General features: G+C 39.2%; 1 protein-coding gene and 1 long non-coding RNA gene across 2 annotated transcripts; both read left to right on the top strand.

Annotated features, from left to right (window-relative positions):
* Positions 1-9,879: 9,879 nt before the first annotated feature.
* LOC307138466 lies at positions 9,880-10,994 on the top strand. Its single transcript, XR_013818023.1, has 3 exons — positions 9,880-10,010; positions 10,549-10,635; positions 10,869-10,994. It is a non-coding gene; the product is annotated as an uncharacterized lncRNA (long non-coding RNA).
* Positions 10,995-22,000: 11,006 nt separating this feature from the next.
* On the top strand, positions 22,001-44,691 carry LOC307128459 (nuclear GTPase SLIP-GC-like). Its single transcript, XM_079820343.1, has 18 exons — positions 22,001-22,066; positions 23,939-23,967; positions 24,077-24,133; positions 29,640-29,950; positions 30,050-30,244; positions 31,446-31,640; positions 31,737-31,915; positions 32,091-32,130; positions 32,352-32,435; positions 32,548-32,641; positions 32,776-32,912; positions 33,008-33,181; positions 33,269-33,423; positions 37,818-37,941; positions 38,122-38,230; positions 43,098-43,231; positions 43,312-43,396; positions 43,542-44,691. Exons 2-18 carry the CDS (start codon positions 23,955-23,957, stop codon positions 43,586-43,588), a joined length of 2,133 nt encoding a protein of 710 aa, XP_079676469.1. The 5' UTR covers positions 22,001-22,066; positions 23,939-23,954; the 3' UTR covers positions 43,589-44,691.
* Positions 44,692-72,089: the final 27,398 nt, after the last annotated feature.

The following is a 72,089-nucleotide window of genomic DNA, read 5'->3' as shown; positions in this document are numbered from 1 at the left end:
GAATCGGTGCATGACAGACATTTGTGCTTTGGAACATACGCCCTGCATGGGCAGAGGTGTCATCTGAACTGTGAGCAAAGCACAAAATGTAAACTGAAGGATGGTTTATGTAGAGACTTAAAGTGCTAAGATGGATTATTATCTATCTTACTTATTTTTATCGTTTAGTTTGAGTTGGACCACTATTGTGTTTTGGACCGCAAAAAGGTCTGTTATGATTTTGATTAATTAAGAGAACCACTGATTGTTTGTTTCTTCATATGTGTTTTCTAAAGTGTGTATTGGGTCTCTGAGGGGTGACTGTGGGTCTGGCCTAGGGATGTGTGATGTGTTACTAAACGCTTGATAGCAACAAGGTGTCGTGTGTTTGGATTTTGTAGGTATCACACACCCCTAACATGTCGGGAGTGCAGTAACAGTGAGTACTCACTTAGCCCGGCTTCCAGAGATGAAATATGGATTTGTCTTTCATTTTATAGGATATTTTCAGTATGTTTTGGGGAAAACCTTCTGGTCAAGACTGCAGTTCGTAGCTTGACGGAAGCATGCAAGCTGATGGAGGGTAAGAGTGCAGGGCCGGCCCGTGGCATAGGCGGAATAGGCAAATGCTAGGGGCGCCACTCATCCATAGGCGCCAAAATGTATTAATGATACTATTTTATTAATATTAATCTGAAATATTACCAAATAAAGCGCAAAAAAATCGTCACTAAGTCCCCGCCTCTTCCCGGTCCGCCTCAATCTCCCCCGCCGATCTACTTGAAGTGCGTCAGAAATACAACGCGCGATCAGTTTAATGTTGGGAATTTGTTGTGTCGCGTCGCCTCTCGCCGCATCCAACGCAGAGAGGGTTGCTTTCATTTTTAGGGTGCTTGGCCGCTCGCGCCAGGTGTTGACACGGTGTGAGTTGCCTGATTATTTATGACGGATGGCCGAATTGAAAGTGACAAAAAAGACAGAAGCCCTCTGACGCAGGGAAGATAAGGGATACACTGCTCTTCTTACGTAGTATTTGTGTCTTGTTTCTAGTCTAAATATCAAAATTCTTAAATCAAGGTGCATTTACTAGATAAGTAAAATGACAGAAGAAATTTTTCTTGTTTTTGCTTAAAACAAGCAAAATTATCTGCCAATGGAGTGAGAAAAATAATCTTGTTTCTGATTGAAATCTTGTTTCTGTCCCAAACAGAAATAAGATTATTTTTCTCACCGCATTGGCAGATAATTTAGCTTGTTTTAAGCAAAAACTCACTTCATTTTGATTTTATTTTCAAGTAAATAAGAAAAATGTCTTATGTTATTTTACTTATCTAGTAAATGCAGCTTGATTTAAGAATTTTTAGATATTTGGACTGGAAACAAGAAAAAGATTCTAAATAAGAAGAGCATTTTTTGCAGTGTAAAGACAGAAGTAAAGTGATGTAGGCAAATTAATGAACAGTTTATTTAATTGCATAGTAGTAAAATACTAATGTTTGCTAATTAATTCCAATTATTTTTTACCTTAAACTTTATGCAAGCAGCTGTTCTGGGTTCTCCAGAGGCCACAGCCAGTGTGATTTTGTAAAAAATAAATAATATACAAATATTAAACGCATGTAATATCACTTTTTTAATAGCCTAATGTTTTTACTCTGCAGTTGTGCAGTTTTAAGGGGGTGTATAGCGATTTTAAAATTGATTTGCCGAAATTAGTGATGATATTTATATACAGGTTTATTTAAAATAGCAACATTTTATGTAAAATTCACATTAAATATCAAAATTTCTCAGTTGAATTCCAGGTGAAAACATGAATGCTCATAGTTTAGTGGAAGATTGCTGCCATCTACTGGAAAACAAATACTTTTGCTAGTTCTCAATGAATAGTTTGGCAATGAATGTTAGATGCAATTACTCTTGCTATTTGTGTTTAGGCTGTAATGTGGCATAGGTGCAATTTTTGTAGAGTTTTACTATCATCAGCCTTTAAAAAAAATAATAATAATAATATCATGAACATAATGACGGGGTAGAATGGACTGGACATCATATAAAACATCAACAACAATAAAAATAAAACATCAATGCTTTACAAAAATAAAACAATTCGAGTTTTTCCACAACTTAGACTGATAACGTGTAGTGCTAAACCTTGATACAAGGGGCACCAAGTAAAATCTTGCCTAGGGCAGCAAATTGGTCAGGGCCGGCCCTGTAAGAGTGTAACGATGTACACAGACTAGCGTTATGCGTTCGGAGTTGAGCACGATTTTGGGGCGCTGTGGAAACGCAAGAAAATGTTAAAGTCTGATGGGCGCACAATTATGATTACTTCTTTTGTGTCTAATCTGCTAGACACAATTTTCTTGCCTGGCTAGGTTGCTATCTGTAGAATGCGCAGCGAAACTAACAACAAAGAGTTTATTTCAACAGGAAACTGTGAGAGCAGACGCAGCTGCGAAGGCCGTGGAAGTGCAACAGACGACACAGACAGAATGTTTTTATTATCTGAAATAACCACAAATGTTTTGCCTTCCTTATAGACTATGCAGTCTTTCAACTCAGGGCCAGAGAAAAGCAGCGATGGGAACAGTGTGACCGCACTGTGCAAAATGGCGTCTGGACGAGTAGTGATGGCAAGCCTCGTTTACCCCCCCCCCAAAAAAAATATATATATATTTTCGATGATTATGATTAATGGCTGCATGAGTGACCACGCAGCCAAAGGGGGAATGATACTCAAATTCAAGTTTATGAGGAGGTTACAATATTTGCTGAAAATGTTTCGCATCTTGATGCGTATTGATATACACGAAAACGAGAAAAGGCCTCGATTAAATCTGAGACCGTTTGAGACCGTTTTTTTTGGAAGACCACCATTCATGGGAATGGAAGGGGGTAAACAATAGCTTACATCAATAGAATTGTGAATTATTGCATAGAGATGTCTTTTCTGTTGTCTAAGGTCTGTGTGCAGGTAAAATTTGGGGAAACCAGCTGGGACTCTTTTACATGACATCAAACCAGGTGATTTCGTGTTGATAGAGGGTAACAGGAGGAGGAGCTGGAAGACGAAAAGGTGGCTGAGGCCTCACCAAATCCTCCTAACAAACGCATACTGCCGTAAAAGTGGCTGAGAGGGAGACGTGGGTACACGCAAGCCACTGCAGAAAGTTTTCCACCAGCAGGAAGGGGAGGAGCAAAACCGGAAGTGAAGAAAGCCATGACGAAGTGCCAGGGGAAACAAAGCCTGTTCTTTTGCACGGCTGCAGAAACAACAGCTAGAGATAAAGACGAGCTGCTGGCTTTGTCTGCAAATGTCCCATGTCTGCAAAGCAGTACCACTGACTGTTTTAACACTGAATGAAACTGACTGTTTGATCCCGCAGCAAGTGACTGAGATAGTGAGAGCTGCGAAGAACATTGAGCACGGGAAAATCCCAACAAAACATCCAACATCTGACTGCGAGAGGACTGAAGTCAGAGTCTGAGTCAGAATTGACATGGTAGTGGGTGGCATTACAACTAATTTTACCTGCCAGGTTAGAAGACCGAATGACACTTCAACTGCGACAGTTTGGTTTTATGGTTAAGCGTATCATTTTATGGAGAGGGGAGTGTTGGCAGGATGATGTTAACCAGCTTTGATGAATGTGGGGACATGTATGTATTTACCAGGTAATGAAAACAAGAAAAAGGATAGACAGCGGATAAAGTTAATTCTGTGATAGGGACTTTACCAGATAGAGCAAATGTGGGTTGGTCTATTTTCCTGGGTGTGGGTACAGCAGGATCGATAAACAAGATAAATGGGTTAGCATGGATTGTACTAACTAGCTAATAGCATGGAACACACTTTAACAATGGTAGATGAGGAAATGAAGCAAATCCGAGATGAAGATATCCAAAAACAGACTAGTTTTAGACATGATAACAGCTGAGAGAGGGGGAGTTTGGAAAATGCTTGGGGTATCGTTTTGCTTTCATATTCCAGATTATAGTGACAATGTAACCAATATAATTGAGTAGCCTGCATGAGACAGGCTGTAAGAAAACCTGAGAGAGAAGGAAAAAAATAAATAAAAAAAAAAAACGTTTTGTTGGATGACAAATCTGAAGGGATGGGGATACTGGTTATGTTTTACTGTATTGAAGGGTTTTTTAAATTATTGTGCTGATTTGTATGTGTTCACAATGTATTTTTCAACGCATTTCTAGGATAGTTCAACGAGTAGTGAAGCCCAGTGTATCACAACAGATGGTCAAATTAGACATTTATGATGAGTACGACGAATGGATGAACAAATTTAGTGATAGGAGATAGTGACTAGCAAAGAGAAGAATGTAACAAATTAGGGGATTATGTTTTCGTTGGTTTAAATCTGGGCGGCCTTTGGAGGCCTCAGATATCTGAATATTATAACCATGTTTTTTGTTTGAAGTGAAAGGGGGGCTTTAACCACAAAAATAGCTTATGAATATTTTCTTTCTTCACAAATTCAAGAGTGTGATGAGAATAGATTATTGAATTGGATTATTACTATAATTTTTCATTCAGTTTAGATTTTCGTTTTAATCATTTAAAACTTTACTATTCATTTTCATATTTACAACTTTATATATATATATATATATATATATATATACGATGATACAATTTTTCATTATGGTTTATCAATGATGTGATAAAAAGAGGGGATTGTTATGGGAAAATTTAATCATAGCTATACATTAAACATTGCGCATGAAATGTTCACTGATTTGCATATATTCATACAGAACCAGCTTACTAGGTAAAAGGTCATATTTAGATTTGAGCAAGTGCTGCTTTTCTTGTCATGTGTGGAAATTTACAGGAGGACTGACTTTGTTTGGGAACTGATAAAAGCTGAGTGCTGTTATGTCGAGTTAGTGCACTCTGCAGACATTGAAGATGGCTGTATGACTGTGACTCATTTCTTGCAAGAAATTAAATCTTTATAAAGACAATTGGGCAAGGTTTTGTCTCTTATTCAGTAATGCGGTGATAGTTGAAATTTTGCCACGACATACTCTATCCAAAAAGTATAAAATTACTTGCGTACTTTCTCAATCCTACATCGACATCAACTAGTTAAGTGATTGAAGTATACACATGAAATGGCTCTTCTAATTAATTCAAATAATATAAAACTACATAAATTATTATTAACTGAGCAAAGTATTACAAACTGTGTGTTGTAGTAAAATTGTACACAAAAAAAAAATAAGATTAATCCCTTACTTTTTCAAGAGAATTAAATTAAAGCAATTATAGTAACTAAAGTAATTAAATTACAGCAACTAATTGGCTTGGCGTGCTCAGTTGGGTACACTACATTTTTCAACTAAACATCGAAATAAATCTAATTAACAAACTAAATTAACCAAATAAACTAAATTACTGATCTAATTATTGATCTAAAGCCCACACTGTCACTGTATGATAATTGAAATGAACTGATGTCATCAGCGTTTTCTCTATAATGGCTATACAGCTGAATAAAATTATGCTGCATTATTTTCCTGTTTAACACTGTAAAGCTGCTTTGAAACAATCTACATTGTTAAAAGCGCTATATAAATAAGCGCTGCTTTGAGTCAGAAGGTTGAGGATCCAAACGCAGTTTTTAATAAAAGGGTAATCCACAATCGTAGTCAAAAGTACAGGCAAAAAGGTCATACAAAGGAAAGCAGTCCAAACAGGCAAACAAGGCAGGAGAGACAGGCAAAAGGGTAATCCACGGAACGGGCAAGTAATCAAAGACCAAGATACATGAAACCAGGGAAACGCTCAGAATTGCAGTAGAAACACTAAACAAGACTTTGCAGTTAATGATAGAGTGAACATGGTTTATATAGGCTGGGGTAATGGGGTAATGAGGTGATGAGACACAGGTGCAAACAATGAATGATGATGAGTCCGGGCACAGGATTATGGGTAATGTAGTTTGTGATGGAGTGACAGTCCGGAGTGGAGTGCCCTCAGGTGGTTCTCATGGGCACTCACACTGTTGAATTGTGACATAGCCCCCCTCCTAAGGAGTGGCTTCCAGACACTCCTATAATAATAATCCCGGAGGGAGGTGGAGCGGAGGCGGACCTGGGGGTGGGATGGAGGGCCAGGCCCATGGAGTGGAAGAGGGCCTGGAGACAGAGCAGAAGACCAGGAAGGAGCAGGCTGAACAGATGACCAGGGTGGTGCAGGCCAGACAGATGACCAGGGTGGCGTAGGCGGGACAGATGACCAGGGTGGCGTAGGCGGGACAGATGACCAGGCTGGTGTAGGCAGAGCAGGCAGCCAGGGTGGAGCAGACGACCACCACAGCAGTGCAGGTGAGGTTGAAGACCCCCACGGCGGAGCAGACGACCACCACATCAGCGCAGACGAGGTTGAAGACCCCCATGGCGGAGCAGACGACCACCACATCAGCGCAGACGAGGTTGAAGACCCCCATGGCGGAGCAGACGACCACCACAGCAGTGCAGGTGAGGTTGAAGACCCCCACGGCGGAGCAGACGACCACCACATCAGCGCAGACGAGGTTGAAGACCCCCATGGCGGAGCAGACGACCACCACATCAGCGCAGACGAGGTTGAAGACCCCCATGGCGGAGCAGACGACCACCAATGCAACGCAGACGAGGTTGAAGACCCCCATGGCGGAGCAGACGACCACCACATCAGCGCAGACGAGGTTGAAGTCTCTCTGGACTCGTGACTGGAGGCGGAGTCCTCTCTGGACTCGTGACTGGAGGTGGAGTCCTCTCTGGACTCGTGACTGGAGGCGGAGTCCTCTCTGGACTCGTGACTGGAGGCGGAGTCCTCTCTGGACTCGTGACTGGAGGCGGAGCCCTCTCTGGACTCGGGACACGGGCCGGAGCCCTCTCTGGACTCGGGACACGGGCCGGAGCCCTCTCTGGACACGGGCCGGAGCCCTCTCTGGACTGGACGCTGGTCCGTGGCCTAGTGCCTAGAAAAGCGCTATATAAATGTAACAAATTATTATTCTTATTATTATCATTATTATTTGTTATTATATTTTAATTAAAAACAGGGACAATACATTTTTGAATGTTTTTGTTGTTGTTGTGGAGTCCTATTATATTAGTATATAATTATTAAAATTAATAAGTATTATGATTTAGTTTGATTATTAGGATTTTTGGTCTGGATTTAATACAAAAAAAAAAACAATGAAAATAGTTAATGGTAAGCTAACCATAAGCAGTCCAAAACAATATTGTAACATGACTTAACAAAAACACATTACAAAAATAAAACATAAATATGATAAATAAAACTATTCAACAAATATTGTAACATTTTATAATTGTATTTAAGTTTATACTATATAAATTACTTTTTTTACTTCAAAAGTTTTGTTACGTTTATGCTTGAAAATAATTATTACTGTCCTTAATTGGTCTTGTTATTTAGCATTTTAGGATTATTTTGAGCAGAAAGTATATGTATTCTGCACATGTATTGGTTGCAAGTGTAATTGTTTGCGGTTAGGTTTAAGGTTTTTATATTTAAGTTATAGTTCAGATGTGTGGTAATCACTGCGTTGTGAATGCGGAACTTTTGGGAACAAAACAATCCCGCACCTGTTGAGGCTCTGTTATAAAGCACATACAATATTACTTTAAATTAAAAACGAATAGTTAGAATGTTACTACCTTGAAAGCGACAACAAGGTTTCTTTTGATATTTGACGATAATGGCGCTCTGTGCTCTCGACTCCGTACGTTCTTCATAGTAGCGGCGTGGCGCTCACGCTACCAAGTAGAGTCAGCGTAGCAGCTGTATGTTGGTTGGCCGCTTTTTTCCAATATATCTGCGGGTTGTTTGGAACGAGCTTTAAAACGGGGACATTTCCGGGGACAACTCCAGTCGGGGACAGAAAATTAAAAACCGGGACTGTCCCCGGGAAACGGAGACATCTGGTCACCCTATCGTTGATCCAAGTGATTGACAGGTGATGCCAGGCAGCATATGACAGGTTGGGTCAAACCATCCTGGTATGGGGGAGACTCTGGGTTTTTAGGATAATGAAATTGAATAGCCTACTGAATATAAAATTCCTTTTATGAACTTATACTTATATTTTCCTGAAATATTTATTAAATAATTATTTTTAAAGGATTGTTGCATGGATGCTACTTTTTAAATATATGTAGGCTATATTTTAAAATCTCACGTACCCCCTGGAGTGCCTTCACGTACCCCCATTTGAGAACCACTGCCCTACGAGCAGCGCGTGGTGAGAGCGGCGGCACTGCATAAGCTGTTGATGTTTTTGGATCTCAAAATGAACTCTGATATATGAATATCTTCTGCAGAGAGAGAGAGGTCATGTCAACTGGATCAAACATGGATTTTCACTGTCTCTCATCTTATAATCATATAGGCTATAATTGAATACTGTGCTAAGGGCATAAAGTGCATCACATGGTTAGAGTGCATTACTTTTTAAATAACATACATCCTTATTAATTTACATTAAAACTTCATTCTAGTCTGTAAGATTGTATAGGCCTATTTTAATATTAGAAATCGTGGCTAGATGCCAGATATATTATAAATTCTTTTAAGAATTTTTTTTTTGTTTCTAGATAATAATTTTTCCACGTTCTGGTTCCATGATGGAGAACTAAACAAAACATGTAGGCCTAATTTACTATACTATACATGAGTCTAGTAAAATATGTATTCATTTTACTAGACGCTTCTTTGTTTTCTGGTCCAGAGAAACGGGTAGGCATATCTAAGTAAATAAAGAAAGTGAGAAAAACTTACAGTAGTACTGCTTTGACAGTTCACTTCATTACTGCTCTCATGTTGTGTGCCAGCCGAACTGGATGTGTTCTGTCAAGAAAAAAGGCAGCATAGTCTTTCAAACAACAGTTTTCTTTTTAATTGAATATTAATAGTAACTATAGTAATGGCATCCCAGTAAAAGCAATGCAGGATCAACAAAGAAAAATAACATGTTTGTTTTTATAGCATAAAAAGTTATTTGGGATATATTTGGTAGAATAATTTGTTGTTCTTACCTTAAGCCTCACATATACCGCTGACCTGCCAAACTCTGGGCATGCTTTTATAGCTGCAGGGCAAACTGAGCTCAACTCAGCAGGTATTACCCTTCGCCTCCTGTCAACTCTGCAGATTTCAATTTCACCCTCTCCTATTATTGGAAAAGCGTCCCTAATTTTCTGGTGAAATGCTGTCTCAACTAGTTTTTTAACCATTGTACCTGTTCAAAGAAAAATAATTATGAATATCAAATATGAATATCACAAATAATGATAATAATGTTCACATAATAACCACATTTAAAAATGTCTCATTAGACACAATAGAAAGCACTTACGTTGTGTTGTGATTAGATGCTCCCCACTATTTTCAATGAAAGAAATCCTAATGATGCTCTACCTAGCTAGCAGCTCGTCTCCTAGTCGTGGCTGAGACTTCATTGGGGATGTTGCTTTGGAACGTTCTCAGTCTGATACAAAAGCATTTATTTCATAATGCAAAGACATGGTGGGTTATTTTGTATAGTACGCGTTAAATCAAGTGATGGTCCAAAATTGGTAGAAACCCTAGGCAGCTATATATATATATTAAAAAAATGTATTGTGAAGGAGGATTTTCTAATGGTGCGTTCACACCAGACGCGATTGACGCGATTCGCGCGAGTGATTTACATGTTAAGTCAATGCAGAGACGCGAAATGGCATTTTGCCGCGCGATTCGAATGACACGAATTGAGCGTTTTGAACGCGCGTTTTTGGCAGATATTCGCGCCGCGTTAACCAATCACGAGCTTGCTCTAGTAGTGACGCATTTACAAGCGGAGGCAGAAATCCGAACAACAATGGAGGACAAGATAATCGTAGCCGTATGTGGATACCCGGAGCCGATACATCATTGCACCACTACAGGAACAGGAATAAAAAGGATCTTGCTTGGAAGAAAGTGAGTGAGGAGGTCGGACAATCTGGTAAGTTGTAAAAAACGTCCTTTACTCAATTTGAGCTATGCACCGAGACTACAAGCTAGATAAAACAGTCAAGTTCGCCGTACTTTACAAATACTTTCCCGCTGAGTTGATTTGCTTTATTCAGATGAAGTGTGCAGAAAGAGGTGGAAGGGTCTGAGGGACACATATTTGAAGGAGAGGAGAAAAGAGATGGATAAGAGGAGTGGGTCAGCAGCAGGGTCAGGAAAAAAGTGGAAGTACTCTGCGGTCCTGTCTTTCCTCGACCCCTTCGTCTCCCCATGGGAGACGAGTGGAAATATGGAGAGGGGGGATGAGGAGAATCAGGCCGCAGGGTACGACCACCCTGATGAGAACCAGGGCGAGACAGCAGCAGCAGCAGCAGGGTACTCAGAGACAGGTGTGTTGACAAGTGAAGCAACACAGCAGGGCAAATATGTTGTTGTATTATTGTGATGAAAAGTCTAAATTCTTTTTTTCTCTAACTTGTGTAACGTGCAATGTGTGTAATGTTGTAAAATATTTAATATTGTCATGACAGAGCCGACGGGCTCTTTTGATGGCAGTGAGGCTGGGTCCCCCCTTTCTTCCCCTGCTGGCCCTTCAGCATCTGCTGCTGTACCCACCGGTGTGTACAGGCAATAATGACCATGTTTAGATGCATATTATATCTACAGTAAGCACTCGTAGTTTAATCCTTTTCTGGGGATGCATAATTTTAGGAGAATCTGTGACAGATAAAATATATGGCATTAAAAAATTGTGCGTTTATAAATATGTGTATATTATATCTACTGTAAGCACCCGTAGTTTAATCATTTTCTGCCTTCTCAATGTACAAAATGTTAACATTTGATACAGTGCCACCAAGAGGAAGAGCCCAGAGAAGGCACAGGGAGCAGCCATCAGAGGTGGAGCGGCAGCTCCTGGAAGCCCTCAGGACCCGTCCTGTGGCTCCAGCGCCGCCTCCACGCTCAGAGGATGAGCTCTTCCTCTTGAGTCTGGACCTTTCCCTGCAGAGGTTACCGCCTCAGACGAAAAACTTCGTTAAATTTCAAATTCATAAATTAATTTATGAAAGCAGCGGTTCTGCTTAATTTGGAACATTTGGAACCCACACAGTAATTTTTAAGAGGCAGAAATCTCTGCAGGGAATGAACCAGACGTTCTCTCCTTTCTCCTCTCCTTCACTTTGTCCCTCACTCTTCCCTCTTCCAAGCAAGATCTCGCTTCTCCCCTCTTCGCGAGACGGAACACGACGCTGTGGTCATCGGTACTTCCATCGTCCGGCATGTCCACGCTACCTCAGGTAAAGGCAAGGTTATCACTCACTGCTTTCCTGGTGCTCGAGTTCTCGATGTCGCTGCGCAGGTTCCCGAGATCCTGAACGGTGACGAGCGCATCGGAGCTGTCGTGCTGCACGCGGGAACGAACGACACCAGGCTGCGGCAGACGGAGGTTCTGAAGAGGGACTACAGGAGCCTGATCGAGACGGTGCGCAGAACATCGCCTGAAGCAACGATCGTCGTTTCTGGACCGCTTCCGACGTACCGACTAGGACATGAAAAGTTCAGTAGATTATTTGCTCTAAATGAATGGTTAATGTCATGGTGTAATGAACAGAAGCTGCTCTTTGTAAATAATTGGAATCTGTTTTGGGAGCGACCTAGGCTCTTCCGTCCTGATGGCCTTCACCCCAGCAGAATCGGAGCGGCTCTTCTGTCGGACAACATCTCCAGGGCGTTACACACCACCATATGACTAGTAAGTCAAAGTCCAAATCACAGTATTTGCTGTCCTAACTTAATTGACATCAGTACCAATGTAGAAAATTATATAGAAACTGTGTCTGAACATAACTGTGTAGAACATTATATAGAAACTGTGTCTGTTCCTCGTTTAGTGAGGTCAAACATTAAATCTACTGTAAGATCTAGGAAAAATCTAATTGTGATTAAACCAGAAAATCTCAATATTAGTGAACAAAACCAATTTTGTACTAACTTAATTGACATAAGTACCAATGTAGAACATTATATAGAAACTGTGTCTATTCCTCGTTTAGTGAGGTCAAACATTAAATCTACTGTAAGATCTAGGAAAAATCTAATTGTGATTAAACCAGAAAATCTCAATATTAGTGAACAAAACCAATTTTGTACTAACTTAATTGACATAAGTACCAATGTAGAACATTATATAGAAGCTGTGTCTATTCCTCGTTTAGTGAGGTCAAACATTAAATCTACTGTAAGATCTAGGAAAAATCTAATTGTGATTAAACCAGAAAATCGCACTATTAGTGAACAAAAACAATTTCTAAAACTAGGTCTTCTAAACATTAGATCGCTCACACCTAAGGCGGTTATTGTAAATGAAATAGTCACAGATAATAGTTTCGATGTACTTTGCCTTACTGAAACCTGGCTTAAGCCAAATGATTATTTCGGTCTTAATGAGTCTACTCCACCAGGATACTGTTATAAGCATGAGCCCCGTCTGATTGGTCGTGGCGGCGGTGTTGCAACAATCTATAGAGATATTCTTAATGTTACCCAGAAAACAGGTCACAGGTTTAATTCATTTGAAGTACTAGTGCTAAATGTTACGCTATTAGATGTAAGAAAGAAATCTGTATTATCTCTAGCCTTAGCTACTGTATATAGACCTCCAGGGCCCTATGCTGATTTCCTAAAAGAGTTTGCAGACTTTCTCTCAGATCTATTGGTCAACGTCGATAAAGCATTAATTGTTGGAGATTTTAACATACACGTAGATAACACAAATGATGCGTTAGGGGCTGCGTTTACAAATCTATTAAATTCCTTTGGGGTCAAGCAAAACGTCACTGGTCCCACTCATCGTCTTAATCACACACTAGATTTAATTATATCACATGGAACCAACCCAACCGATATAGATATTATACCACAAAGTGATGATGTCACTGACCATTACATGGTAACTTGCATACTGCGTACTGCTGAAATCTGTCATGTTGCGCCAAGTTATCGACCAGGCAGAACAATCCTTCCAACCACTATAGATAGATTCTCAAATAGCTTACCTGATCTGTCTCAGCTGCTAAGTGAACCCAAGCAAACAGATGAACTAGAGGAAATGACTAGCAGTATGAGCACCATTTTCTCTAGTACATTAGAAATTGTAGCACCAATTAGATTAAAAAAGGTTAGAGAGAAAACTAAAGCACCATGGTACAACAGTGCTACACATGTTATTAAGAGAGAAACTCGTAACTTAGAGCGTAAATGGAAACAAACTAATTTAGAGGTCTTTAGAATCGCGTGGAAAGATAGTATGTCACGTTATAAAAAGGCCCTAAAAGCAGCCAGGGCTGAGCATCTCCGCAAACTAATAGAAAATAACCAAAATAATCCAAGGTTTTTATTTAACACTGTGGCTAGACTAACAAATAAACAAGCATCGCCTGAACAAAATATTCCGTTACAGTTTAGTAGTAATGATTTTATGAACTTCTTCGCTGACAAAATAGAAAGCATCAGAAACAAAATTGTAAATGTACAATCATTAATGATGTCTTATGATTCAACCGCAATTATCGCCCCTCAAGAACTACTACACCGCTTTACAACCATAGGACAGGAAGAGCTAAATAAACTTATCATTGCATCTAAACCAACAACATGTTTATTAGATCCAATACCCACTAAACTACTGAAAGAGTTGTTACCTGTAGTGGAAGAGCCTCTTCTCAATATTATTAACTCGTCTTTATCTTTAGGTCATGTTCCAAGAATATTCAAGTTGGCAGTCATAAAACCTCTCATTAAGAAGCCACAATTAGATCATAATAACCTAGCAAATTACAGACCAATTTCAAATCTTCCATTCATGTCTAAAATACTAGAAAAAGTTGTGTCCACTCAATTGTGCTCTTTCTTGCAAGAAAATGATATCTATGAAAAATTTCAATCAGGATTCAGGCCGCATCACAGCACAGAAACCGCGCTCGTTAAAATCACAAATGATTTACTTCTAGCTTCTGACCAAGGCTGTATCTCAATACTAGTTCTACTCGATCTTAGTGCTGCGTTCGACACTATAGATCATAAAATACTCATAGATCGACTTCAAAATTACACTGGTGTTCAGGGACAGGCATTAAACTGGTTTAGATCGTACTTATCAGACCGCTACCATTTTGTCTGTCTAAATGGGGAAAAATCCAGGATGATGTCAGTAGACTATGGGGTGCCGCAAGGATCCGTGCTAGGCCCTCTGCTATTCTCTATATATATGCTGCCACTTGGTAATATTATAAGAAAACATGGAATTAATTTCCACTGTTATGCTGATGACACTCAATTATATATTTCATCACGACCAGATGAAAATGCTAAATTATCTAAACTGACAGCGTGTGTTGATGATATTAAACACTGGATGATGTGTAATTTTCTGCTATTGAATTCAGATAAAACGGAGGTATTACTTATTGGTCCAAAAAACTGCCCACAAAACCTCTCACAATACAACTTTAACTCGGAAGGATGTCCTGTCACTTTATCCACTACAGTAAAATACCTGGGTGTTATATTAGACCGCAACTTGTCTTTCGAAAATCATATTTCATATGTTACAAGAACGGCATTTTTCCACCTTAGAAACATTGCTAAGCTACGTAACATGCTATCTATCTCAGATGCAGAAAAGTTAGTTCATGCATTCATGACCTCGAGACTAGATTACTGTAATGCTTTATTAGCTGGTTGTCCTGCATCATCAATAAACAAGCTACAGTTAGTCCAAAACGCAGCTGCTAGAGTTCTTACTAGGTCAAGAAAATATTATCATATAACACCAATTTTATCATCTCTACACTGGTTACCTATTAAGTTCCGTATCAATTACAAAGTATTGCTACTAACCTATAAAGCCCTAAATGGTTTAGCTCCAGTGTATCTAACGGATCTTCTATCGCCCTACAATCCATCGCGCTCTTTAAGATCACTAAACTCGAGGCTTCTGGTCATTCCTAGGATATCTAAGTCCACTAAAGGAGGGAGGGCATTTTCACATTTAGCTCCTAAACTCTGGAATAGTCTTCCTGATATTGTTCGAGGTTCAGACTCGCTGTCCCAGTTTAAAACTAGATTAAAGACGCATCTCTTTAGCCAAGCATTCACATTATAAATACGTTTTATACTACAGTTAAATCGCACCAACAGTATTAATATTACATTTACATTTACATTTATGCATTTGGCAGACGCTTTTATCCAAAGCGACTTACATTGCATTGAAGGTATACATTTTACATTTTGTCCATTCTTGCTTTCCCTGGGATTCGAACCCATGACCTTGGCGTTGCTAGCCCCATGCTCTACTGTTTGAGCTATAGGAAAGCTATAGGAAAGCTACTGTTTGAGCTATAGGAATTCTGAACAGCAGCTATGCTAATTATTTCCCATCTGCTTTTCTGTTGTTATCTCGGGACACTAGTCCCGAGGTAACTAGTTCGTCAGCTCCAGTTTGTATCCAGCCTCTCATGGAGACTTCAGATGCCCCTGTGATGAGACGACTCGACGCCTGTGATGAGACGACTCGACGCCTGTGAAGAGACGACTCAACGCCAGCGTTGTTATGGCCTAAAATAATACATGATTGATTAACTTATCCTAACATTTTTCTTTAACATTCTCTTTCTAACATTTTTCAATGTACATTTATGAAATGCACTTTCTTTGAAGCTGCTTTGAAACAATGTGTATTGTGAAAAGCGCTATACAAATAAATTTGAATTGAATTGAATTGAATCCTGAGGGGGCGCTTTCACAGACCAGCCAGGTGGGGCCTAGAATATCATCACCACGGGCCCACCCCAGGCCGGATGTAAGAAGCGCCTGGGGAGATGATGAAGAAGAGGAGTGAGGGTCAATGTAATTCTCAGCTCACCCTCAGGGAGGAGACCCATCATGAACGCTGACTGCGTTTTGTGATACACAGCTCCTACTTTTCCCGGGAGTCCGTCTCTCTGTGCCTCCCCCTCGACTGTGGGGGTGCACAAGAGGCAATGTTGGCCCTCGGGCCCCGTCTCCGGTCCTCGGACCATGACGTCTCCCGCCTGCCTGGGACCAGGATCTCAGTGGTATGCAGGTCCTCAGACGCTGCCAAATGCGCTGTTCCTCTGCGATGCTGGCCCTCGGGCCCAGTCTCCGCCTGTTGCGCAACCACTGCATCAGGGAACATCCCCTGATCGAGATCCCTCAGCAAACTGGCCTGTTGCGCATGAGACACTGCTGTGAGAAGTAGCACCAGGCTGACCTGCTGCCGTGTATGCCCTGCCATTAAAGCGACACATCGTTTAGGTGGCAGGGTTGGAGCTCTCAGCTTCCCAGATGCGAGATTGCACACATCCCATAAATCGGAGGCGACGACACACATCCATATTCTCCTATCCTCCAGCCATCAGCGACATACCGCTGATGTCATACCGCTGATGTCAGTGAATATAGGTTATTCCATGCCCTCTTGATCTAAATAGGAAGAACAGGAAGGAATGAAAGCCCAACTGAGCCAATGATTATGGCTGGGGAGAAATCGATCGTTTAGTCCAACACGAGCGATCTCTCCTCTAACGCGCCAACATGGCGGCCGCAGCCCGCCCGCAGCGCGTTTCATAACATTCAACGGCTCAGCATACACAGTCGGGATGGCTGAGAAGAGTAATCCCCTTCTCACAGCCACCCCCAGAGCACTTGCAAACAAGTCTCGTCATCCGCCGGATAGTCAGAGGGAAGAACGCCTTCCCGTGACGATTTCAGCGAACTCTATCCGAGAAACCCGTGACGTGCGTCTGCACTCAGCCTCAGCATGAGCGGGACCACATCATCAGTCTCGGATGCAAACCCTCTTCCCTCAGGAAGAGAATCAGATGAGAGCAGAGTGATCTCGCTTTTTGATTGACAAACGCCCTTTATATTATACATTATACAAACAAACAAACAACTCGATACGAGCTGACTGTGCATGCTCTTGATCCCAGGCAGAAACACACGGCTCGTGTGTATATAATAATACATTTGGATTACCTAAGCTCGAAGCATTTCAGACAAAACAGTCCCTGAAGACGAAGAAGCGGTGTCATGTTGGCAAGGTGCCCTTATATACTTCCTGGTCGCACCTTGATGACGTCATAGGCTGTCGCCAGTCAATAGGATTGCCGTGATTCGATAGTAGTTCAGACACCTGTCACGCTGGAGGCATTCCCCGTAGCGTCAGCTGACGCAGCGCGAGTTCCCTTTCGAAAGGGAACCGAAAACTGTGACCCTGAAACCGTGATACGAACCGAACCGTGGGTTTTGTGAACCTTGCCACCCCTAATAGATAGTTTTACAAATATATAAACACTACGATCAGTTTTAAGTGTGCCGTTGTATATCGACATGAAATATCAATTCAAAATCAACTACATGCATTATAGCTGCATATTTATACTCAAAAATGCTTTACACGCTACCACAGTGGATGACGCCTAAAGCCGGTGCACACTGTGCGATTTTGGCCACAATTTGGCCCTCTAAGACAAATTTTGAAATCCTAAAAGATTTCTCTGATCCTAGGCTAAAATCTGAAGTCTTTGATCCTTAGTTTGACATGAGCACCGACAACCGATTAATGACCGTTGCGATCAAATTTGACCTCGGACAAAATTCTGGCTGTGTCAGAAGATTTGAGGCGCAATCCTGCAGTGTGACTTCTCCTAGGACGACCGTCAAATCAAGAACCAATAGGAGCGTAGAACCTGATGACACATTTTGTGCGACAACATCAAATTACAACAGGGAACATGTCGAAAAGAGTCAGGTGAATGAAAAATGCCACTGCTTGTTTTTGTTGTTTGCTGAACGCTACCATTGTGTCTGTGAATGCAGCTCACCGATACCGAACGTGTCACGGATTGATGACGTAAAACTCAGTCCATACGAGTCTCTTGCTTGCGTCCTTTTTTTCGCATCTGACTGTCGTACAGTCTGACATAATGACAACTGAGATCCTAGCATTGCAACAATTGTGCATTTATCCAATCCACAGATAAACTACAACATAAAAGTCCCACAGAGTGCCAGACACAGAACAGATGTGACACTCCACCAAAGGTTTGGATTGGCAGCAGACATGAATATTAAAGTCACAGAGAATCGGAAAACTGTCATAATGTGGCATCAGGGAAGCCAAAAGGTTAGAAAATTCTTGAATAAAACCCTCTTTATATTGGGTGGTCTATATAGCAGGACACAGAGCAAGGGGGGTAGTCCATTTCAGTCCAAATAAGCAGACGAGTGCTTCCCTTGTTTTCCACCACTGGTCTGCTTTTCCTTTTCATTTATTTTTTTCAAATTTAATTTACTCACATTTATTTTAATTTGTTCTGTTTTAATTCTTAGCAGAGTTATTAAAAGCTACATCCGCCATTGCATAGACTCCACTCAAGTAAATAAAAGAGATAACGGCGCACAACCTGACGTCAAACAAAGGAGAGAACGGCGTACACTTTGACTTATCAAGCCGAAATCTTCGGTTTCACCGTCTTCACGACAACGCTGTAACCGGAGACAACACCTGATGTCCGTTAATCTTTGCTTTCTCAGCCACAACTATTGTGTTTCACACACACAGTTACAGCAGCCAAAGAAAAGCTAACTCAAGAAGTATGGGGACCAAGATCCCAACTAAAGCAAACGCTCCCCACCACAATGGTGACTTCAAATTAACCATAAATATCACCATCTAAACCTCTGTTAATTCTCAGTAAGAGCTTCTGTAGACTTCTAACAGGAATAGTCAAAGTGTGTCTTATGTCTGTGATTAAGGGCAGCACCAGTGTCTCAGTGGGAAACACTGTCTCCTCACAGCAAGAAGATCCTGGATTGAATCCCACGATTCTCTCACGATCCAAAGATGTGTGAATTACAGATGCTAAGTTGTCTAAAGTGTCTAAAGGTGTGAGCTAAGTTTCTTTTATTTTCATGATTTCTGGACAAACACACACTGTCTGTGAGTTGCTTTACAATTACAAATGGAAAATATGTCCAAAATGAGCACATTTGAACTAGTTTTTAACCTTGAGGTTCCATGAACATCTACAGGTGCTGGTCATTGCTGCAGTAATTCAGGCAAAAGGAGCCCCAACTAAGTATTGAGTGCTGGACATGCTCATACTTTTCATGTTCATACTTTTCAGTTGGCCAAGATTTCTAAAAATCCTTTTTTTGTATTGGTCTTAAGGAATATTCTAATTTTCTGAGATACTGAATTTGGGATTTTCCATAGTTGTCTGTTATAATCATCAAAATTAGAAGAAATAAACATTTGAAATATATCAGTCTGTGTGTAATGAATAAATATAATATACAAGTTTCACTTTTTGAATGGAATTAGTGAAACAAATCAACTTTTTGATGATATTCTAATTATATGACCAGCACCTGTATATCAGACGTGCAGAACTAAAAACTTTAATTCTGGCTCCTCAGTGGACGTCTTTTCAATGTATGCCTCTAGTTGCAAAGATTTTGATAAAACGTCTTTTGGACATAACTTTGCTCAGTGGGTTCTTTCTCATTTTGCTCAAAACTTGTGCTACCGACTTGTGTCCCTACTTTCCGTGACTGGTCACATATTACGCTGTAGCCACATTGGATCAGCAGTTTGGAAAAGCTGCGGGTGCCATTTTCTGGTCAAACACAGGAATTAATTTGACGTGGGACTCTCACAGATGTACACGTACATCAATTGTACACTCATTAATGCAGTGCATTTTGGGATTGAATGAGTGCACTTAATATCGTCCACTATTATTTCGGACACCACTACAAATGGCTGTCCCCTCAAATAGGGCTGTGGCGAGCAGCGAGGCCGAGGGACCGTGAGGGTGGGACGAGGCGGCGCTCATCAGGGAGGATGAGCGCCAGCTGCGCGCCGCAGCGATCTCGGCTCTCACGGAGGAGTGACGGGAGTATAAAGGAGGAGCGACGACAGTGAGGGACGAGAGAGGACCAGGCCTGGATTTTATGTTGAGTTTTATTTATGTTTTGTTATGTGCACGCTGCAGTCGTCCGCGAGGGGCTGCAGCTTTTTATTTTCATTTTGTGTTTGTTTGTGTGTAGGCGGCAGTCGACCGTGAGGGGCTGTCCCTGCCATTTTATTTTGTGTTTATGTTTGATTAAAATTTGTTGAATGTTCGCCGGTTCCCGCCTCCTTCTTCCCACGAACAAGCTTTACTACAGTGGTGCCGAAGCCCGGGAGGAAGGAGGGACATGCTGTCGAAGAGCCCTCGCAGCTGAGGGGGATCGCGGTGCCGCGGAGTTCGGCTAGCGCGGAGGAGAGAAGTCCGCGAGCGGCTGCCCGAAGCGGTGATGCTAGAGCGGATGAAGGTCGGTGGGACGGAGACCTCGCTGCCGTGCCCCTGGGTCGAGGTGGGGTGGCTGCCGTCCGCGAGGGGGCGAAGGAGTCCCCAGCGCTTGCCTGGAGCCGGAGCCTGCTGGTGTCCGCCGCATAGGGGAGGAGCAGGGAGCGCGGGACGGGGACTCGCTTCCGGCCGACCTCAGAAGGAGGAGCCACCGCCGGCGGATCGGAGGAGGATCGGGCCGTCCACCGAGCGTCCAGTACCACCGCATGGCACCGCGAGGAAGAGCCTCTCGGCTGGCTGAGGACCGAGCGGCAGTGTGCCTGGGAACCGGACCAGAATTTTTTTTTTTTTTTTCCTCTCTCCACTCTCTCGTCTCTGTCGCTCCTCATGCTCCCCGCTCCGTTCTCTAACCTCGCTGTTCTTACCCCCAGGTCCCGCGGCCGCCGTGATCTCTAATGACATTAGTAATAAAGAGGAAGATATGATTAGTTCACTTGCCTCTTGAGCTGCGGTGCTAAAGTGATCTGTCACACTACATTTAAGAGTGCCAAAACGGTATTTACTGTTTGAATTGTTTTATAAAATTGGCAAAATTTGAAAGCTGAGACTTTGTTTCATATCAAAAGTAACCTAATCTGTCTGACAGAGTTAATGTCCTCTTTGCTTTGTGATTTTTCACTACGTGAGAAAATGGATGTGTAACGTGAGAAGTGTCAAATGCATGAGAGTTGGCAGCCCTGCTTTATGAGACATGCAGCAAGTGTATACCAATTCAACGGCGACGCTTCAAAGCATTGACTGTGGTGGATGTGACGATTGACGAGGAATGTCAAAGAGGGGCAGGGGCTTGTGTGCTAGAGATGCACTGATCAGCTGTAACGTCACCCGAATCTACTTTTAAAATTAAATCACCCACCCGAACCTATGGCTTTCTGTGATTTATCAACCTGATCAAGCACCTGATTTCAATCTCTTATCCACCCAAAATTTATTGGAATGTTATTTTTTATTACTTGGCTCGCGGATTGTCCGCAGTGTTTGTGGATATAACAATGATCCACGCATCAATATCTTGCGCTCTCGCAGAAAGTACTGATCCCTGGCTTCATTGAAAGACGAGCAAGTTTTAGGACCAGCATTAAACCGATCTTTTCAACACGGTTTCCACCTTTTCTGCATTGGAAATGCACAGAGCTGTTTGAGAATGGACACAAGCCAGGAACCAGCAACAGAACCGTGTCGGTGGAGAAGGGTTATCTGAACATGTGCTGGAGGCTCATATGACTCATACTCATACGCAAAAGATATGCAAAGAATAGGCAAAGTCTGGTGTTTCCTTGTTAACACAATGCATGATGCTTTAGTCTTTAACTTTATCTACTTTCACTTTAGTTTTCCTTAAACACATTCTTTTGGCACACTATAAAGCTAAGGATTTAGTAATTTAAGAGATAATAATTCAGTGCAATATGAAGTTAAATAAAAATTGGACAAATTTTCTCAGCGTGTTTCATTCGATGTCATAATGTTTTATTGAGAAGTCCACACCCAAAAGCTGAGTCTGTATAAAGGCAGATCTAATGTCTGAACTCTCATTGGAGCTCAACTTGATAGCTGAATTGACAGCAGTGTCCTGTTCCACAGACATTATCCTGAGACATACAAGGTAACACTTCCCTCAAATTATTATGGTTCTTAACTTTTGTTCAAATTTGAAAACTTAATTGTTAATAGCAATATGTTTGTTTTTTGTAAGTGTTACTCAAGTTGTGTTAACTGTAAATGTAAGTAAATAAATAAAGAAATAAGATAAAAAGTTTAATAATGAAACAATGTTGAAGCAAAAAAAATGTTACAGTCATTCCAGGTCTCCCCTATATATCTAATACATAATCCTTCCAGGATAATTGGATAAAATAATTTTTATCTAATAAAAACATATAAACATTTTATATGTTAACGATATTCCTTTTCTGATAGAAATAGCAGCATGTTAACCATAAAAAGATTTGGGGATACAAACATTTGAGAGGCTGTGGGGAGAGGCAGGGAAAGTGAAGGTCTCACTCAGGGTGTTCGTTGTGAATATTTAGATACTTTAAATATTAAGATCATGGGTAACATTTAAAAACAACATGACCACCTGTAATGGGAAATCTACTCACCTTCAGATAAAAGTTGATATATTTCTCATATTTACAATATTTGGAGGGGAATTTTAAAAAGTTGTTTATGTTCAATTTTATTAATTTGATTTTTAAAATGTTTCATAATCTGTATGTAAATGTTTGTATCTCCAAGGATACATCACCTCTTTGGGGCTATACAAATAGAAAGTGTTCTATGGACTTTATACTTTGTGGCCTGTTTTATAAAATCAGTTCAATACTTAAAACTCTTAAATGAAACATTATATTCAATCATTTAGTCATTAATAGTCATTTAGTCATCTATATTGAATTCAGTTTTAGGTCAACAATACATGGATTTTTGTTTTGTTTATATTTCAGTAATTTTACATACAGTGTATATAATATATATATATATATATATATATATATATATATATATATATATATATATATATATATATATATATATATATATATATATACTGTATACATGTGTGTATGAAATATGCTCCTCATAAAAAAAAAAAACACATGCAAACTAGTGTGTGCTGAGTATCATATTTCATACACGATACATATATACAGTATATACAATGGCTAGCCACTTGTGTGTGTGCTGAGTATCATGTTTTATACATCAGGCTTTTACGGCTCATATATAAAAAAAACAATTGCAAATCAATGATAATTGTGAGAAGGACACATGAATGTTCCCCAAAAGCCTGTTGTCATATTTGATATTTACATGAACATGAAAAAAAAAATGCATACGTAAATATATACATTTTTTAACATTACAAATTAATTATGTATGAATATTCAAGTAAACACAAGTTACTTCAGTCCCTTAAATGTTTATCTTACATTTACTTTATAAAAATCATTAAAGATTTCTGAGCAAAAAAGACTTTATTGATTAAAAAAGTATGAACTATCAATCTGAAGGCATGAAGTAGATTGTGTACAACAGGTTTTTCAGCAAAGTTTTGGTTGTCTTGATAATTTATAGGCCCTAGAAGTTTGCATATTAAGTATGACACAGTAGGCTGATATATTCATAAATATGTATTGTTTAACAGAATTTTACAAAGAATGTTTACTTTAAGGTGCAAGAGAATAAATGTTTCTAAAATGTTGTAACACACATTGCTAAACAAGCATTCTTTTTTCTTTTTTCCCCCAATTAATTTATACCCAAAAAGGGGTGACGTATCCTGGAGGATACAAACATTAAAATAAAAAATAAGTAATGTTTTTAAAAAAAATCATGAAATTGTGTCCTAATATGATGGAAATTAATTTTCTGATGTCTCTTTATGGTATTGCCCTCAGCAATGGGATACATAAAGTTCTCTAGTATAATCTAGACCATGTGCTTGATCCTAGTGTATGTTTTTCCCCTTCAGGACCATCAATCTAACAATGGCAAGCCAAGGTATGAAAGTTTCTATTAAAAAACAACAACAATTTATTTCCTTCACTATGTGTTTGCTTTACAGCCAGTGATTGAGGAAATATAATGAGTTGAATGAATTCTCTCATAGGTACAAAAAGAAAGCGTGATCATGACTCATCTGACACAAGCAAGCCGCTGACAACAGGCAAGTGAAATCTGAATCTGCCCACCTTTAATTTAGAGACAAAGTAGATACTAATGGGTTATATCAGACTTTTTATTATTTAACAGGATGCTATTTTTTTTTGAGCCATCTGATCAATAAATGCCATGTGACTGAACAATATATATATATATATATTATAATTTCTTGCAATAGACGGCATCTCAGTATCATTCAGTCTGGACTTTGTTTTGCGTTTGCACCATTTTCCTGTCTGTGTTTGTAATCATGGTTACAGATTTGATTTGTCATTTCATTCAGCAGTGTTGCCACAAATCACTTCATCAAATCATGATCACCAAAGTGACATTTATACGTTTTTTCCAGTGAAGAAATAAAATCATCATGCCTTAAAATAGTTTGAATTTAACTCTACACCCTTGCTTCATTTAGTATATGTGGAACCATGAATATGCAAATTAGCCCCGCCTCCACTCACCACTCACTCGCACCAGCTCAGAGACCCACTCTGTGATATTACACAAAGGAAAGTGGAAATACCGGTTCAATTCATGTCTTTTACCCTACACACAGAGTAAACAGCTCATCAGTATGGGGCAAAAGGCACACAGTATTATATAGAAAATATATTTTAAAAATATAGAAACAAAATAATTTTAAAATGTAAAGATTCTGAAAGCATTGAAGAAGATCCCATAATAATTTAATATAGATTTACAGTAGTAACAAATATTATATTATATGATTAATATCTTATATTTAAATATGATGGTTTCATTATAAATAAGGTGATTATCTCTAAGGTGGACACCCAACTTAATATACAATCTGAATCTAACCATGTCATGTCAACCAATGGAAAAGTCAGCTGGCTGTTTATTATCATGTTAAATATGTTGCCTTTAACCCCAACAGCAGAGGTGTCTTTTACCCCAAATACCATACTTTTACATACTCTTCCTTTATTGAAAAATGTTGCTTTAATTACCTTGGAAAAAAATTGAAAAACATCAAGACCTTTGTCTCAAAATATATTCAATCACTTTAGTGATTGATTCTCTCCCTCACATAAATCTACAAAATGTTTAAAAACATCAAATATTAGATTAGTGCAGAATTAACTTTGCACTGCTGCCTGAGATCATTTCAAATATCAGACAAATTTCCACAGGCATCTTGAAAAGCGGATGTTTTGGAAAGTGTAGAGGCAAGTTTTTGTGCCATCTAGTGGTTTAGAGGAAAATAAAATCAAAGGAGCCTTTTACTAGTGATGGGTAGACCGAGGCTTTGTGAAGCACTGAACCAGTTGAACCTTTGAATCAATCCGACACCCGTCTCTATGACGACACCTAGTGGTCACTTGCATGTGTTGACAATGATCCATGTAAAAAAAAAAATAGTTCCCTTTTGAAGGGAACTCGCGCTGCGTCAAAATGCCGTGAAAACGCCTCTGCGTGATTGCGTCTTGAAGCCCTTGTGAAATCAGTCCAATGGACAGACAGAACGTCATAGGCGGGTGATGTCATAGACCCGGAACCTATAAAGCACCCGTGAACACAAACAGATACTAGCTTCTGTGCCTTCAGAAGCGCTCTGTGTGAATCTTGTCTGTAAAATTGGTGTCTTTAGAAAAAGTTAGGCAGATGTTTTCCACATTTGTTCTTGTAAAAGAGAAAAACATGAAAGAAAAATGAATGTGAAAGCAATTCACAGAGGTAACACGTAGATTATGTTTCCGCAATTTATTTATAAGTGGGGGAAGAAAAAAAAAGAGAAAAAGAAAAAGAGAAGCCCTTTCTCTCTGTTCCTATGTTCATGTCATGACTCTTTTTGCATTTTACATGCTAATAAGAATATTCAGCCTGTGAAAAGCTGAGTGGTTTTTAAAGGTCCCCTTCTTCACGATTCCATTGTTCAAACTTTAGTTAGTGTGTAATGTTGCTGTTAGAGCATAAATAATACCTGTAAAATTATAAAGCTCAAAGTTCAATGCCAAGCGAGATATTTTATTTAGCAGAAGTTCCCTTTCAAAGCCTACAGCGAACGGCTGGCTTGGACTACATCCTGGTACTTCCTTCTTTAATTACGTCAGTAGAGCAGTAGAACAGACTAACCTCCGCCCACAAAGAAACGCGAAAAAGGGGGTGTGGTCTTGTTGCTGTCCCACGTGGAGAAGAGGATGGTCGCGTGGAGAAAAGGAACTGTTGCGTTGAGTGTGTTTATCGCCATGTCATCGAGACGCTGTTATTTTCATCCAGGAGTCAAATCACCTTTGTTTGGCTTTCCCAGGGACGCTGTAGAGATTATTGAACGCATACATCTCTCCGTTAAGAGGCGTGACCTTTCCAACGTGCGCTAAACTGCTGTCAAATTACAACACAGGAACCGCTTTCACGTGAGCTAAGCTGCTGTCGAATCACAGCACAGGAACCGCTTGCACAATCAGAACTCGTTACGTATTTCTGAAGGAGGGACTTCATAGCACAAGGAAATCACCAGCCGTTTTTAGGACAGTGAAAACAGCGGTACACAGATAAGTAAATTGTGTGAAAAATACTGTGTTTTTTTACACGCGAAACATGAACACATGTTATATTGCACACTGTAAACACAATCAAAGCTTCAAAAAAACACGAAGAACGAGACCTTTATTGTATTTAACTTTGACAAATTGTCATATTTCTTTGTGGCTTGAGAATTTTTTTATAGCTATGGAAAAAAATAAAAAAAATAAAAAAATAAAAAAATAATATATATAATATATATATATATATATATATATATATATATATATATATATATATATATATATATATATATATATATATATATATATATATATATATATATATATATATATTTCTAAATGTCCATGACCACTATTCTATGACCACCTCATTATACGGTGCCCGTCTCCCTTCGGTGCCCTCAGGGGGACCGTTCTGCCAACCCCGCCACCTTATGTGTTTCTGGGCGCAGTGAGCACATATCTCAGGGTCCACCCGGAAACGTAGTGGCCCTGGGATGCACACCCCCTCCGAGGAGGGTCCTAGAGCAGTCAGGCCAGTGTTCCCTGCCGGTTCGCCGCTTCAGGGCACTGTGCTTGCTGCTCCTGGTACACCAGAGGCCAGTCTCGAGAGACTGGTATCTTTAATATTTCTGCGGATATCAATGTCATGACTCTGAGGATCCCCTCCGTAGGAAGGCGGTGTCCACCTCATTATACGGTGCCCGTCTCCCTTAGGTGCCCTCAGGGGGACCATTCTGCCAACTCCGCCCCCTCGTGTGTTTTGGGGCACAGTGGTCCCTGGCGAGCACATATCTCGCGGTCCACCTGGAAACATAGTGGTCCTGAGATGTGCGGGGAGGGTCCAAGAGCAGTCAGGCTAGTTGTTCCCTGCCAGTTCGCCACTTCAGGGCACTGCGCTTGCTGTTCGCAGTATACCAGAGGTCAGTCTTGAGGGACTGCTACCAATAAAGATTTGTTGGTGAAAAAAAAAGAAGGCAGAAGCAGGCTCTGGTTTGGCACAAGAAGTAGAGACTCGCATGATATGGGAGTTGGTAGCGATGTGGGCTCATTTATCACCTGTATGCATTGCATCGATTCTCTCAGCAAAGCTTGGACGACCACTTTCTGTCAAACAGTTTCAGAATCTGTTTTTATGGCAGCTGCGTCCAACGGGGATACCTTTATGGCCTGCTGAGCATGAGACCATGACAGTGGTGGCTCATAATCAAGGGGTTTTCCCTGAGGGGATACCTGCTCCGCATGATTGAAGTCACGCGGCGATGCCTTCGTGCTTTAGTTATGTGGAAAGATCCTTGGTTTATGTCCCAAAGGCCGGTGTTGGGGACTCATGTTCGTTGTGTTGCGCTAACGACAGAGTTTTCCTTTGCGGGCTGAGGGAGCGATCATGAGTGATCGCTCAACTCAGGGTCCGTGGCAGAATAGGAAAAGCTGTTTATATGTCATTTTGACACCAATACATATGAATTAATGGCATTTTGAAAGTCTCTAGGTTTTTAAATAAATGCAGATATAATTGTAATTAAAAAATTATTATAATTATAGATTTTCAAATATTGCACCTGTCAATACAGAACGAAATATTCTGTAGCCTATTTTGCCATCAATACTGCAGACTTGGTCTTTGCTGTATCAGTAGGCTATATATTTATGTTTAACATGAAGTATAGGCCTTCCCTGTACATCACCCAGCAGCAGCAGCGCCGCGTCAGACACGCTTCTGGTGTGCAAAGAGATAGAAAACGTCACGCAGCTGACTCGCAACAGAAACACCACACTCACGCCACGCTTGCAGTGTGTAGCTGGCCTAAGACCTATAGTGCTGCAGGCCTATGTCCTACTCGGCGTCAGACCAAGAGAAAAGAATCTGCTTTGCCAATATAGGGCTCAGGATGCTCATATCCACAGTAAAGGAGCCCTGTGGAGGAAGCCGAACAGTCGTTTGTCTGCGTCTAAACTTTACTGTCATGGGGGTTTCCTGTAAGATGTGTGTATGCGGCAGGCTGGTCCTCGCAGCATATATTTGTCAGGTTCTGTGAACTGGATGTTGGCCCCACTCCTGGGGTGCAGGTGCTATCGTAGTAGTGTGCGCTATGGTTTCACACATACGGTCACTTGCTCTTATGGCGTTGTGGGTATTGCGTTCTCACAGCGTTTCGACGCAGCGCGAGTTCCCTTGAAAGGGAACGTCTCAGGTTACATATGTAACCATGGTTCCCTGAGAGGGAACAAGACGCTGCGTCGTCCTGCCATACTCCCTGCGTGCCCGTGAGCGACTTACTTCAGGCTTTTTCAGAAGCTAGTATCTGATTGTGTTCACAGGTGCTTTATAGTTTCCGGGTCTATGACATCACACTCCTATGACTTTCCGTCTGTCCATTGGACTGATTCCACAAGTGCTTCAAGACGCAATCACGCAGAGGCCTTCTCACAGCATTTCGTTCCCTCTCAGGGACAATCCATGTTTGTCATCTCAGAGACAGACAGAAGCCTTCTAAACATTAGCATCCTAAGAAACGCTTTGAAAATCATAGAATGTCAGTGGAAAAAGATAATATGCATCATAATATGCATCATATACATAATTCACCTGCTAATTTGCTACCTGTTTCAGACTGTTTAATTAAAGAAGTTTAAAATCAGAATCTCCATCTTAGTGTGTTTGGATTCAGAGTGGTGACACCGGGGAAAACATAAGTCTATTTCAAAGATTGTCCACTCTACAATAATACAATTAAATATCTGGGATTTATATGTTGATTGTCTGCTTTCGAATGGCTGTCAACTGAGAAAGATATAAGGTTTATAAACTGGTGTAGTCATGGCACCTATCAGCAGGGGCTAACTGGATTATGTTGATCTGTTACATACTGGTTGTCTGAACTGAACTGGTTGTGTGAAGTTTTATAAATAAAATGAGAAAAGAATCAAAATAAAATGTATATAATGTATTTATTTTAAAATCATCCCAATTGTGATTTCCTTCTTTATTGCACACAGTTATGGAGATCATGGAGAATGTAAAGAATAACATGAATAGAGTCACTGATCTGAACTCAGATGAAGCTTCCATGAATCGAGACATAATTTCAAAGATAAGTCAAATGGATAAAGTCAGCAGGAAGAAGGCAACCATTGGGATTTTTGGAAAATCAGGAGAAGGGAAGACCACCCTATTGAATGCAGTCTTGGGTAAAAAGGATCTACTGCCATCTGGTTGCTTTGGTGCCTGCACAGCTGTTGTTACTCAGGTGGAAGCCAATCTGGAGGACTCCAACTACATAGCAGAGATTGAACTCTTCTCTAAAGAGGTTTCATTGTTTATCTTACCACGCCTTTAGAGAGAATTCTTTATAAACATAAAAAAAGGAAATTAACACTCACTTATTTTCTATATTGTACCTCTGCAGGAGTGGGGAAAAGAGCTTGAAGATCTTTTCAGAGTTTTGTCAGATGAAAGTGAGGACAATGATGAATTATTTAACATTGCTGTAGAAAAGATCACTGCGCTGTATGGAGCTGGTGCAGACAAGAAAACTTTAGAAGAGCTCAAGAAAGATCACAAATATTCTGAGGCTATCAGTAAGAAAATCTCAAAAAGTGATGTAAGTTTTTTGAGAGTAAATATGTTTTAACACCAAAGGTTTCAATATTACAATATAAGAGTACAATATAAAATGTATAATAATGTATTCTGAATAGTGCTGTCAAACGATTAAAATATTTAATCGCGATTAATCGCATTAATGTCATAGTTAACTCACAATTAATCACAATTAATCGCACATTTTTATTTATTCTAAATGTCCCTTGATTTCTTTTTGTCCCATTATTTTTTCTTATTTTATTGCTCTTCTCAACATAGAAAAGTGGATCGGCTTGCTTTGTTCAAATGTTTGTTTTATTGAAAACAACATTGGCATACTTTAGTGTTCGATTTCACACCAACATTCTCACTTGGAGCAAATAATCGCTCACACAATGTAACACTGCCCATCAATAAAAGGGTGAAACAAATACTTTGTTGCACAAACAGCCCCTTCAACAGCCCTTTCTAAGGGATCAAAACAGGGTGATACAAAATAAAATTACAAAGTGCACATGCAAGGTAAACTAGGACTCCGCCTATAGTGCAGTTAAACCAGGGGTCGCCAACTAGCGGACTCCGGTCCGAATCCGGACCGCGAAGCCTTTTGACGTAATGAAACAGTTAACGTTGCAATGCTAAGTTACTACGTTCAGACCCAGACGCGCGGTCAAGCATGCAGTGAAGAAGAGAATGATGGTGCGTTCACACCGGACGCGAATGACGCGACATGCACGCCGCTTAATCCGCGCCGCAGAATGTCTATTTGCGTCTTTGCATTGACTTAAATCACTCGCGCAAAACGCTTCATTCGCGTCTGGTGTCAGAGCAGAAAGCAGCGCTCAAGACAAGCACTTTTAGTTGAAGACCCCTGAGTTAAACCATGGCTTAATACGTTTCTCATTTCGGCGTCTCACGCTTGCCATCCACGTCTAATCTTTTAATGGCCCAAACGAGTGCGGGCAGCCGCAGCGTGCCTGATGTTTTGTTTCCGGTCTAGCTACATCCGGAGTGGTGTTGTAGTTTTTCTAACGTTACTAGTTGTTGGAACAGCATGTGAAAAAACTACAAAGTTTGTTAGACCAAAAAGAACATTAATCTCGCGATAAAAAAATTGACGCCGTTAAAATAGGTTTGCGTTAACGTCGTTAATAACGCGTTTAACTGACAGCACTAATTCTGAAGTTTTGTTGGGCAGTGAAGTAACAAATTCTCAACAGGTCTTTGAATTCTCCAATGATGTTGCAAGCTACATACAACACAGTGTGTCCAGTCCTGGTGGCTGGTACTGGCCGCTTGTGAAGAGTGTGACGATCAAGATCCCAGGTTGTCTTGAACCCCTGAAACATGTTGCGTTTGTTGATATTCCTGGAACTGGAGACTGCAATAAAATAAGAGATGACAAGTGGAAATCTGTAAATATATTACTGCACTTCTCAAATCATTATAGAAACACAATCTATTATGCTACTACAACCATATCATCTAAATCACTATTTCCAATCTTGTAGAAACTGAGAGAGTGCTCTTTTGTTTGGATTGTAAGTGATATCAGTCGAGCAATCACTGACAGAGAACCCTGGGGGATTTTAAAGCACTATACTAAAGAATTGGGACCAGGAGGAAAATGCGAACACATTAACTTCATCTGTACAAAGACTGATGAGATCGATCCAAAAGCCTATATGAGGTATTTAGTTAAAATGACACATATGAAGTGAAGGGGAAGAATCTTATTATAAGACTGATGTTAGTAACACACAATACCTCTTAATACAGCATGTGTTTTAATTCTGTACGGTGCAAAGATCACAATTTCAAAAATAATAATTTGTGACTTATTTCCTTTGAACGTTTCTTTTTAGATCTGCAAGGTTTACTACAGACCAACTCACAAGAGAACAGGTTTGAAACATTTAGAAATGCTATAGCATACATTGTTCTCTGAGTAAAATGGCTGGTCAGTGAGATCGTTAATATCATTGTAACTGCAATTTAATGAATTTACTGAGAGGAATATCTGCTATACATTATAGTGCATAAATCAACCACTAAATCAGATTTCACAATACGTTTGTATTAAACAACTTATTGCTCATATGTTGGTGTTTTTAATCATTCTTCAGGATCAGGAAAAATTTTGCATACTTCAAAGAAATAAACATGCCAAGATGAGTGTCAAAGAAAAGTTTGAAAATTCTAATATTAAGGTTTTTGTATTTCCTAATTCTATTTATTGTTATCAGTATTTTGAATGATTTCTACTCACATGTGTTGGTTTCTTTAATATTTTACCATTCTTTTTTTATCTTTTTCTTTTAGAAAATATTCAGCACTGACAATGATTTTCAAGTTTTTACTGTAAGTTCCAGAGCATTCTTTGAGCCTAAATTAAATCTGGAACCTGGGGAAACAGGTATCCCTATTACCACATTATTTATGACAAGAATACATTTTTGATTAATCTAAAGTTAAATACTTTATGAACCAGCTCTGATCACATTAATCCAAATCTTGCCCTTGTGTTTTGGAAATGGTATGTGCCTGTAGAAATCCCAAAGCTGCAGGATGATCTGAGGATTCTTAACGAGAACATTACCAGAGAACTTTCCAGAGACTATGTCAATGAAGCAAAGGGAGTTTTGTCCTTGATCCAAAGTGTCCAGCCGGCTACAGATAGGGAAATGGTATGAGTAAGAATAGCGTTTATTTTACATGCATGTTTACAGAATGCTGCCAATATACATTATTCTGTAATTCACTGCTGTTATGGATGTTTTAGGTTAAAATGAAAGAGAAAGTCTGCATGGAATTTGAGGAGAACCTAATGAAGGCTCTGAATGATTTGGACAGTCGTTTGGACACAATTTATAATGTTCTGGAACAGTGTCTCTCAGAGGGAGTGGAAAAATCTGTCAAATTATGTGTTGCTTCAACAAAAGCAATGATATTAACTGTGAGTGTGAATCAAGTGTTGTGAATAATCAGTCACAATTTTCTTGCCTTTTTAACACTGGTATTATTTTTTTGTGCTGTCACTCAGAATAAACGCAGTGTACTTCATCAAACCCTTGGAGCTTTGTGCAGGAATGGTGGGTGCTTTTTCTCAAGAAGTAGGAAGGAACTCCTAGACCTAAACAAGGCATTGGCTGAAAACCTGCATGAATGTGTTGAAGAAGATTTCAAACAGATTCTTCCGTAAGAGCCGATTCATAATTCCATTTTTAGTCCCCCTTTCTTCAGTTTAGAATAAATAATCTACAATGCTTAGTGATTTAGGATGTTTAAGGTGTCAGCATGATCAGTTATAGATAAGTGCATATGATTAAGATGAGGCTGTTGACACTACATTTACAGTTAACATTAAATTGTAGCATGATTAATGATTGTAAACATGGACCAACTGCAGATTGCATTAGAGCAGTAAACCAGTAAATGACTGTTGCCCTGGAAAAAACTGGGTTTAGTGGCAATGCCAGATTCATTTGAGGCCAAATGTTTTGTTAAGTAAACATCCATGTTTTTTTTTCCTATGATGTCTGGGCAGGAACAAATATATGATTGGGCTTGTACTGGATTTCCCTCTAGCGATGGGTCACATTCACTCAGAAATGAGAAAACAGAAATGAGTTGTTTCACCTCCCGAACGCCCATTGTGTCTTCTGGTTCAAGTCTTTTGTTCATTTTTCACATGACAGCTACTTAGGTTCTGAAAACAGAAATTAGTTAATATTACCAATATTACTTAGGGTTGATGAGAGAGAAATTTACATTCAAAAAGCAAGATACCTTAAATGGGGGGTAACACACACAGTTTCAGCCAATCTCATGTTAAACTTGAGTACCTACAGAGTAGTATTGCATCCTTCATGTCTCAAAAAAGTATTTAGTTTTATTAGATTTATAAAAGATAGATAACGCTGTACCGACTCTTTCCGAAAAAAGCTGTGCCATGCGTGGAGCTAAAGTGTCACGCGTGCGCGCACACAAAAACATGTCATCGCATCATATATTCTCTCAGGGCCGGCCCTGACCAATTTTCTGCCCTAGACAAGATTTTACCTGGTGCCCCTTGTATCAAGGATTAGCACACATTTGTAACGCATTGATTTATTTATTTTTATATTGTTGTTTTAAAAATTGGACTCCGTAATAGGTCTGTAAATGGACCCTGTAATTGGTCTGTAATAAAGAATTGATTGATTAATTAACACAGCCCATTCTACCCCGTCATTGTGTTCATGATTTATATACAGTATATATATATATATATATATATTTCTGAGTGAATGTGACCCATCGCTAGAGGGAAATCCAGTACAAGCCCAATCATATATTTGTTCCTGCCCAGACATCATAGGGAAAAAAAACATGGATGTTTACTTAACAAAACATTTGGCCTCAAATGAATCTGGCATTGCCACTAAACCCAGTTTTTTCCAGGGCAACAGTCATTTACTGGTTTACTGCTCTAATGCAATCTGCAGTTGGTCCATGTTTACAATCATTAATCATGCTACAATTTAATGTTAACTGTAAATGTAGTGTCAACAGCCTCATCTTAATATACAGCCTCATATTCTGTATATGTATATATATATATACATATACAGAAAATCTGAAAATTTTATATATTACTTAAGACCAATACAAAGAAAGGATTTTTAGAAATCTTGGCCAACTGAAAAGTATGAACATGAAAAGTATGAGCATGTCCAGCACTCAATACTTAGTTCGGGCTCCTTTTGCCTGAATTACTGCAGCAATGCGGCGTGGCATGGAGTCGATCAGTCTGTGGCCCTGCTCAGGTGTTATAAGAGCCCAGGTTGCTCTGATAGTGGCCTTCAGCTCTTCTGCATTGTTGGGTCTGGCATATCGCATCTTCCTCTTCACAGTACCCCATAGATTTTCTATGGAGTTAAGGTCAGGCGAGTTTGCTGGCCAATTAAGAACGGATACCATGGTCCTTAAACCAGGTACTGGTTGCTTTGGCACTGTGTGCAGAAGCCAAGTCCTGTTGGAAAAGGAAATCTGCATCTCCATAAAGTTGGTCAGCAGTAGGAAGCATGAAGTGCTCTAAAACTTCCTGGTATACGGCTGCGTTGACCTTGGACCTCAGAAAACACAGTGGACAAACACCAGCAGATGACATGGCACCCCAAACCATCACTGACTGTGGAAACTTTACACTGGACCTCAAGCAACGTGGATTGTGTGCCTCTCCTCTCTGCCTCCAGACTCTGGGACCCTGATTTCCAAAGCAAATGCAAAATTTACTTTCATCAGAGATCATCACTTTGGACCACTTTTTTTCCTTTCTGTCTTTAGCACAGGCGAGACACTTCTGATGCCGTCTGTTGTTCAAGAGTGGCTTGACACAAGGAATGCGACCGCTGAAACCCATGTCTTGCATATGTCTTTGCGTAGTGGTTCTTGAAGCACTGACTCCAGCTCCAGTCCACTCTTTGTGAATCTCCCCCACATTTTTAAATGGGTTTTGTTTCACAATCCTCTCCAGGGTGTAGTTATCCCTATTGCTTGTACACTTTTTTCTCATACATCTTTTCCTTCCCTTCGCCTCTCTATTAATGTGCTTGGACACAGAGCTCTGTGAACAGCCAGCCTCTATTGCAATGACCTTTTGTGTCTGGCCCTCCTTGTGCAAGGTGTCAATGGTCGTCTTTTAGACAACTGTCAAATCAGCAGTCTTCCCCCATGATTGTGTAGCTTACAGAACAAGACTGAGAGACCTTTAAAGGCCTTTGCAGGTGTTTTGAGTTCATTAGCTGATTAGAGTGTGGCGTGTGAATATATATATATATATATATATATATATATATATATATATATATATATATATATATATATATATATATATATATATATATATATATATATATATATATATATATATATAAGGCTGATGATGGTTAAACTATACAAAAATTGCATCAATGCCACATTACAGCCTAACCACAAATAGCAAGATAATTGCATAGCATTCATGCACAAACTATTCATTTAAAAAATGTTGCTAAAATAAACCCGTATATAAATATAATTAATAATTTCTGTAAATTAATAATGCGATATATCCCCAGAAGACTGCACAACTGTAGCCTGACGTTGTCATACTCAATTCTAGTCAGAATATGAGTCTGATGCTGCTCCATTGGGCTGTGATTATGGGGCGTGTTTCAACCCAACCAGGAAAGACCTCAATTGGATATATACCCACAACCAATCAGAGCAACGGTGTGACGCATAACGTTAGTTTTCAACAGAACTCAACTGCATGCACGCTGGAAGAAGTAGAATAAGATGATGAAACGATCTTTGCCGGTGTTGTAAAAAAGAAACAGATCAAAACAGGGCCAAAACATTAAAGATAATTAGCAATATATTAGTGCCCAATATAAGAGATCGGAAGAAGCAATGTAAATAACAGGCATTCACACACGGAGTACTTACCAATACCATCATCATTTCTGAGAGAAATAGTGAAGGTGAATGCATATTAGGCCAAATTGAACCAAAGCGCTCTTTGGTGACGTGAATGCTTAGGTTACTGTTTATCATCTGTATCATCATATAAAGCCCGCCCTGACAATTTCATTGGTCCTGTTTGGGCATAGTTTCTCCACAACGGATCAATTCCAGACCGAATTTCCCAAACTCAAATGTTGTGGACAGGGCTAAATTAAATCCAGGCATTTAATGCATCCAGGCTAGCACAACTGCAAAGTAAAAACATTATTAATAAAGTGATATTACATGTGTTTAAATACTGACATGATTTTAGTTAGTATTTTACAAATATGCTAATTAGATTAACTGTTCATTCATTACATCACTTTACCTCTTTCTTTATCTCTTATCTTCCCTGCATCAGAGGGCTTCGGTCTTTTTGACACTGTGTCATGTGAATTCACCTATCCATCACAATCAGGCAACTTTCACTGTGTCTACACCTGGCGCGAGTGGCCAGGGCCGCTTCTACGGGGGTACTTGAGTGTGTTAAGCACCCTCAAACTAAAGCAATCCTGTCTACATTAGATGCGGCGAGAGGCGACACGACTGATGCCGCGGACCGGAATTTTTTTTTTTTTTACTTTATTTGGTAATATTTCAAATTATTATTAATAAAATAGTATTAGTAATAAAATTAAGGGGGGGGGGGGGGGGGGGGGGGGAAGCACTCATTTTGGCGCCCCTAGCATTTGCCTATTCTGCAGGCCGGCCCTGTACTCTATTCGTTCTGGATAAATCACAAAATAAAATTAACACAAACGTGTCCCTGCCTTTGGTTTTCATGAGGAAAAATACTATACGATGGTGGATTCGAACCCACAACTGAAGATCAGATACGCTCGCAGGACAAACGCTCTACCACTTGCACAAACTCATAATTGACTTCTCCAATAAATGGCTTGACTTGACTTATGATTAGTTAAGAACGATATTCAAAGATCCATGTCAGTAAAATAATCCAAAATTACATCACTCTTTCCTTTGTTATTTCACAGGGGTTACAACAACATTTTGTAAACTGTTTTTAAATGAAACTCTATTTTGTTTTCTCTTGGCTTCAGTGTGAGTGGACAAACAGAGAAATCAGTGCAGGAACACATTGATGAGTTCAGTATCATCCAGAGTGACTCTGCTTATTTCAGATCTTCCATGTTAAGTCACGTTCTGAAATTCATCAAAACAGAGGTTAGTTCAGTCTGTGTTTGTAATCTGGGCCTTTTCCTCTGTGCTTGTCTTTACTTTCTTTGAAAAATATTGCTGAAAAATAAGCAGGATCCTTGAGATTTATATTTATATATAACTTCAGCCTCTTGATGTTTCAAAAATTTTCTGACTAATATGTGGCTTTTTTCCACTTTTTGAAAGGAAACTAAACTGAAGACGTCGCTCAAAAAAAAAGTTGTTGATAGAAAGACGGACATCTACTCATCAATCCAAACAACTATTGAGAATGAAATGGCGTCTTGCTATAAACGTAAGATAACATTTAGGTTTCAAACAAGCTCAAACATGCATTTCAGTCTGGGACTAGACTTAAGCCTTGTCTGTGAAACTTGGCATTAGAGTGTTAGTAATTCACAAACTATTTATTTCAATTTTATATAAAAACAATTATTCTAAACGCTGGCTCTTTTTATGAAAAGTTAAAAGAAGGAATTAAAATAATCACTATAAGAAACATAAAACCATGTATAAAATATAACTAAAAAAATAAAAAAATAAATATGATCAGTACAGTAACTTAGGTCAAGATCTGTTGTCATAATAATTAAAGGGATAGTTCACCCAAAAGTGAAAATTAGCCCATGATTTACAAACCCTCAAGCCATCCTAGGTGTATATGACATTCTTCTTTCAGACGAATAAAATCAGAGTGATATTAAAAATGTTCTGGCTCTTCCCACCTTTATAATGGCAGTGAATTGTTGTTTTTGAAGTCCATAAAAGTGCATCTATCCATCATAAAACTGCTCCACATGGCTCTGGGGGGTAAATAAAGGCCTTCTGAAGCGAAGCGATGCGTTTGTGTAAAAAAACATATCCATATTTAAAACTTTATAGACTAAAATAAATAACTGGCTTTCTGGCGGTCAGCGGTACGCAAATCAACTTACGGCAAAAGATTTAGGTTTAGTTCAAATGAAAATTAGCCCTGACGTGATGTACTGGAGCATCTCTAGCTTTGACGCCTCTAGCTGGATAGTTGCTGGACAAGATGGCGCCTGTGATTCAGTCGGCATGCCGTCGGTCTTTGTTTGTTTTCTATGTTGTAATCCTGCTCTTTGCATTTCGGGTGCAGAGGGCCAGCTCTCTCCGAGTGTATGAGCATGACTTTCTTTTAAGTCTTCGGAAGTCGGCGGTGGATGTTTGCGGAGGCTATACGGGTGGTAAATGGTCTTGTAATCCTCTATTATCTGAACGCGCATCGGTCTGCCTATGCGGATTGTCGGAGCTCTGTCGCAACAGAAGGAAACGGAGGAGGAGACGAGGCAAGCGCGCTGGTGTGGCTGTGACACGGAGACTGGAGCGTGCGATTGCACGTGCTTCAGCGGCTCGTCTGAACTTATCTTCGAGCTCAGCGGCTGACTTCATCGACCCATCTCGCTGGGGTTTATCTTCGTGCTATCGGGATGTAAGGTACTCTTACCTGGTTGTGGTTTCTCCGCGTCGCTGGGTGTGGTCAACGGGGATCGAAGACTCGCAGCGGCGTTTCGGGAAAAGAGGGGTTAACCCTGTGAATCTTCGCTCCCTGGAATATGTGCCAATCTTACATAAACGAAGTGAGCCGGCCACAGGTTCAATTACTAAGATAGCCCTTTTGAACACACGATCTATAAATAACAAAACATTTTTAATTAATGATTTTATCACTTCACGCGGTTTGGATTTTTTCTTATTGACTGAAACCTGGCTTAATGACTGTAATCGTGGCTCTCTCGTTGAAGCTTCACCTAGAGACTATAACGCTTTCAACTCTCCAAGGACTGGGGGGCGGGGAGGGGGGATTGCAACAATTTTTAAGAATTCTTTTAAATGTAGGCTGGTAACAGTTGACAAGTATGTTAGTTTTGAAGTACAAGTGTTTAAAGTCGCCCTGGTAAAACCCGTTATGTTTGCATTAATATATAGACCTCCCAGCTTTAACAGGGAGTTTATAAGGGAGTTTTCGGAGTTCTTATCCTTTATGACTACTTGTGGTGACAGCCTTGTTATATTGGGCGATTTTAATATTCATATTTGTTGCCCTGAGAAGCCCTTAGTTCAGGATTTCCTGTCACTGTTGGATTCCTTCAACCTGACGCAGTCGGTGGCTGGTGCAACACATAAACAGGGGCACACTCTTGATTTGGTATTGTCCTGGGGTGTCCCGGTGGGTGATCTGTCTATAGAGAATCTGGGATTATCAGATCACTTTGTTATTTCGTTTAATGTCACTATCGCTAGGCGGCTAGCGGGGCCAGGAGTAGTTGGTCGTCGTGCCCGGGCCATAAATGCTGCTTCTGTTTCTAAGTTTTCAGAGCAGTACAATACTCACATGCTAGCAAACAAGCTAATTTCTCCAAATCAGAGTGTAGAAGAGCGTGTCGTAGATTTTAATACGGGGTGCAACCATATATTGGATTGTATCGCCCCCTGGAGACAGGTAAAATCAAAAAATATATCCCAGCCATGGCTTACTGATGAGAGTCGTTTGTTGAGGCAAAAATGGAGGCAGGCAGAGAGGAAATGGTTGAAAGACAGACTGCAGGTCTCGTTCGAGATTTTAAGAGAGCGTATGTTGTCTTATCAGCAGTTTGTAAAAGCGGCTAAGGCGAAACATTTTTCGGATTTAATCTCAAAAAACCAGCATAGCCCAAAAATTTTATTCCGTGTGATTAATTCTGTTATGAGTCCTGCCAGTCACAATGTTTTTGAGCATACAGGGAGAGCCTGTGAAAAGTTTGTGCAGTTTTTTATGGACAAAATCACAGCTATCAGAGCCGGCATCTCTAATTCTGTCAGTGTTCAAAGCAGCCTGGAACTACCATTCAATTCGGGCGCTGGGGGTCAGTTGACCATATTTGAGCCGGTCTCTTCATCTGAGTTGCTGGATATCATCCGACATCTGAAGCCAGCTTTCTGCACGTTGGACATTCTACCGCCCCGACTGTTAATTCAGGTGTGGGACGTGGTGGGGCCCACTATTACAGTTTTAGTAAATCAGAGTCTTACGGAGGGGCAAGTGCCATCTTATTTCAAGCACGCTCTTGTAGTTCCGCTTTTAAAGAAAACGAGTTTAGACCCCTCTGTATTAAACAACTACAGACCAATTTCTAAGGTACCTTTTTTATCCAAAATGCTAGAGAAGGTGGTACTTAAGCAACTCTCTTTATTTTTAAATAAAAATAATATCTTTGATACTTTTCAGTCAGGTTTTAGATCGCAACATAGTACAGAAACCGCCCTTCTTAGGGTGTCGAACGACTTGCTTTTATCTGTAGACTCAGGGAATTGCACAGCGCTAGTTCTGCTGGACCTTAGTGCAGCCTTCGATACAGTGGACCACAGGGTTCTCCTGGAACGATTGAGTAAGTGGGTGGGTATTGGGGGATCGGTGTTAGCCTGGTTCGACTCCTATTTACAGGGGAGAACCTGTGCGGTGGAAATAGGGACTTCTATCTCTTCCGCTCACCCCGTTGTGTGTGGGGTTCCTCAAGGCTCATGCCTCGGCCCCGTCCTGTTCTCATTATATATGCTCCCACTGGGTTTAATCTGTCAGAGACATGGAGTAGCTTACCACTGTTATGCTGATGACACCCAGTTGTATTTTCCTTTGAACTCTGAGGGCAATTCTAATGGGTCTGCTCTCTTCAAATGCCTGGATGAGATAAAGCAGTGGATGGCAGACAGTTTCCTTCAGCTCAATGAGTCTAAATTCGAAGTGGTGGTGTTCGGCCCACCGAAGCTAGCTAAACAGCTCTCTGAGGATCTGGGCATCCTAGCTTCGAATGTTAAGACTCAAGTCAGAAACCTTGGAGTGATCTTCGACGCCGAATTAAAATTTGATAAACAGATTAATGCGGTGGTGAAGGGTAGCTTTTTTCAGCTCAGAGGTATTGCCAGATTGAAAGGCTTCCTGTCCTCCAAAGACATGGAAACTGTTATCCATGCTTTTATCTCATCCAGATTAGATTACTGCAATTCTTTGTACATGGGGGTGTCTAAAAAGTCCATGGCACGTCTGCAGCTAGTGCAGAATGCAGCGGCCAGATTGCTGACTGGAACCAGAAAACATTTAAGTATCTCTCCAGTACTGGCGTCTTTGCACTGGCTCCCTGTGGAGTACAGGGTCCAATACAAGGTCCTTTTAACGGTTTTTAAAGGCTTACATGGACAAGCCCCTGTTTACATCTCAGAGTTATTACAGCATCATTATACCCCCAGAACACTAAGATCATCGCAAAGCTTATTGTTAAAGGCTCCGAAATCTCGCCTGAAAACAAAGGGAGATCGAGCCTTCTCGGTGGCGGCACCGAGGCTTTGGAATGGTCTCCCGGTTTACATCAAGTCCTGTGACTCCATCGATGGTTTTAAGTCTATGTTAAAGACACATTTATTTTCAGTTGCTTTCAACTGTCTTTAGTTTTATGTGGTTGAATGATTTGTGTCTATGGATGTCTGTTTTTACTACTGTACTGTGGAATCTGTAAAGCACTTTGGTCAACTTGTGTTGTTTTAAATGTGCTGTATAAATAAATTTTTGATTGATTGATTGATTGATTGATAGTGCCAGATAGTAATGGGCAACAAACTCAAGCCCCTCTTCTCTTATATTGAAACTCTCCGCCATTTCTCTTTAAAAATTCTAATTTTAGACTCTAATTCATGACCAGTGTTTTGTTTTGCTCTGTCCTCTGCACTTCTGCGTTCCTCAATATGACTTGAGGGTGAGTAAATCTAATTTACTCACAATTAGATCATTTAGATAATTTATTTTACTTTATTTTAATTTTAAATAAAGCTAATTTTCATTTTTGGGTGAACTAAAACTTTAAGCATTTAAATACCTGCTGATTTAAAGGATGTGAGCTCAACTCAAGTGGCGCTATATACAGAAGCTGTCACTGTATGGGATGCCAAGTGTAACCCAACTAATTGTGTGAACTCAATCAATTAGGTGCCAAAAAATGCACTTGATGGCAAAAAAATAAAAACCAGTTGAGTTTTCTGATAATTTAGCCAGACCAGCTTTTACTCTACTTGCCATCATTTTCCCTTGTTTTATTGTAAACACATTTCTTTGTTCTGATGTGTTTCCATGAGAAAGATAATGAATGAATACTTAATGTTGCATATTTCAGAAGCTGCAGCAATAACAGGAGAAGGATCCATGAAGGCAATGCAAGAACTGTTAATCTCCACCGTCAATGAGAAAAAACAAGACATGTTCAACAAGGCAAAAAATGAAGCGCTTAAAAAGTTCAATGACTTAAAGGTATTAATTTCACAATCATTAAGGCAAACGTATTCATTTGTACAATGACTAAACTGAAACTTCTCTTGTTCTTTGTGAAGCTCTACATAAAGAATGATCTTGAATCAGGACTAAAGATGTCAATAAAACTCGCACTGTCCCAAAGCAGCACAATCGCATTGATGGGTAAGTGTGAATGCCATATTACACCAAAGAAATACGTAAATAAATATAGACTATTTATGCCCAGTGACGGTGTCATCTCAATCATCACAAGCGCTCAGAAATGTGCATGTAAAATTATCAACATCCTGTATTATGGCTTTTCTAGATGTCTCCAGAGAGTCTGAACAGCTGGAGAGCCTGTCGGTGCAATGAAAAGCCCAAGAGAAATTGTATATGGTATACGTGTTGGTATATTTTTCTGTTTGTTTGGTGGAAGTTTTATTTTAAATGGTCAGCTTTTATTAGATTTCTCTGAAATTTGGGTTTATTGTAGGTGACAATGTATGATACACAAATTAGACTGTATTTATTTATCACAGCTGTTTTACAGCAAGAAACGGAAACATTTAAAAGCTTAATATAGCTGTCCCATTTTCAATATTCTTTATTGTAATACATTTAGATATAAACAGACATTTCTAAAACATATTCTTTTGTATTCATATCTGTTCTTTCTTTACAATGTTATGTGAATAATATAGTTTTATTCTTATCTCATCTTTTTTCTTTGAAAGTACTTTTAGCATAAAAGTAAATGCATATAATATATTTTAAAGTCCAAAGAGCACACAGACACAAAAAAAGGTTCTATATGGCACTAAAAGTGGTTCTTGGCTCGTAATCTTTTTAAGTGCTGTATAGCACCAATTTTGGTGCTTCAATGGTTCTTCAGCGGTTCTTTTGCTGAGGTGCTTTATAGCACCACGGACTAAGGTGCTATAAAGCACCGCTACCATATACAGCACATAATAAGATATGGTTATATATGGCACCAAAAGTGGTTCCCCTATGATTACGACAAAGAACCACTTTTAGTGCCATATAGAACCTTTTTTTTTTTTGAGTGTTTGTCAGTAGATAGTTAAAAGCAACAGAAAAATAAACAATTATTGACCAAATACTTCTAAAGTAAATAAAAAAAACATGAACATGAGACAAGCACTCAGACAGAGAGCTAAAACCCAGTTCAGCTGCTCTATCAAAGATGTTCACAAGTGACTATGAGGTCCAGAAGGGACAAAAAAAGATTAATAATAACAACTCAAAAAAATATTTCACCCCAAAAGTTAAAACTTATGTATTTCAATGACATGACAATTTTCCATCCAATTTAATCACATAAATCCAACGTATAAGTTAACATTTTATTTAAGCTTCACCATCAGGTTCAGTTGACGTGAATTAATTAAATAACTGTTAAGTGAACTGATGAACTGTAATTTAAGATTGTGTATTAAATAAACTGTACTTGTTTCAAATAAACTGTTGTTACTTGCTTTATATAACTATCTTACATTTCCTTAATTCCATTTAATAAACAGTCAAAAACATGTTAAATTTTCAAACATTTATTGGTACAATTGCTCCGAGTCTAAAGGAACATCCAGTCTCACGTAAAACAAAAAATGCAAGAAGGACATAATACAGGACTTTACAAATTAAGTTTTGTATGTTTTTTAATTGTTTACTTTCAGTCTCATGCCTGGACCATCCGTGGTTATGACTCTTGTTACACTTTTTAGTCTTAAACCTGTGTCCCAAGTAACAGGGAACCAAAATTCAACATCAAACTTTTTTTTTTTACATTTTCAAGGTAACATTGTGATATTACTGCATATTACAGTAATCAATTTGTGCTTTCTCCTAATCTGAAAATTTGAACACAAATGTAATTGGTTCTTCCTAAATATTTGTTAGAACAAATAGACAAATTCTCCTGACTGTTTTTCTCTTACCATATAATCATACAGTGGATAAACATCAGTTAAGCTGGGCATACACTGTGCGATTTCTATCCGATTTCGAACCGAATTCTGACACGTGCAACTCTTTTTTTGAGTGTTTGTGCAGTGTACAGAGGGAAACGAGAGACGACAAACCTCTCCCGATCGGCAAGAAAACGAAAAGATGGAGATTTGACACAAAATGTTTTCGTTTTTAAATTATGAAGGCGAGTCAGTAGATATCACGTTTGCACATCGCGTGATATCTACTGACTCGCCTTCATGATTTAAAATGACATCTATAGGCTATTGCAACGTGACATTTTGTGTCAAATGATGGACAACGGTTCACATTTCCCATGATAATAAAATGAAGTAATTATTCAATAATAGTAAATAAATAAATAAATTGTGAAAGTAAAACAAGTAAATTAATGATATAGGAGCTAAATGAATAAAAGAGGCACTGATAGGCTACATGGTGGTTTGAAAGACTTAGATTATCCATTTTACAACACAAACTGGAGGCATGTAACAGTTTAATAAATTGCTTCTATTTGATAACTGCCTACAGAACTTAAAGGTCCCGTTTTTCGTGTTTTTTTTTTAAGCTTTGATTGTGTGCAATATAACATGTGTTCATGTTTCGCATGTAAAAAAAACACAGTATTTTTCCCACAATTTACTGATCTGTGTACCGCTGTTTTCACTGTCCTAAAAACGGGCTGATGACTTCCTTGTTCTATGAAGTCCCTCCTTCAGAAATACGTAACGAGTTCTGATTGTGCCAGCGGTTCCCGTGTTGTGATTTGACCGCAGCTTAGCGCACGTGGCACGGAAAGGTCACGCCTCTTACCATAACGGGGAGATGTATGCGTTCAATGATCTCTACAGCGTCCCTGGGAAAGCCAAACAAAGGTGATTTGACTCCAGGATGAAAATAACAGCGTCTCGACAACATGGCGACAAACACACTCAAACGCAACACTTCCTTTTCTCCACGCGACACTTCCTCTTCTCCACGCAACACTTCCACTTCTCCACGCAACACTTCCTCTTCTCCACATGGGACAGCAACAAGACCACGCCACCTTTTTCGCGTATTCTTGTGGGCGGAGGTTAGTCTGTTCTACTGTTCTACGGTTGTACTGACGTAATTAAAGCAGGAAGTACCAGGATGTAGTCCAAGCCGGCCGTTCGCTGTAGGCTTTGAAAGGGAACTTCTGTTAAATAAAATATCTCGCTTGGCATTGAACTTTGAGCTTTATAATTTTACAGGTATAATTTATGCTCTAACAGCAACATTACACACTAACTAAAGTTTGAACAATGGGATCACGAAGAACAGGACCTTTAAAGATCTCCCTCTTTTCGTTTTCTTTCTTGCTGCATTAAAGATGAAATGGTGAAGCCGCTTTGATCTGAAGGCGCATTACCGCCACTTAGTGGATTGGATTGTGGCGCATTCGATCGGTAGGGGAAAATATTCTACATTCTTTATTAACCCTGTATTCTTTAGATAAGTAATTAAATGTATGTAAATTATACAGTATTTTAATAATAATAATAATAATAGCCTACATTTTATAAATTTAAAACAGGCTATGATTTATATAACTGGATGACCACAAGGATTAAGGACTCTGTGACAGTCATTATATCTCACTGCATGTGCTGTAGCTAGCAGAAAACACTAGAGGATTGGAGATGTCTTCCATGATGGAGGAGATTTTAAAACAATAATTAAAATATTAATAACATTATGCCTAATAATAATCAACTGGTTTGTCCCAATGAGTTCAATTTATGGTAGTGGTTCTTTGTTAATCCACACACTTGTTGGTGGAGATTCATCCTTTGAGGATAATGAATGTGCTCACATTTCACAGAAATGTACCCAATTGTTTTGGATTTGCTTTAAAATGCAGACCTGCCAACATGTACGCATTTTTCGTACTCGGCACGCATTTTGACCCTTTGGTACGCTTGTACGATTTGCTGCTATCTATGTACGCATTTTGTTGCATCTCGCATTTCTCCGGTTTCAGTGCAGTCTATGACGTTGATTCTGCTGCTGAGCCACAGCGTGAAAGTGGAGTGAAAAGCTTTCGGCCAATCAGAGCGCTTCATTTTAACCCTCCACTTACATGCCCGCCCCTCCTAGACAAATGCTTCGAGCCCGCGCCGCGCGCGTTAGTTTCATTTCAGTGCCTCTGCCTCAAGCAAGCTAGGCAGGCCGGATAACTGCAGGCTTGCATGCCATGGCTGAACCGCCTCACAGAGATACGCTGTTGGCGGTTACAGCCGCGGATGACTTGACGAAAAATTATATTTTAAATAAATTTGGGCGAGTGGTGGTTGAACCAATCAAATGGGAAAATATATATACATTCGTCAATATTCTTACAGTGCACTAAGCAAACCTGCAAGCTATGAGCCAAGCTGTCAGTATGAGGCCTAGGCTACTTCTCGTAGATATTTTAAAACAGCCAGTCGTTGTAGCCTACCACTCGGGGAATAGGCATTTAAAAAATAGACAGATTATGGAGTGATATAAAAATGGCATCGGGCAATGGCAGCGCGAGATGTTCAGAAGAACGCAAGAGCTAAACTTCTACAAGCTCAATAACATCCACAGCAACAACAAAAAAATAAGGTAAGAAAAATAGTGGAAAAACTTTGCCCATTGTTAATTAGCAGATGTGCAAGGCAAGCGGGCAAGTTTTGGGGTTCTGGATAATTAAAATGTGAACATGCACGTTGCACAGTTGTGCTGTTGACTTTCAGCAAATTTCAGTGAATGAATAGAGTTGGCGTTTCTGTAATATCAAAGCTCCATAATTAGTTTCTTGTATGATTTTGTTTGGCCTGCCTGAGGAAGATCGAAAGATCGAAACGTTGCAATGAAAAAATAAATCATTTTTAATTGCAAGTTGATAGTGTGCGGGACTTTGTGCATTGGTTGATAATTGGACTTTTTTGTCCTGCTCTCCTACGCACATATCACACACAGGTGTGCGACGTTTATGTGATTTGGCCTAAAATGAATTAACATAACTGTTGTGTTGTGTCGCGTCTTGCCACATTCAATGTAGAAAGCATTGCTTTCGTTTGAGGGTGCTTAACTCGCACCAGGTGTAGACAAAAAGTTACCTGATTGTGACAGATGGTCGAATTCACATGATCCATTATAAATTAGCATTATAGTCTGCCATCGCCTACCCTACAGTATAAAAAAGACCAAAGCCCTCTGATGCAGGGAAGATGAAAAATGGGGATAAAGACAGAGTTTAAGTGATGTAATGAATGAACAGTTTATCTACTTGCATAGTATTAAGATACTAGTAAATGAATGGCAGATATTTTTACCTTAAACTTTATGCTAACAATTGTGCTGGGTTGTCTAGAGAGGCACCAGACAGTGTGACTTTGCCTTAATCTTGTCAGATTTTTTTAAACACATGGAATATCAGTTTTGTATTAATGTTTTTACTCTACAGTTGTGTAGTTTTGTGTAGTTGTGTTAAATTATATACATTTTTATTTATTAATTAAAATTCATATTTAATTTGATTAAATATTAAATTAAATTTACATGTAAATTAGTAATAATAGTCTATTTATATAATAGCATCATTTTATGTCAAATTCAAATAAAATATCTACTACTCAGTTTCATTCATAGTGAAAATATGAAATGTGCCATAGTTTAGTGGAAGATTGCTGCCATCTACTGGAAAACAAACACTTTTGCTAGTGAATACGGTAGTTTGTTATTAATCTTACTATTTGTGTTTAATCTGTCTTTGGTTCTATTTTTGTATGACGTTTAACCATCATCAGCCTTTTTTGTTTATAATATCCTGAACACAATGATGGGTGTGCAGTAACTGTTTAACATTTATGGTCTACTTTTATTTGGTTATGGAGTAACTAATAAATCGTAATTGGTGAAAGTATATTGTGTATATTATGTATTTTAGTGTTAGGTATCTCATAGATTACTTACTGGTGGGTGGACAACGGTGGAGCGTACATTGGCGGTGGGCTATTGGGCCCGCTGGGGGCCCGCGGTGGGGGGTGGTGGGGGTGTACTCATAAAGTTTCTTCAAGGTTGGCAGGTCTGTAACATGTTGAATGATGGGACAGATAGATTGAGTAAGCCTCACCAGTGTAGAATTAAGCTGACTAAAAATCAACATTGGTTCAATGTTTGTCTTTTCAACACTGAAAAGCATAGAATTATCAACATTGATCCAATATTATTTAGCATTGAATTTTCAACATTGGTCCATTATTTTTTTAGCATCGAATTTTCAACATTGATTCAATATTACTTCTATATCAACCTCAACCAAACTGATGATTCTGATGGAATTTCAACATTGACTCAATGTCACAATGCTATCTGGGAAGGTTTTTTTCTCCATTCGTCACTGATGCAGTTTTGGTTCCTTGCCACCATCGCCCCTGTTGCCTTTGGCTTGCTCAGATGGAGACACTAAATATTTAACTATATTTGTACTGTTCTCTCTATATGTTTGTTTCCTTGCATGAATATAAATAAACCGCAAACCAAACTCTGTTCAAGAGCCAGGATAAGAGGATATGTCTTTCTCCTTTAATAATATCAACAATAGTGCAGTTTACATGGGCAGAAACGCCGGCCATTGAACCGAGTAAAACTGTAAATGAAATAAAAGAAGTATAAAAAAAAGTATTAACAATCAAAATGGCATCATACTTATCAACAATATAACAAGTAAATGTATAGAGAAAGATCGGTGACTCATTAGAAGCATACAGCACACTAGCGCCAATCCGCAATAACATAAACATCTTTGATTATCACATTTGAACTCCTACAATATATTACAGACAGATAGATTATTTGGATAAACTTAGGGCCAATGATTTCGACAGGGTTTAAAAGGAGGACTGAATCAGATGAATCACAAAGGTATGTTGAGTACCCACTGTGCGTCGCTCGTGGAAACACATCAAAATAAAAGTCCTTGCATAGAAACCTAGACAATAGTGGCAGGCAAAAACAAAACTTATACAGAATATCAAACACTAACCAACAAAACATTATATATTATGAATCATAATATATAATAACAAAACATAAATATTTATGAATCCAAATGTCCATTACAAATTACTTCCATTATTTTCCTGTAACCATTGTGAAGCTGCTTTGAAACAATCTGCATTGTAAAAAGCGCTATATAAATATAGAGGTCGACCGATAGTGGATTTTACCTATACCGATAACTAGGTTGGACCGCACTTGCCGATAACCGATTAACCCTCAGAGCCCGACGGCATCGCCCACGACGTCACACGGCACCTCCGATAAATATCTATATTATTTCATGAAACTTTTATCGATTTTCTTACCGTTTTTTCCAGCAGAAAGCTAACAAGCTAGCCATCACGGGGGTGTCTTTGTAGCCTTTACAGAAGGTTTTCTATCCAGCCTGGAACATGTGCATCTTTTTGGAGTTGTTCAGCAATAAATCAAAACGCTTACATCCAAGATATATCCACTTGATGTCCATAATTTATAAATTTTCCGTCATTTTTGCCGCTAGCGCGATGCTAGCTGCCATTTTGGATGAGGGTTTGACCAATGACAGGCTGATCCGTCATCCACGTTGGTGTGCGTCATTACGCATTACCACAGCTCTGTTATTGTGGAGAGAGAGAGGCGCACGGCTAGTGTTGAGGAGAGAGAGAGAGAGACGCGCTGCAGTTTTGTGGAGAAAGTTTGAGGAAAAAGTTTGAGAAGAAAGTTTGTGGAGAAGTTCCTGATAGGAACTGTTTTGAGGCTTGGCACCAGTAAATATCCAAAATCCAAAGAGGCCAAAAGCGCCTGGACTTTTTTTGGAAAAATGTAAATAGTTTTGGTTCTGTATAAGTTATCATGTTTATTCCTGAGTTCCAGGACTCCAAAGACTTGAACAAACTGTTTTCCAGAGGAAATATGCTTAGCTTTTATTTATTTGTGTGTGTTTTCAATAAATGTTTGAGTGATTCAATTTCCGTTTTATGTTTTCATTTGTCTTTATGGTCCCATAACTTATTTTACATTCAGGTGACATCAATGCAACACAAAAATACTGACAGTGCAGCTTGTCTTGAAAAAAAAAGAGGTGTGTCAATTGTCTGTGCACAACAGGGTTGATGTTTTACAAGCTTTTTTAGTAAATAACACCAGGCGGAAAATTAATTGTAAAAATACCCTTAGGTCTTAAAGGGTTAATCAACCGATTGTTTTTAAAATGGATACTGGATTAAAAAATCACGTAAACCAGTGCTGAACTTTATAACAAGAAATAAAAAAACAGTACTGATCCATGAAAATGTGCTAAATTAAAAACGTATAAATATGAAAATTAAAATGAGAAGCGATTTAGAAAGCAATTATCTAATAAAAAAACGAATGCGTTTCTGCTTTGTTTATGTTTCTGTCGGCAGCATGACGACACAGTTTGCTTTCTCACATCACTAATCTTATATATGCAACATTTCGGTCTGACTTGCGTGTTATCACATTGATTGAACTGCTTGAGGTACTGCTAATGTTAGCGTCTGTCATTAGTCTGTAGTCTGCCACAAAAAAACAACATTAAAATCATGAACTCAAATGTCATTGTGAAAAGAAAAAAAACAATGACTGTTGTAAGTAACAGTGCGTAAATCAGACCTTTCTGTATAGCCTAACGCTAATAAGCTTAAACGAAAATAACAAAATAATTGTGTAGTGAAGTATTTTTTGTACACAGTGCTGCGAATAATCAATCATTTCTTTATGCGTGCATCACTGTCCTCCTCGCGGCTGCAGCAACTAGCCTTCATCAAGGCTTAAAACAAAAAGGGGACAAAAAGGTTGTATTGTCTTTACTTTCATCGCTTAAGGCTGTGGCAATCCATGGATACTTCCCCACCCACTCCTCCCGGTGCCTGCAGAGGCGTTTTTGCTTTTTAGCAGCATGTTGGGGTTCCGGTAAGCTACACCAGCCATGCCAACTGAATGAATGAAAATTAGCTTATCAATGCATATCTAAATTCGCGCCTAGCCAGTATTTTTTTTAACTTAGAAAAAAGATGCTGCAGCCGGCGTGGGACGACTCAACCTCCGCAGACAGTTTTTAATGTTTATCAGACAATAACTACTCAAGATTTTGCATTAGTATAATTTTCGGGACAATTAGGGCCAAATTCGGGATTCGGGACAAAAGTTTAGATTTCGGGACTGTCCCAAATTTTTCGGGACGTCTGGTCACCCTAGTGCTGATTAATCGGCAAAACCGATGACTCTAGCCTCTAGTGATTTAATTGGGAATCCAGACCTCTAGGGTGATTTAGTACCGTAATAATCTGCACATTACAGTCTCTCAAACATGAGGCGTTTCCTGTCTGTCAAACTCATTCCTCACTGATAACTTGATAACAGTTCAAGTACTCATACATGAGTACTCATGTGGCACTCCAGCACTGTTTTATACCTAAAACTTTTCCCACAGTGACCACATGTGAACGGCTTCTCTCCAGTGTGAACTCTCATGTGCCGGTTAAGGCTTTCTTTTTGGTTAAAACTCTTTTCACATTGTTGGCAGGTGAATGGTTTCTCTCCAGTGTGGATTCTCATGTGTTTATTAAGGGTTTCTTTTATGTTGAAACTTCTTCCACACAGAGTGCAGGTGTAAGGCTTCTCTCCAGTGTGAATTCGCATGTGCCTGCTAAGGCTTCCTTTGTCAGCAAAACTCTTTCCACACTGTTGACAGATACAAGGCTTCTCTCCAATGTGAACTCTCATGTGCTTTTTAAGGCTTCCTTTTAGAGCGAATCCGTTTCCACACTGTTGGCAGATGAAAGGTCTCTCTCCAGTGTGAATTATCATGTGTACTTTAAGGTTTCCTTTACTACTGAAACTGTTTCCACACTGTTGGCAGGTGTACGGCTTCTCTCCAGTGTGAATTATCATGTGTACTTTAAGGTTTCCTTTACTACTGAAACTGTTTCCACACTGTTGGCAGGTGTAAGGCTTCTCTCCAGTGTGAATTATCATGTGTACTTTAAGGTTTCCTTTACTACTGAAACTGTTTCCACACTGTTGGCAGGTGTACGGCTTCTCTCCAGTGTGAATTATCATGTGGACGTTAAGGTTTCCTTTACTACTGAAACTGTTTCCACACTGAGGGCATGTGTAAGGCTTCTCTCCAGTGTGAACTCTCATGTGTCTTTTAAGGCTTACTCCTGGAGAGAAACTCTTCCCACAGTGTTGGCAGGTACAAGCCTTCTCTCCATTGTGAACTCTCATGTGTCTGTTGAGGCTTCTTTTTAGAGTGAATTTGTTTCCACACTGTTGGCAGGTGAAATTACTTCTAGTTCCCTTCTTTTTAGCCCTTTTTTGTGTCAAAGTCTTTTCAGCCTGTGAACAACTAAAAGGTTTTTCTCCAGTTATTAAATCATGATTCTTAAATTGATCTTTCTCTTCTATTTCATTCAGTACTTCACTCTCCTCTTTCAGTACAGTCAGGTCTAAGACAAAAAGAGACAAATGCAAATTAACACCAGTTTAATGGCACAAAGTGACAGACAACAAACATTTAGACATGTAAAGTATCAAAACCAACATACAACTAGATCCTATTCACATTGTAACTTGAGAGACTCGTGCACAGTTTCACGGATTGAGAATAAAAGCAAAGGAACTCCTTCGTCCCACTCAGACCATGTCTCGATGCAGTATTTCCTAAGCATTGCTTTTAAGGTCTGATGGAACCTTTCCAATGAACCCTGTGACTCTCTGGGTAAACAAGGATTAAATTAAACTCAGTTTAGAGCTAATCTAGGATTTGTTGATCTAAGCTTTATTTTAAATCGAGTTGTGTTGCACCACTTAATTTTAAACCCAGATTAACAAATCGGGGATTAGAATTTAAATTAAAACCTCCATTTACTATTCATTTTCGCAGCCATGATGGATTCGCCATTGACAGCAACAATACTAATATTCAATTTCCTTCTTTAGTGACCACCAGAAACTCTCTCTCTGACATAGCTCTTGCCAATAAAGGAAATAAACTTGTAAAATGTCAGCTGTCTTTATAAAGCGTTACATAGAGAGACCGTTACTGATCAAGCTGTGCACATAATCGTCAATAAAAACTGGTTACCAAATAGTGGCATGGATTTACAATGATGCAGTTCAATACTAATTTAAATTAGAAAAAGTACAGTATTTACTGTACACTTACAGTAATAGGTCAGTAATTTAGCAACATTTCGCTGCTTCTTCTTGGAGTGCTTTCTTTTTCTTTGCCCTTTCCCTCTCTGTTCCCCCTGGCCACTTTCTCTCCATCATTGGGTGCTGCTCGCATTTCTGTTTAACCGTTTGGCTGAGGTATAAAGACGAATAGTAGCCTTGCCAGTCAGGCCAAGACTAACAGATTCATGATTTATTATTATTTATAATAATAATACTAATAATTTTATTGAATGCAGGTGGATGCTGCACATTGGTGGTGGTTGAGGAGATTGCCCCAACACCTGCTGAGTGAAAAACATTTCAGTGTGTGAGCACAAATTCATCCACACACCGATGTCTGAGACAATGTTGTTACTTTTTGTTAATTTAAGTACATTATCATCGTCTCTGGAAGACACTTCTAATCTTCAAGTAAATCTCAAAAGCTCTCTAAGCAATGTAAAATTCTCCACTTTGTTAGAAGTACACCATCTATCAAAAATAATTCCCTTTGGCATGCATCTCAAACAAGCCTGGTGTGTTTGTGTTTCCTGCTGTCTGTCAGGATTCCTGGGTGATCGTGTTTGTGTGTATGTAATTTTTACCTGTTGGTGGTGGTTCCTCACGGGTTCACTGGTCCCTCCCACTCGTTTCACTAATTGTTCACCTGTCGTGTCTCATCAGTTGTTTTCTTTTTATAGCACGCTGTCCTGTCTCTCGTCGCGCGCTCATTGTTTTTGGTTGGTCTCAGTCTCTGTCCTGTCCAGTTGGAGGTTCTGGTTTCTGTCTCTCTTCAGTTTCTCGCAGGTTCGGTCGCAGGCATCCGGAGGCTTGTCTTCGCCCGGAATTCACACGCTTGCGGTAATTGTGAACTTGTCCTTGAGAGAACTCTACCCTGCTTTGTCAGTGTGACTGATACGCTTCGTTTTTAGGCAAGATCCAGTCTGATCCTGAGTTCGACGAGCTGTCTTTCTACCAGACGCTGCCTCGTCTTCTGTCCAGTGCATGGAGTATTTCGTCAGTCATTCAAAGTGAGGATTTCTCTCCGGTTATCCGCCAGAGTGGATTACGTCGTGGGACGCCGCGTATGGACTCAATTCTGTGAAGTGTGATTTGCCTTGCCTAGACTTCTCTTTGTTCTCCTAATAAACATTGAACTTGCATTTGACTCCGAGACTCTTTCTGACACTGTCTCGCTAGTGTTGCTGAGAAAGATTAGACGTATACAGTGACATAAGACTGGTTCTGTGGTGGCTCTCTAGCCTGTGGAAAGGCAAACCGGTTCTTAGAAGGCAGTCGAACCAACTCCGAACTGACACTAGCACTGGCTCTGAACTAGCACCCGGTTCATTCTGGTGGAAAAGGGATATGGGACTAACTCATAAGCTTTGAGTATGGCTAGCTTAAAGGAACACGGCAACTTTTTGGGACTTTATCTTATTCCCCGTATCCCCCAGAGATAGGTGCATTTATATTACACAGTGCCTGAAAATAGGCTAACTTCCGTCAACATAACACCGTACTTCTGTCTTCTAAAGACGTGGGTTGAATAAACATCTAAAGCTTTCCCAGCCAATTTGCATTGCAACAACAATGACCATACATCTTTTGGCCAACCCAAAGAAGTTGCAATCTTTCATCTGGTTTCCTTTCCATGAACTTGTTTGAGGAGCCGCGCCTCACGATAATGAACCAAACTCAGCAGCTGTCGCAGTTTTTTTTCTTTTTGTTTGTTAATCTGTAAATTATTTAAGTTAGATATATTTCACGTATTTATTTATTTTATATACGTAGGCCTAAGACTGATTTTATGAATACAAATTTAGTTTTTTTTTTTTTCTTTTAATGTAATTCAATTTTCCTTAAATAATTCTGGCGGCCCATTTTTAAGTCTCACGACCCACCTAAGGGTTTGAAAACAACTGGGCTAGACGACTGGGTCAGAGCATCTCCAAAAATGCAGCTCTTGTGGGGTGTTCCCGGTCTGCAGTGGTCAGTCTCTATCAAAAGTGCTCCAAGGAAGGAACAGTGGTGACCCGGCCACAGGGTCATGGGGGCCAAGGCTCATTGATGCTCGTGAGGAGCGAAGGCTGGCCCGTGTGGTCCGATCAAGCAGACGAGCTACTGGAGCTCAAATTGCTCAAGAAGTTAATGCACTGTGTATTCTGACACCTTTCTATCAGAATCAGCATCTCAGTTTGTTGTGTATGGAGCTGCATAGCCGCTGACCAGTCAGGGTGCACATGCTGACCCCTGTCCACCGCCAAAAGCACCAACAATGGTATGTGAGCATCAGAACTGGACCACGGAGCAATAGAAGAAGGTGGCCTGGTCTGATGAATCACGTTTTCTTTTACATCACGTGGATGGCCGGGTGTGTGTGTGTGTGTGTGTGTGTGGCTTACCTGGGGAACACATGGCACCAGGATGCACTATGGGACGAAGGCAAGCCGGCAGAGGCAGTGTGACACTTTGGGCAACTTGAAACCAATCTGTTTGTTCCTCAGTTTCTTCATCTTTCACTCTCAATGTTTCTTTAATCTTCACGTCTTCACTCTCCTCTTTCTCTGTTTGTTCCTCAGTTTCTTCATGTTTCACTCTCAATGTTTCTTCAATCTTCACGTCTTCTCTCTCCTCTTTCTCTGTTTGTTCCTCAGTTTCTTCATCTTTCACTCTCAATGTTTCTTCAATCTTCACGTCTTCTCTCTCCTCTCTCTCTGTTTGTTCCTCAGTTTCTTCATGTTTCACTCTCAATCTTTCTTCAATCTTCATCTCTTCACTCTCCTCTTTCTCTGTTTGTTCTTCAGTTTCTTCATGTTTCACTCTCAATGTTTCTTCAATCTTCACGTCTTCACTACCCTCTTTCTCTGTGTGTTCCTCAGTTTCTTCATGTTTCACTCTCAATGTTTCTTCAATCTTCACATCTTCACTCTCCTCTTTAATAAACTCCATCTTTATAATAGTGTCAAGTGGATCTCAGTCGCTTCACCAGGAGTTTTTCGTGTGTTTGTCCTGTTTAAGATGAGAATAATTAACAGAAAGAAAAATAAATCCACACTAAATCTCTCCTAGTTCAGTAGTTCAGTGCACTGGCAAGAGAGTGATAGCTTTTTTTAAAAGAATTCAACAGCAAGTTTCTGTAAAGTATAACAATTGAAATAAAAATAATTTTAAAAAGTGAACTTAAATTTAAAGGGCATCACACCCATGTTAAATTCATTTCACACTTTTTTGAAAATGAGAAAACTTGGGTTTTAAATTACTCCATTTAGTTTGATGAATATAATATTTTCCTAATAACAAAAACAAATCAATAGTATATATTTTTCTTTTGGAAAAGTCATTTTCATTTGCATGAAGATTTAAGACTAGATTGCAGTTAGTTTTATCACTTATAAATTGAGACATCTCATATCTAATGTGTGTTTCTCAGGATATATACTGTGAACAATGTTAAATGACACTTCTTTGGTTTTATTTGTTACCCACTAGGAATTCCCCAAAAATCCTCCCACTCAAATGAGGGAAACATATGAACCCAAACTAATGTAGATGGAGGAAAAGAGATTTAAACAAAAAGAGATCGAATCGATTAGTCACTGCATTTATCATTAATTACATAAAGTTGATCTAAAAACAAATGTCTGTTGAATATCTGTTGAACTCAGTGGTATAAAACATTTTTTAGATGCAGTTTTGATATGAACAAAATAACTCTTTAATTATTTAATTTTCAAATGCAAATCCTTTTGACGTGGTGTTTGGTTTTTAAACATAAAAACCAAATAATAAAATATATTCTCACACATTTTTTATTTAGAATAATAATAACCACACACACAAACAAAACAAAACATTTAGACATGCACGTGAGTCTAATATATTATTATTTGGTCAGTTGTTGAATTCTGATGATCTTTTGAGATTTACTGAACTATGTCTTAAATTTAAGTTTCACATTTCTGTAAAATAATATTGTTTTGTCATGAATTATATTTCTGTCAAAAGTATATAAATATTCATCAGTCAAGAGTGATAGTAATGGACCTAAATGACCTGATTAGACAAAAAATACTCAAAACTAACACAACATATTAATAAAAGAATGCAAAGTATACAGACCCTGAATAGGGCTCGGGCGTATGACGTCATTACTTTGCGTGGCGGCCATGTTGATGGCCTCATTTGCTGCTACTCGGACTACTGCGCACTGTTTATAGACGTGCTCCCTCTCAGTCGTGTGTCTTAATTTGGCGTTATTATTGGAAACCGTGGTAAACCGTTGCTGCATTGTGGGGTGTAACACTAGATCACATAATCGCCATGGGAAAAAGTTCGAAAATGGATTAACTTTCCACCTCTTTCCTGCTTGGAGACGCAAACACGGAGACCAAATATCCGAGGTAACAAAGAGTCGTCGGCTCGCTTGGATCGCGGCTGTAAGACAAACTGTTACCTGGGGATATGGTGTTGGCTGATCGCGGCTTTGACATAAAGGACAGTGTGGGACTTATGTGTGCCGAGGTAAAGATCCCTGCTTTCACAAAAGAACGCTGTCAGCTGGATGCAAGAGATGTGGGGAGCACAAGAAAAAATGCCCACCTCCGAATTCACGTGGAAAGGGTGATTGTAACCGTCCGCAACAAGTACACTATTTTGTCAGATAAAGTACCGATTCACATGGTGTTGCCAAGCAAGGACGAAGACATGACATTCCTCTATAAGATTGTGTATGTATGTTGTGCTCTGACAAACATGAGCCCTAGCGTTGAAATAAAATAAATGTGCATTAAATACAGCCATAAGTGTCTGTTGCATCCATACTCACAATCTTCAAAATAAATATACTTAAATCAATATAATGTGCAAAAAGTGTCACACAATCGCAATAACCGTATAATGTGCAAAAGCAAGAAGTGTCACACAATCAGATATTTTTCAGTGTTTATTTGCTAGTAGTGCAACCCGAGAACACAGAACGGTGCAGAATACTTCAAGGTAAAAGGTTAACGTTACATAGGCTTCATGGTCTGCAGCTCCTGAACCCATCCATTTGTGAACTGCAAATTTCATATGAATCCAAACCGTTAATAGTTCCAATTTTGTCCATATACCGGTCCCTGGCTTCCCTATTTAACGTATCCCGGTAAATTCCACATCCTTTTCGGGATTTTAACATAGTTTTTCTTTCTCCCAACTCTGCTTCCTCCTCGTTCGATTTGCTGTATGTTTACATTCGCGAGGCCATCAACATGGCCGCCACGTCCCAGAATGCAACGCAGCGCCCGAGCCCTATATATTAGTTTAGCTGTTTAATGATTTGTAGAAATCGAGATAGAAACAGAGCGCTTCGAATCACTGAATCATTTGTTGTGAATCAATCGGTTCAATTGACTCGGAGAGTCTAAAGCTCCGGTTCTCTCTCCAGAGACTGAACTCATGTTTGAACTGATTCATGATAGAGAGAGAAATGAGTCGCTGCTTCTGTTACTCATGAGTTTATTCTGTTACTTTACTCACACAGCGCTGATAAATGTTAGATAAAGCAATGCAGTTACAGCGTTCATTATGCGTCTCTTTAAACGCTTTAAATGCTTAAAACACAAACCTTTCTTCAGCCAAATCACAACAGATGCGCGGCGCGGTCTTATGACGTCACACTAACACACCAAAATAAGAGTCCCGATTACACACTGCTGTTAAAATCACAGAATTGCACAGAAATTTAAAAGAAAACATATATATTTATATATATAAAAATTACAAAATTCAAAGTTGAATGTATTGTGGTGATACATTTAATAACACAATGGTAAACTAATTATACAGTTAAAAAACTACATGTGTTAGGATGTTGTGCATTGCATACCAAAATAATTTGATTTATGGCAGTGCAATAAAAAAAAAAAAAAAAAAATATATATATATATATATATATATATATATATATATATATATATATATATATATATATATATATATATATATATATATATATATATATATATATATATATATATATATATATATTTATTATAATCCCTTTGGACACATTTCTCTTTACTTAGGTCACTTTGCAAAATTCTTCACACAGTTCTATTGACCAACTTCCATCTTTGCACAGCAGTTAATTTCACATTCAAAATGCACTAAAGATACCAAAAAACTTAATTCATGTCTTCATGTCCCAAAGCAATGATAAATGATCCACAGTTTAGCCCACATAGTTTTCTGTTGTACTCACTGTGTGAAGAGTTTTCCAAAAGTGACCTAGAAGAATTGAGAAATGTGTTCTAGCGACTGTAAAAATCTGAAATAAGTGCTGTCGTCTAGAATAAATCCAGTTAACAGTAGAACAAAAACTAACATTTGTTGGCATTACAAATTGACATGGCTTAACTAGGCTTAATGCTTACAAAATTTTACTTTGTCCCTCACATAACTAGGCTTAATGCTTACAAAATTTTACTTTGTCCCTCAGACAGTGAAGCGGTGGGATTCATTGCGAACCCAGTACATGCGTTACAAGAAACATGGACCCTCAGAAGTTCTGTAGCTCAGAAGACTGGCGGGCAGCAATGGATCCTGACCCGCCTGCAGTTTCTAGAGCCTCACACAAAAAGGAAAGAGAACATCTCAAATCTAACTATCAGGTTAAATAAACCATTTTTAAAAAAAATATATTTTTTAAATTTAAGAATAAAGATAAAATAAAGATTGGTAAAGTGGCCACCGATTGTTCAGATGGGTCTATTTACAAGAAACTCAGCACATTAACTTCCACATGTGCATCTGAATAGATCCATTTCCCCAATTTGCAGGGTATTGTTTTAGCTATGCCCTGTTATTGTTATGGGTGATTGGTGAACCAGTAAGAATCTGTGGTATCACATCGTTCACATGTTGATTGTTTCTTTTAAGGAACCTTTGGCTGAAAGTGATTCCTGTTCACCCTCAGATGGTACCAACAGTGACACTGGACTGGCACCCATGAAGAGCCCATGAAGAGCCCGGCTTCATTGAGGCTGAGCTATGGCCCAGTACACTCTTGGCTGAATCTACCATCTTTGGAGCTGTGAAGTCCACAGCCAAGAAAAAGGAGCAAAGCACATACGTTCAATCAAGGCCTCCAGGGAAGCGCAGGAAGGTGCAGGACTGAGGAGTCCACAAACTTGATGCGCATCATCAGCAAAACTGTAGAAAAGCTGGCATCACAAGAAAACACCAGTGATGTCATCTCGGCTTACTGCAGAAATCCAGACCACAGAATGCGGACTTTGCCACCACATGTACTGCCACATTTCCAGCACGGGGTTGATGTGTGCATTTTCAAATATTTAGTGGGCCACAACCATGCACCGGATGCGTCTGTCAGTCAGTATACAGACCTGTAATGTTGTCAGATTTAAGACATGATGTAAAGTGTAAACAGATTTTTTTAGCATATTGTAAGCTGTAGGCTATTGTAAATGTGTCATGCACAGTTGTAATTTATTTTATGGTTAGCGCACAACTCTATTTCGATTTTAAATATTTTTGTAGTCTATTTACTAGTTTTGGTAATTTTGTATCACAGCCATATAGCTATTTTTATACCTATCGATAAACCCCTCCTCCGAGAATATGAAATAAGGGGGGGGGGGGGGGGCATTTTGTATCGCCGCGGGAAATAGTTGTTGTGGTAGGCTAGTTAGTAGGCTGGAAACGCTGTTATTTTCATCCGGATTGCAGGTCCACTTTCTTCAGCCTTCCTAGGGACGGGGGTGCGTTTAACATACAACGTTATATGCATGTGTGTATGAGACAGAGGGGAACAGGTTGCATTTGCAGCAGATATATGCTGCCCATCATAAATCAAAGCATGAGACAGACAGGGGTTGGAGGAGAAGACCGGAAAATGTGACATAATGGACGATATTCGTCTGTATTTGCAATACAGCTGCGCGAGACAAACACTGCCAGTGTGTGAATGCACGACGGGCGCGCGCGGCTCCAGCTGCACATTTCACGCAGGAAAGCTTCCACAATCTTCACAAGTTCAATGCAGGATTCGCACAACAGCTTGTCCTGAAAGATGGATTTAAAAACAGAAGCTGTTTATGGGCTACAACCTGTAAGTATGATTTATTTTTCGTTGATGTGTTTTCCTATAATAGTTCGTATTGTTAATTGTACGTTGTAGCAAGGAAGTAAACACATGACAACGCTGTTTGGCTCTGCAAACCCGTTTGTTAAATGCTCATTCATTCTTAACGTTATCCGACAAACGTTACAAACTTTTTTAAATCTCAACAGTGAACTTGGCATTAGTGTAAATGATTCTTTGATTAGAGCTTTTATGTATTGTTTATCTACAGGCATGCTAAACATGGTTCTGTGTGTGATTTGGCTACTAGTAAAGCCAATGTTTAGTGTTCGTTTTGGGTTAATAGTTCTTGCGACAGATATTTGGCTATAATCGTTCTAAAAATACAAAAGTAACGGTGCCATTCAGTAGCGATCACTATAGATCCGCAGTCTTTACTCTTGAGGACTGAACAGGGCCTGCTCGATCATCTTCACTAAAATTGTCTGATTCTGATTCGGGCTCAAATTGGTATAGTTTTATTTATGCCATTGTTTCTAATACTACCCAAAGCACAGTCTACCGGTAAAGGGAAGGGGCGGGACGTTTCCGACAAACGTGCACTAGGCGGTTAGCGAATCACAACACACTGGGCCAGCTAACCAATCTGAGCCCATTGCGTATTTTTGAGGGACCGGCTTCATACAACCCGGAAACCATCAGACTGTTTTTACAAGGAGGGTCAAAAATAATGCAATTTTTTAAAAACGCAGCATGAACACGTTACAGTGCATCCAACAAACACATTCAAGCCTTCGAAATAATGTGTTTTACCACCCCTTTAATAACTCATGTTAATATAAATCTAGTCAGGCAGAATGTGTCTATTTAAAAATATATATTTTAAAAATATTTTGGGTAAGTGGCCACTGATTGTTCAGATGGGTCTATTTATAAGTAACTCAACACATTAACACAAGCCGTTAAATTAATGTGTCACAATAACTTCCACAATGTGCATCTGAATGAGCCATTTTGCCAATTTGCAGGGCACTGTTTTAGCTATGCCCTGTTATTGTTATGGGTGATTTATATCTCTGAAGCCTTTCCGGTTTCCGCTTTGAATAATGAAAACAGACGACTGCCACCAGCTGGTATGGAAAGGCATTTCCTCTTACGCAGGCGCAGAACGGACACTTGGCTGTCGGATGTAGAGCGTCAGACGCTGCTGACGTGAGCCGTCTCCGCAGTCTGCTTTCGCTGACACTAGTTGGTCGGCGTCCTTTAGGACCAGCCTGATTATGTCCAACATTAATGTTGTGTTAGGGCAAACAGAACCCAGTAGTCACAACTTACCATTAACATAAATATTCCACAGTCTCTAGTCTCGACTCTTCTGTTTTGAAAAGTTAATGTATGACACACAATATACTGGAGCTGATGTTATTTATAAATGTAAAATATGGTACAAAGACGTGGTTCTATAAACAAATTAATTTAACTACAGTAGTTAACATTATATTGTTGTTCGCTGATATTAAAGTTAATATCTAACCTACCGAGACTTATTGAAGATCAGGTTTTCTTTACACTGATCATAAAGACCATACCTTCTTTACTCATTTGAGCAATGCAGACGTCAAACTGTTAGTTCACCCCAAAATGTAAATTCTGTCATTAATTCCTCTCTCTCGTGTTGTTCTAAACCCGTCAGACCTTCGTTCATCTTCAGAACCAAATTATGATATTTTTGATGACATCCGAGAGCTCACTGACCTCTTCACAGACAGTAATTTAAGTAACACTTTAATTTCCCAGAAATGTCATTAAAATTGTCCATGTGACTGCAGTGGTTCAACCTTCATGTTATGAAGCGATGATAATACTTCTTGTGCGCAAACAAATAAACTAAAATAATGTCTTTATTCGACAATGTCTTCTCTTCCCTGTCACTCAATTTTTTGATTATACTGTATATCAAGATTTTATATTACATATTTATAATTTAATAATATATTTATCATTGAGAATATCTAGATGTAGATCTAGAATCTAGATATTTAGATGTAGAATCTTATAGTCTACATCTAAAAATCATCAGTCATCATTAGTACAGTTCTTTTCAGGTATTTTTAGACTCAAATGAACTTTATATGTATTTATATATTATATAAATAATTTATTCCCCTAAACAATACCGTTTTAACTTTTAGACAAAGTCTAATATTTTGAACACATCATTGAACAACATGTATTTAAATATGTATTTCACCAATACATTCAACTCTGAATTTCTGTCATCTCTTGTATTATTTGTATGTGGCACTTCTGTGACTGTAGACTGCAGTGTGTAAACGGGACTTTTATTTTGGTGTGGTGGTGTGACGTCATAAGGCCGCGCCGGGCTCCTGCATCTGTTGTGATTAGTGATGGCCAAATGAGGCTTTCTGAACCACTGAGGCTTTCCAGCCCATTGGTTCACCAAAAGGTTCATTTAGCCGAAGCCTCATGAAACAGTGTGCTCCCTAGTGACACCTGCTGTGCAAAGCAATGTATTGCACACAAATCTATTCATCCTGAGCAACCAAATTGTCATAGTGTGGGCACCCCCTTTTTCTATTGCCTGTGTATTAAATAAAGTATTTTACTCTGCTTGTATTAACCTATGCACACACAACTCACACAAACACACAACTTTGTGTTCAACTATTCAGTAGTTATTTGGGTTAGTGATGACAGTGAATGCCCCAAATGATTGTAAAGAAATTATTGTGAGTGCAGTGCTGATTGGGAGTGCAATAGTGTAGTGCTTATGGGATTAGGAGTGCAATAGTGCAGTGCTTATGGAACTGGGAGTGCAAAAGTGCAGTGCTTATGGGACTGGAATTGTGGAACAGCAAACTGCAACAGGGATGGGAAAAGTGTTTACTGGTTTTTATTTAGAAACAACATTTTTTTAACAGTATTTGGACTGAGACGGTTTCTCTTTTTGGAAACCACCTCTCCAGCCTTAGAAAACACCCTTTCACAGGGCACCGATGATGCTGGACAACATAAGAACGTCAGTGCCAGCTTGTATAAATTTGGATATTGGAGCTTCTGTTTGTTCCAATAACCCAGCGGATCCTCAGCCCTTGGCAGATTTGTCTCTGACAAATAACGATCCACCTCAATTGTAGCATCTGCGGTCACACTGGAGCTCCGTCTGCTGTTATCCACTGTGCTGTCCAGCAGATGCCAAAGGTCACCTATAATTATATAAAGGAAAACACTCACTTCTCAATGGTTCACATTACATGACATTACAAATGTGAAAATTCACATAAGACATAGACTACTTACCACAGGTTGTAGATTGCCCAGCTTGTGAGGCAGGCAGCTGAGCTTGGGGTGTTGTATCAGAATTTCTGATAACATTGACACATTCTGACTTCAGTCTTGTGATGGCTTCTTGCAGCTTCCCTGGACTTAGGAACCCTAGTTTTTTTAACCTAGGGTCCAGCAATGTAGGCATTGTCATTACACTAATTGATTCCATTTGTAATGCATGCTCTCTGACGCGACGGACAAGGTTGTCAGCCAGCTGCCTTGCCATATTTGATGTTAAGCCCTCTGACTTTCTTGCAATTGTGTGGTTTAGCATCTTCATTAGGGGAATAACCTTTGAAGCTGACACTCTTTTTTCTGCAGAAAGCTCTACTGTGGCCTGGTGGAATGGGGCCAGTATGTCGAGAGCATCTTTCATGGTGTCATACTCCAATGAAGTAGGAGGGCTCACATCTGTCCTTAAAGAGGCTAGAGCTGCCCCCACTGGCTCTCTCAGGTCATACAGCCTTTCCAGCATGCTGTATGTGCTGTTCCAACGGGTGTCCACCTCAATGATCATTTTCAGAGTTGGTCTCCCCATCTGCACCTGCACTTGGGCCAGTCTTTCTTTTCCTGTTGTGCTGGTCCTGAAGTAGGTTACAAGCTTCCTACATTTGGTGCGAAGCTCATTTAAGGCTGCCACATCGTCAAAAGACTTTTTCACAATTAAATTCAATGCATGTGCAATGCATATCGCATGCCTAACATTTAATGCCCTGACACAGGCAATCATATTGGCTGCAGCATCCGTGACAAGGCACCTCACCTTATCCTTTATTCCCCACTCCTCCATGACCATAGTATGGGCAATAGCCAAGTTGTCTGCCGTATGGATGTTTGGGAAATGTTGCACCCCAAGCAAGATTGTCCCAAGCTGGTCATTGGCATCAATAAAATGACAAGTCACAGCCAGGTAAGCCTCCATGTTGATAGACGTCCACATGTCAGATGTAAGGCTAATAGCAGCAACATTGTCCAATTTGTCTTTGGCCTTCTCCTTAGCCTCCTCATACCTGGTGTCAACCATGGACTTCAAAGCCTGAGAACGAAAATGTGAATTGTTACTATTCATTCTGACTTTATAACAAATATTACTACTTTACTCTATTCACATACAGTACCTTTCTTGTTGGGAGAACATATGATGGATCCAGCACATGCACAAGCTCCCTAAATCCCAGGTCATCCACAACAGAAAAGGGTTGGGAGTCTTTGATGACCATGTTGACCAAAGCCTCATCCACCATTTTCTTTCTGTAATCTATAACACAGTACAATGCTGGTGTATTGTATGAGCCTAACACATGATTTAAATAATGAAATAAAGATTAAATATTACTTTGACTAATGCCTGGTGTGTTTGCAGCAGGTTGCACATCCTCATGCATTGCACGATAATGCCTAAGCATGGAGGAGGTGTTGTTGCTGTAAGTCAGCTCTTTGCGGCACAGCAAACATTTCACCTTCAACATGCAGATAATACACATTGTGATTATACAGCCATATGGCGTGGATTATGTGATATTATGATAATAAATGATATAAATGTATACAAACCTTGTTATGAGCAACCAATTCAAAATGCTCCCAGACAGGAGAAGTTCTCCTTTTTCTTGCTGGCTCCATTGTAAGGAGGACAAAAAGGCCTCTAGGTTTGCCTATAACGTTTGCACTAGACCAACTTTCTAAACTTTCCCTAATACAGTCTAGTCTTATAATAATAATAACAATAATAGTAATAATAATAATAATAGCAATAATATATATATAATAATAACACTACAACTAATATAGGCTATATATAATAATAATAATAATAATATTTTATATATATATATATATATATATAATTACGTATTATAGGTATTACAACTAGATATAGGCTAATTTACTGTAATAATCTACTGAACTATGTATAATTTACTCTAATAATCTACCAAACTAATTATAATGTAATATAATATATAATACAAGCTATGATATATAATGATAACTATGCTACTACAAACACGCTACTACTCGCTACTACGTACAACCAACACCTCAACACCAATGCAAACGCCTACTGCAAACCCCACAAGAGGCGCGAGGTTTCGAACCACTTTTATCCGGAAGCGATACTCAGAATGAAGCAATGACGTATTCAACAGAAACCGAGGCCTCGTTTGTCATCGTCACGTGATTTTCACGGAAACGATACAAGTCTTGAATCGGGGCTTCATCTGGAACGCCCCTTTTTGCTCGACACAAGCTCCGGAGCCTCGCTTCAGATGTCCCATCACTAGTTCTTGTGTTCGTTCTTGTGTTCGGATTAACTATTTGGAGTTTTACCCTTGCCTGGACTGGTTTTGTGAGTACAGATTACCCTAATAAAGATACTGCAAATGGATCTTACTGGTTCCTGTGTGTGAGTCGTGACAGAAGGACTCCCTCATGCATAGGTCCAGCACAGGGTATCTGCAGGTTTCACCAAGTCAAATTTAAGACTTTTTAAGACCTTTTTAAGACCATTGTGAATTAAATTTAAGACCTATTTAACGCAATAAAAAAAACGTACAATAGGAAATGCAGAATCACAAAATGACTTGCAAAGCAAATTAAATGTATTAAAATTTAACAAAGTATTAGTAAACTTGCACTTCCTCATAGCTCAATCCCATCAGGATTAATATACAAACCAGGGCCGGCCCTGACCAATTTGCTGCCCTAGGCAAGATTTTACTTGGTGCCCCTTGTATCAAGGTTTAGCACTACATGTTATCAGTCTAAGTTGTGGAAACACTCGTACTGTTTTATTTTTGTAATGCATTGATGTTTTATTTTTATTGTTGTTGTTGTTTTATATGATGTCCAGTCCATTCTACCCCGTCATTATGTTCATGATATTATTATTATTTTTTATTTTTTAAAGGCTGATGATAGTAAAACTGTACAAAAATTGCACCTATGCCACATTACAGCCTAAACACAAAGAGCAAGAGTGCATCTAACATTCATTGCCAAACTATTCATTGAGAACTAGCAAAAGTGTTTGTTTTCCAGTAGATGGCAGCAATCTTCCACTAAACTATGAGCATTTTCATGTTTTCACCAGGAATTCAACTGAGAAATTTCGATATTTAATGTCATTTAAATACTTTTACATAAAATGTTGCTATTTTAAATAAACCTGTATATAAATATCATTACTAATTTCGGCAAATACATTTTAAAATTGCTACACACCCCCTTAAAACTGCACTACTGCAGAGTAAAAACATTAGGCTATTAAAAAAGTGATATTACATGCGTTTAATATTTTTATATTATTTATTTTTAATTACAAAGTATTGCTACTGACCTATAAAGCCCTAAATGGTTTAGCTCCAGTGTATTTAACTGATCTTTTATCGCCCTACAATCCATCGCGCTCTTTAAGATCACTAAACTCTAGGCTTCTGGTCATTCCTAGGATATCTAAGTCCACTAAAGGAGGGAGGGCTTTTTCACATTTAGCTCCTAAACTCTGGAATAGTCTTCCGGATATTGTTCGAGGTTCAGACTCGCTGTCCCAGTTTAAAACTAGATTAAAGACGCATCTCTTTAGCCAAGCATTCACATTATAAATAAGTTTTATACTACAGTTAAATCGCACCAACAGCATTAATATTCTGAACAGCAGCTACGCTAATTATTTCCCATCTGCTTTTCTGTTGTTATCTCGGGACACTAGTCCCGAGGTAACTAGTTCATCAGCTCCAGTTTGTATCAGCCTCTCATGGAGACTTCAGATGCCCCTGTGATGAGACGACTCGACGCCTGTGAAGAGACGACTCAACGCCAGCGTTGTTATGGCCTAAAATAATACATGATTGATTAACTTATCCTAACATTTTTCTTTAACATTCTCTTTCTAACATTTTTCAATGTACATTTATGAAATGCACTTTCTGTGAAGCTGCTTTGAAACAATGTGTATTGTGAAAAGCGCTATACAAATAAATTTGAATTGAATTGAATTGAATTGAATTTTTTACAAAATCACACTGGCTGTGGCCTCTGGATAACCCAGAACAGCTGCTTGCATAAAGTTTAAGGTAAAAATAACTGGAATTAATTAGCAAACATTAGTATTTTACTACTATGCAAATAAATAAACTGTTCATTTATTTGCCCACATCACTTTACTTCTGTCTTTACACTGCAAAAAATGCTCTTCTTATTTAGAATCTTTTTCTTGTTTCCAGTCCAAATATCTAAAAATTCTTAAATCAAGGTGCATTTACTAGATAAGTAAAATGACATAAGACATTTTTCTTGTTTACTTGAAAATAAAATCAAAATGAAGTGAGTTTTTGCTTAAAACAAGCAAAATTATCTGCCAATGAGGTGAGAAAAATAATCTAATTTATGTTTGGGACAGAAACAAGATTTCAATCAGAAACAAGATTATTTTTCTCACTCCATTGGCAGATAATTTTGCTTGTTTTAAGCAAAAACTCACATCATTTTGATTTTATTTTCAAGAAAACAAGAAAATTATCTTCTGTCATTTTACTTATCTAGTAAATGCACAATGATTTAAGAATTTTTAGATATTTAGACTAGAAACAAGACACAAATACTAAGTAAGAAGAGCAGTGTATCCCTTATCTTCCCTGCATCAGAGGGCTTCTGTCTTTTTTGACACTATAATTCGGCCATCCGTCATAAATAATCAGGCAACTTACACCGTGTCAACACCTGGCGCGAGCGGCCAAGCACCCTAAAAAATGAAAGCAATCCTGTCTGCGTTGGATGCGGCGAGAGGCGACGCAACACAACAAATTCCCCTAACGATAAACTGATCTCGCGTTGTATTTCTGACGCACTTCAAGTTGATCGGCGGGGGGGAGATTGATGAGGTGGACCGGGAAGATGCGGGGGACTTCGTTACGTTTTTTTGCGCAATATTTGGTAATATTTCAAATTAATATTAATAAAATAGGATCATTAATAAATTTTGGCGCCCCTATGGATGAGTGGCGCCCCTAGCATTTGCCTATTCCGCCTATATGCCACGGGCCGGCACTGATACAAACACACTACCGGTCAAAATTTTGAGAACGGTAAGACTTTTTAATGTTTTTACAGAAGTCTCTTCTGCTCACCAATGCTGCATTTATGTTATTAAAAATACAAAAAATCTGTATTGTGACAGTTTTGTTGTGACTGTTCTCTATGTGAATATATAGAAAAGTGTAATTTATTCCTGTGATCAAAGCTGAATTTATCATCATTACTCCAGTCTTCAGTGTCACATGCCCCTTCACAAATCATTCTCATATAAGGATTTGATGATCAACAAACATTTATGATTATTATCAGTGTTGAAAACAGTTGTGTAAAACATTTTTTTAGGATTCTTTGATGAATAGAAAGTTCTAAAGAACAGCATTTATCTGAAATAGAAAGTTAAAAAAAAAAGTTTTTTTGAAGGATTATGTGACTCTAAAGTCTGGAGTAATGATGCTGAAAATTCAGCTTTGAATCACAGAAATAAATTGCATATTCAAATATAAAAAAGTTAATAAATGCAGCCTTGGTAAGCAGAAGAGACTTCTTTAAAGGGGTGGTAAACCACGATTTCACTATTCTAACTTTAGCTAACGTGTAATGTTGCTGCTTGAGCATAAACAACATCTGCAAAGTTACAACGTTCAAAGTTTAAAGCAAAGGGAGATATTTGCTTTTAAAGAAATCAGTTTCTAAGGACTACAGCAAACGGCCGCTAGGGACTACTACACATTCACCCAGGTTTTGCTGACATCACCAGGCCCAATATTTACATAAACCCCTCCTCCGGGGAATATGAAATAGGGGGGGGTGAGGCCATTTTGTATCGCGGCGCTGTTGTGGTATAGTAGGCTGGAGTGTTGTTGCCGCGATGCCAAGGAAACGCTGTTATTTTCATCCGGATTGCAGGTCTGGGGTACTTGCTCTGTTCAGCCTTCATAGGGACGGGGGTGCGTTGCAGAGCGTTTAAAATAAAACATGTTATATGCACGTGTGTTTGAGTCAGCGGGGAATCAGGCGCGCGCAGGGCTCCCTGCATCCACCGTCTTCGCGATTTCAATGCCAGATTTGCACAACGTCAGCTGCGTGAAAAAAACACTGCCGGTGCGTGGATGCACGACGCGCGCGCTGCACATTTCACGGAGGACAACACAAACTTCCACAAACTTCGCGAGTTCAATACAGGATATGCACAACGGCTTGTCC

Source organism: Gobio gobio (assembly GCF_949357685.1).
Source record: "Gobio gobio genome assembly, chromosome: 1".
NCBI classification, from domain to species: domain Eukaryota; kingdom Metazoa; phylum Chordata; class Actinopteri; order Cypriniformes; family Gobionidae; genus Gobio; species Gobio gobio.
The sequence above is the reverse complement of the archived record's forward strand: the minus strand, read 5'-3'. Positions and strand labels throughout refer to the sequence as shown.

Coding starts and splice junctions, on each gene's coding strand:
- LOC307128459 (XM_079820343.1), top strand. Junction 29,951..30,049: donor TTGAACTCTTCTCTAAAGAG/GTTTCATTGTTT, acceptor GTACCTCTGCAG/GAGTGGGGAAAAGAGCTTGA. Junction 32,131..32,351: donor ACCAACTCACAAGAGAACAG/GTTTGAAACATT, acceptor ATCATTCTTCAG/GATCAGGAAAAATTTTGCAT.